This window comes from Candoia aspera, chromosome 4, assembly GCF_035149785.1.
Source record: "Candoia aspera isolate rCanAsp1 chromosome 4, rCanAsp1.hap2, whole genome shotgun sequence".
Classification (NCBI taxonomy): domain Eukaryota; kingdom Metazoa; phylum Chordata; class Lepidosauria; order Squamata; family Boidae; genus Candoia; species Candoia aspera.
The window spans coordinates 78,534,406-78,606,494 of NC_086156.1; the positions used below are offsets into that span (position 1 = coordinate 78,534,406).

Consider the following 72,089-nt stretch of genomic DNA (forward strand, 5'->3'; position numbering starts at 1 on the left):
TTACAGAGCTCTCAGAAAGGTCAAGAAAAAAAAAACCGACCCTTTTCCTCACACTCCAGTGGATCACTCTTATAGAGTGAACCACAGGAAGGTTGTGTGACAGTGGCAGACCAAAGTAGAAATCACAACTCAATGTGTGATAACTTTAGATAGCTTGAGCCAGGAATCACTATTCCCATACATGTTCCCACAGTGCCAAAAATATAAATGGTGGTTCCTGCATCGAACTACCTAAGCCTATCCTAGTTGGGAGGGGGGAGATAATTAGTGGGGTAGACTCTAGTATCAGCACAGGGTGCCCCGTGTTGATGTGGAGGCAATATCACTCACAGTTTGTACAGTCCCCTTCTCTGTTAAGAGGGCCCACAGACTTTGGTTTTCCACGTGCTTCCAGTGTCTTACAGCCAGTAGCAACAACAGCTAAGTTAGTGTGGATTAGGTTTTCAGATCAAGGGCTTAGGTTTTGAATATATGAAACCCTAATCAAGACAGGAATGAGCCTCTGAATGGGTGTAGAGCTCTTGAGTTTCCCAAGTACTTCACAGCAACCGTCAAGGGCATAGACCAATGTTTCTCAACGCTGGCAACTTTAAGATGTGTGACCAACTCCCAGAATTCCCCAGCCAGCCATGCTGGCTGGGGAATTCCAGGAGTTGAAGTCCACACATCCTGAAGTTACTAAGGTTGAGAAACACTGGCATAGATTCTCATGGAGGAGTAAGTTGAAGGGCTGTGAGAACTCTACCCTGCCTAGATTTGAGAGCTTGCTTGAGACCAAACATCCCCCTTTTCAGAAAGTAAGCATGGAAGGGCCTTTTGCCATCTTTTTATAAACAATAGCAGATTGTTTACAATTAAAAGCATTGCACTTGACTGCCTTCCTAGAATGATGCTAGCTGATATCTTGGGTATATTCCCAGTCAACCAGACCCAACATGAATATAGGAGAAACAAACTATAACATGTTTGCTTTCGCATGATGGTGTTTATGCTTTCCCTGTTTTTCAGTGTTTGCCCACAGTTTTCACATATCTCCTGGCTAGATTAAGGCAAGACACACTCTGTGTATGGGAACTGCAGTAGCTATGAAATGTAGCAATCAGTTGGCTGAGGTAGCAGGATGAAGTATATCATTCCTGCACAGCAATGGTTCAGAATTTTATTAGTGTTCCCCCCACCCGCTTTGTGGAAGAAACTAAAACCAGTACATTCATCTGTTCAAGCAGGGAGCATGGGTGATTCTCCAAGGTTGGATTTAAAGTCCCACAGATTCAGAAATACGGTTTTGGTGCTGAATTGGATTGCTACTTCTTTTCTTTTTCCCCAACAGGCTACATTCCTAGGTGCCTCCATTGCTGGGAATAGTTGTGCTTATTTGATTTGGCTGATGCAGAAGGATGAGGATTTTCCAGATTTGGGGTATCAGTTTTAAATGATTGGGGATGAAATTTTTTGACAGATCATCTTCTCATAAATTTGGCTGCTTTTTATTTTATTTATTGGTGCCTTCAAGTCAGTGCTTGACTCCTGGTGACTACCTGGACGAGACCCTGAAGTTTTCTTGGCAAGGTTTTTCAGGAGTGGTTTGCCATTGCCTCCTTTCTAGGGCTGAAAGAGAGTGATTGGCCCAAGGTCTCCCAGCTAGCTTTGTGCCTCAGACAGGACTAGAACTCACAGTCTCCTGGTTCCTAGCCAGGTGTCTTAGACGATTATGCCAAGCTGGCTGTCTTTATGTTTATGGAGATATGTTCGTTATCAGCAAATTTGTTTCCTTTATTCTTAGAGGCTTGATGGGCTAGAAGGCACGAGAAGGTCTTCACCAAAGTGTCACCAAAGTTATGGCTTTCTTTCTCAGCCTTTCAGAGAAACAATCAAGACAGTCTCAATTTGCCCTGTATCTTCTTTGTCCCTTTTAACCTCTTCACCCTAATTTCATAGGGCCAAAACAGCCTTCCCAACACACAGCAGACATTTGGAACTGCTGGCCATGTTGTCAAGGTATTCTGGAAGTTGTGATCATGACATGTCTGAAGGACAATTGGTTGGAAGAAATTGCTCAAGAGTATGTTCCTCCTGGACAAGTATGTATCATTCCAGAATCAGCTCCACGCTTTGTGATCCTATGATAAGCAGCTGAGCCCATTTATTTCCAGCTCAGTTACAGCACAACCAAAAATGTTGCAAGTCTGATTTTTCAGCTAAAACACTGGAGCTCCACATAACTTGGAAGCAGAAACAGACCATTTTCTTGCCTCCCAGAGTCAATCTCCCTTCACCACCGCCTCCTCCCCCAATTGTGGTTTAGCCATGGAGGTATTCTGACAAGGCATTAGCATTTCACTATTCTTTTAAACTGTGAATGGAGGTGAAAGCATTGAAGTAAATTTCTCTCATTTTAGCAACCAGGGTGATTATAAATCACTAAAGAAGAGCAGAGCTTGGATTTGGGTGGGTGCCACTTTTTAATAGTCTCTCACTGGTCAGCTGGAGGGTGCACTGGTTGGTTCACATCTTACTTGGAATGGGTACCCATAGTGTTTAAGTGAGATTCCTCCCAGGTAAGTATTAATAGGTTCCCTATTCCAGTCACCATCACACTTCCTGGAATCTGGGCCTTCATGGCTTCTTGCAGACAGGCTATTCCTCTGTAAGCCACTTACTTCCTCCTTGTTCCTCTCTGGACCTGGCTGGACTCAGAGGGTTGTGCTATTCTGACAAAAGACAAATCTCTTTCTCAAACTTCTTAACTAAGACTAATGAAAGTGAAAAGGGCACCAACAATTTGTCCTTGCATCCCAATACAATTAGCGTAGCACACAGGAAGAAGTTAACTGATCTCTTTTTCTCTGTCAAAAATTAAGATAGTGATGGGGTACCTAAAGTTCTCCAAAGTCAATGAATTCTTATCTCCTAGCCATTCTAGGCTGCATAGTAAGAGGAGTGCTGGGACTTATAGAGATTTCCTGCATTTTTTTCTAACGCTTCCAACTCTTCATCACTGTGATAAACATGAATTGGCTTTCCAGATTTCTTCTCTAAAGGAGAAGAGAAAGTTCATGAAATGTTTCTGGACTGAATGGGATAATTTAATGGGATATTTAATTACAAGATGGGCAAGTACTGTAGTCTGTTCCCATATCTGACTATTTGTAATAATCTCTCCATAGTCTGCAGCCTCTCCGCCTTCTCATCCTTCCTTTGACTCACAAGGAAGAATACCATGAAGGAATGTCTCCAGTTAGACTTTTTTCAGATTAGGAACCGTGAGCAGCCACAGAAGCTCCATCGTAATGGAAGGATGTGTAACCATAAACATCACGACATCAATACTCCAGCAATAAAATAAACTTAAAATCACCACCAAGGGAAATTCCAAAGAAGTACTCAAGCAATGAAAATAAAGTAGAATACCACATGCCTTTTGAGCAGTTGAAAAATATTTCTGAGAAATTTCCAGGCAGGTTTTGGCACAACATTATATAATTCTGTAACAGTTGGGAGAGCCACATTTTACCCTACAATGGCCTAAATACCCAGATAGCCTAAATGTACAATTTAAGGAGCAATTCTTTCTCATTATCCCCAGTAAGGAGTTACAAATCTCTGGCCAGATCTCCCATCATTTAATTTATTTTCAAACTGTTGACAGGGCCCCAGATTGCATTACCTCTCCCACTAAATCTTACTTGCTGCATTGCTATTTGCTTACCAGAAAAAATAATTATTATTAGGAAAGTGATTCAAGAGAGCAGGTGATACTTATTTCTGAATCAGAGCAACCTTTGGTCTAATCTGGCCCTGAATTAATCCATTTCCATGATTTGTGAATGTGGTTTGTTAAATATATTCTTAACCTTGCCGCACCCTTAGCTGATGAATCCTGCAAAGTGTGCTTTGCCCATTTCCCCTAACATTTGGGCTGCACTGTCACCTGGTGGTGATGCATGGAACAATTTTCAGCCAGTACCCAAAAGACATATTTTTCAGCAGGAGCAGGCTACATCAGATTGCATTAAAATGGCTACAGTGGTTCTGTTTCTTGTGCTCACATTATTAACTTGGCAACTGATATGAACTATTTCCAATTTCCCCTTCTGAGATCAGGGTCCTATCTCACATTTTGGAGGGGAAACAAAAATCTTACAGTCCCTAGAGCACCACTGCATATGATTACAGTCTTCAAGAATAATTGCTGAGATTTAAGGCTATGGCTAAATTCCTGCCAAGGCTGTATAGCCTTAAGGGTTAATTTTAACAACTTAAATTATCTGCTCTGCTATTTAAATCACCTAGCACTGAAGTGCCAAAGATGATCTGATTATTCAGCCTCTACCACCACCTTGTGGCTGGAAGAGGTTATGTGTGGGGAAGTTCGTATCAGTTGGTTTGCCCAGATTTAAAGAGAAATATATCTGATTCTGTCACAGATCTAGTTTGGCTGCAAAACACATTTAACATCAAATGCCCTCTTAGAAGTGTGCATTGCACAGCCATGTGATTGCTTTCAAAGTTTTGTGCTATGCATAGAAGATATGGAAGGTGGACAGAAACACGCCAAGCAGCTTTGTGCCAAGTCAGATAAGTAGCTTAGCCAGCCTAATATCATATACTTGTATTACATCCTTTTTTAACTACATGCCCTCCAGCTATAGTGAAAAAACAACTCCCAGAATTCCCAGCGAGTAGCTGTAGTTCAATTATAACAGGAGTTACCCATTTGAGACTTCAGCAAAGGATCGTTACCTTGCCGTGGTGCTGGAGCTTGAGCACCTCAATGATGCCATGAGCTAAACCGTGAAGGGCCACCCAAGATGGGAAGGTCATGACAGAGAGGTCAGACTAAATGCAATCCCTGGGGAAGGTAATGGCAACCCACCCCAGTATTCTTGCCGTGAAAACTAAATGGATCAGTACAACCAGAGATATGTCGGTATACCATCGGAAGATGAGACCCCCAGGTCGGAAGATGGTCAAAATGCTACTGGGGAGGAACAGAGGATGAGTTCAACTAGCCCTGGACGTGATGACGCAGCTAGCTCAAAGCCGAAAGGACGGCTAGCGGCCAACGGTGCTGGTGGTGAACGGCGAATCCGATGTTCTAAGGATCAACACACCATTGGAACCTGGAATGTAAGATCTATGAGCCAGGGCAAATTGGATGTGGTTATTGGTGAGATGTCAAGATTAAAGATAGACATTTTGGGCGTCAGTGAACTGAAATGGACTGGAATGGGCCACTTCACATCAAATGACCACCAGATCTACTACTGTGGACAAGAGGACCACAGAAGAAATGGAGTAGCCTTCATAATTAATCGTCAAGTGGCTAAAGCAGTGCTTGGATACAATCCAAAAAATGATAGAATGATCTCAATTCGAATTCAGGGCAAGCCATCTAACATCACAGTGATCCAAGTATACGCCCCAACCACAGATGCTGAAGAAACTGAAGTAGAGCAGTTCTATGAGGATCTGCAGCACCTACTGGACAACACGCCTAAAAGAGATGTCATTTTCATCACAGGAGACTGGAATGCTAAGGTGGGCACTCAAATGACACCGGGAATTACAGGTAAGCATGGCCTGGGAAAACAAAACGAAGCAGGACATAGGCTGATAGACTTTTGCCAAGACAACTCACTCTGCATAACAAACACTCTCTTCCAACAACCTAAGAGACGGCTTTATACATGGACTTCCCCAGATGGACAACACCGAAATCAGATTGACTACATCCTTTGCAGCCAAAGGTGGCGGACATCTGTACAGTCAGTAAAAACAAGACCTGGAGCTGACTGTAGTTCAGATCACGAACTTCTTCTTGCACAATTTAGGATCAGACTAAAGAGATTAGGGAAGACCCACAGATCAGCTAGATATGAGCTCACTAATATTCCTAAGGAATATGCAGTGGAGGTGAAGAATAGATTTAAGGGACTGGACTTAGTAGATAGGGTCCCAGAAGAACTATGGACAGAAGTTCGCAACATTGTTCAGGAGGCAGCGACAAAATACATCCCAAAGAAAGAGAAAGCCAAGAAGGCAAAATGGCTGTCTGCTGAGACACTAGAAGTAGCCCAAGAAAGAAGGAAAGCAAAAGGCAACAGTGATAGGGGGAGATATGCCCAATTAAATGCAAAATTCCAGAGGTTAGCCAGAAGAGATAAGGAATTATTTTTAAACAAGCAATGCGCGGAAGTGGAAGAAGAGAACAGAATAGGAAGGACAAGAGACCTCTTCCAGAAAATTAGAAACATCGGAGGTAAATTCCAGGCAAAAATGGGCATGATCAAAAACGAAGATGGCAAGGACCTAACAGAAGAAGAAGAGATCAAGAAAAGGTGGCAAGAATATACGGAAGACCTGTATAGGAAGGATAACAATATCAGGGATAGCTTTGACGGTGTGGTCAGTGAGCTAGAGCCAGACATCCTGAAGAGTGAGGTTGAATGGACCTTAAGAAGCATTGCTAATAACAAGGCAGCAGGAGATGACGGTATCCCAGCTGAACTGTTTAAAATCTTGTGAGATAATGCTGTCAAGGTGATGCATGCCATATGCCAGCTAATTTGGAAAACACAAGAATGGCCATCAGATTGGAAAAAATCAACTTATATCCCCATACCAAAAAAGGGAAACACTAAAGAATGTTCAAACTATCAAACAGTGGCACTTATTTCACATGCCAGTAAGGTAATGCTCAAGATCTTGCAAGGTAGACTTCAGCAATTCATGGAGCGAGAATTCCCAGATGTACAAGCTGGGTTTAGAAAAGGCAGAGGAACTTGGGACCAAATTGTCAATATCCGCTGGATAATGGATAAAGCCAGGGAGTTTCAGAAAAACATCTATTTCTGTTTTATTGACTATTCTAAAGCCTTTGACTGTGTGGACCATAACAAATTGTGGCAAGTTCTTAGCGGTGTGGGGATAGCAAGTCATCTTGTCTGCCTCCTGAAGAATCTGTATAACGACCAAGTAGCAACAGTAAGAACAGACCACGGAACAACGGACTGGTTTAAGATTGGGAAAGGAGTACAGCAGGGCTGTATACTCTCACCCTACCTATTCAACTTGTATGCAGAACACATCATGCAACATCCTGAGCTTGAGGAATCCAAGGCTGGAGTTAAAATCGCTGGAGGAAACATTAACAATCTCAGATATGCAGATGATACCACTTTGATGGCTGAAAGCAAAGAGGAACTGAGGAGCCTTATGATGAAGGTGAAAGAAGAAAGTGCAAAAGCTGGCTTGCAGATAAACCTCAAAAAAACCAAGATTATGGCAACCAGCTTGATTGATAACTGGCAAATAGAGGGAGAAAATGTAGAAGCAGTGAAAGACTTTGTATTCCTAGGTGCAAAGATTACTGCAGATGCTGACTGCAGTCAGGAAATCAGAAGACGTTGAATCCTTGGGAGAAGAGCAATGACAAATCTCAATAAAATAGTTAAGAGCAGAGACATCACACTGACAACAAAGGTCCGCATTGTTAAAGCAATGGTGTTCCCAGTGGTAACATATGGCTGCGAGAGCTGGACCATAAGGAAGGCTGAGAGAAGGAAGATCGATGCTTTGGAACTGTGGTGTTGGAGGAAAATTCTGAGAGTGCCTTGGACTGCAAGAAGATCAAACCAGTCCATCCTCCAGGAAATAAAGCCAGACTGCTCACTTGAGGGAATGATATTCAAGGCAAAACTGAAATAATTTGGCCACATAATGAGAAGACAGGGCACCCTGGAGAAGGTGCTGATGCTAGGGAGAGTGGAAGGCAAAAGGAAGAGGGGCCGACCAAGGGCAAGGTGGATGGATGATATTCTAGAGGTGATGGACTCGTCCCTGGGGGAGCTGGGGGTGTTGACGACTGACACAAAGCTCTGGCGTGGGCTGGTCCATGAAGTCACGAAGTGTCGGAAACGACTGAACGAATAAACAACAACAACACCCATTTGAGAAGTCTGGTCTAGTCACAAAGCACTGAATTAGCATGAGGCAAACCATCTTTCCCATCACCTACAGCCAGAGATCCTTTTAGCTAAGATATCAAGGTTTGAAGCTGGGATCTTCTGCATGCAAAGATGCACCTAACTGCTGAGTACAGTCTTCCCAGGTAAATGTACAATGGTGGGGTACAAAGACCCAGTGGGCTAATGGCAGGATAATAAAGGGCTCTTTCTCACCATCATATTAATGTGTATTCCTCCAATCCTTTTGCTGGCAGAAAAATATGGCAGACACTACTCTTATTTACAGGCTTGTGAGAGGTCCTATCCTTACAGCTTTGCTGCAGGATAATTTAATGGCACGGTTGGTAGATTTCCCTGGCTTTCCCTCCCACACAGCATCACCAGTTAGTCAGGGAAAAAAAACCCTCTACTCTCAACTCTTAATGTGTGGAAAGTTTGGGCAAGGGTGGGTTGGTGTTTGGGATAAAGGCTTTACTCACATTCAAGTTGCCCAGATGACAAGTTGCCGGTGCAGAGCTCTTTAGCATTCATAAACGATTACTTGGGCTATTTCTGAATATACTTCTAGTGGTCTCCTGGAAGACTGTCAGACTTGTGTCCAAAATTAGCCCAACTGACAGGTAGGTGGGGTGGAGGAGAAGCTATCACATTTCATCCCAGCCCATCCCAGTCCCCAGAAAACTAGTAAAATTTTAGAAGGGATTGACCCATCTTCCTGTCCCTTGGTCTAGAAGGGTACACCAGCAGAACTCTCTCACTTTTACCCCACCTCCCAAATAAGCGCAGCAAGAAAATGGCACTGCTGGCAGTGAATGGCTGTCATGTTCCCCGTTGCAAGGCATCCATGCATCACAACGGGGAACATGCCTTTCAGGAAAAGGGAAGGAAGGAGGAAGGAATAATCCTAATCCCTTAAACACTTAAACACTAAAGCAATCACAAAGACAAAGGAGGCACACCTTTGCCCGGACCAGAGAAGCCATCAACATATCGCCTGGACATCTCCACATTACCCCGGGGGACACACCTGCACCGGACATGGGAAGGAGACAGAGGAGACCAGCGATAATCATCCTGATCACCCATCAACAGACTGGTATCGCATCCCGATCGCCCATCAAGGATCCGGATCCAGACTGTAGGACAATAGGGGGTGGAGAAAGGCCAGGTCCACATCGCGGGTATTTACGAGGTACCCCGCAACCACGTTCGCATTCCCGTCTTTTTGCGCATATGCACTCTGTTCTCATTAAACGGAAATCCTTAGCCCCATCTAAGTGAGTCCGTGTCTTTTTGGGAAACAAGGCAACCGTTACAATGGCTGCAATCAGCACTACCTGAAAATATTCTGGTGTTAAATGCAAAATGGTGTTAGAGTAGGCAAAATAGCACTGCCTGCCTCCCAAAGTAATAAAACAGCAGAAAGCACAGCTATGCAAAAATCCCTGTTGGCAGAAGCAGCAGAAAATCTGTACCCCCTCATTTGGAATAGGACCAGCAACACATTTTTCCCGGTTTAAAAAAACTGGCAGCTTTTTTTTTTTCAGACAATACAATTGGTCTTTTGAATACTGTTATTTTGAACAATTCATTATAAAAGAAATAAAAAATAACTATACTGTACATCACTAACAGAAGAAAAAAGTTAGTGAAGAAAGAAAACCTAAACTTGCTGTAGTGACTAAAATAAACTACGTAAATATGACAAAAGAGAAAAAGAAAAAAAAACAGAAGAAAAGATCCACATCCTTACTGTATATAACAATATAAAGTTAATCCTTAAACTTATCATTAAATCTAGACCATACAGCAATGTACCATGTCATCTTCTCATTTTTCAAACACAGAGACTTTTCAAAAATAAACTCATATCCTGTATCCATTTCTTAAAATCAGGAGAGTAAATTACTTTCCAAATACATAAGATTATCCTCTTTGCCATAGCCCAGGCTTGGTAGACCAAAGTTCTTCATGAAATAACAAAATCTGTGTTTTAGGAATATAATTCAGAATATAATTGATGTTCTTAACTATAACATTTCTTCCCAAAATTGTACTGACATATATAGAAATTTGAAGGCAAACCAAAGATATAACTGGATAAGACCAAATCATTGACTTTCAAATTTCTTGTAACACCAACATAAAAATCTAATGTCTTCCCCTTTTTAAGCATTCTTGGTGGGGTCCAATAAACATGAAATATTTTCTGATTATTTAACTTCATTTTTAAATCATATTTCACATTTCTTAACACCTTGATCCATTGATTCTTCAAAATTGGATATCCCAGTTCTTCACTCCACCATTCAGGTATATAACTAATAGTAACTTCCATTTTATTTTTTAATTCTTTTAAAACTGAAGTGTTGATTTTCATTTGAGCACTGCATCTCTTAAGGAACTTAAAATTTCAAATACCTAGGAGGCTGCTTAAAGTGTATGAGCCACATCAGTTAATTAGTACTTTATTCATTCATTCATTCAATTTTTTTATCCTGCTGCAATCTTGTGATTCTTTGCAGTTATAACTCACAATGAAAACAACAGAATTAAAACATACTACCTAAATTGGAAAAACAAACCAAAGTAGGAGAGAAAAAAAAAGAACAAGAGGTGCAGTTGATGTTACTGAAAGGACTTTTTTAAAAGCTTCTGATTTTATTAACTTCCTAAAAGATGCCAGGGAGGAATCCATCTGATCTCCATAGTATCAGTGCAACTACAGAGAAGCAGCACTTTCTAGCTTTGGCTCTCTTGATATCCCCAGTTGGTTGAATCTGGTCAGAGGAGGCAGTCCTATAGATTCCAGATATTTCATATATACTGCCAAGCACATATTATAGGTAAGTCAAACTTAAAACAAGTATCGCAAAATCTTTAAAACAATCATTAGAAATCAACGGATTTAAAATACTAATCCCTTGTTCAGATCAAGAATTTCAATAAAACAAGTTCCCTAATATTTTCAAATGTGGGTTATTTCACAGTTTCTCATGTGATTGAGGGTCCAAATGTAACCAATTACCTATTCATAATCATATGTGCTACTTAGTAGCTTTCAAAGTTGGCAGTGAAGATCCCAGTACCTAGTAGTTAAAACTTGCCAAGATTTCAAAGGTATTACACACTCTCCAAATGAGCCCAAAGAGGAGAATAATCATAAAAAGTCTCATTCAAAAAAGACCACAGGTCTAATAGTCTTTCAGAAGACCAATATACCTGTATCTATTAGGAGCCCACCAAATGCCTGAATGGTGTTTTGAGAGGCATGCAGTAGGCATCACGCTGACAAATGCCTCCATGGAAACCAAGCGTTCGGTTTTTCCTTCAGCTCAAGCAGAATGGCCGTGGAGGGCATTGTCCAATTACTAGAGGAAAGGGGATATATCTGCAGCAGTCTCAACTGGCCAATTGTAACTCAGCAGATCCCAGTCCCTGACCACACCATTACCAGGTTCCTGACTGAGGTGCTGTAGATCACCCATATGCCAAGGCTTGTGTTGGGAGAAAGCAGAAAATGCTGCTTTAAAACTGGAACAGCTAAGAATGAATGAAGATTATGTCATTAGGACATGTCCTCTAAAACCAGTTAGTGTGGTGTCTCCAAGACATGGTTAGCAGATTATGCAGAAGAATCCAAGGGAGCTGTGGATATTAAGATTCAAAAACTTCAAACCCACTAACTAATTTTAAAAGCCAGAGCCAGCAGATACCTTGGCATAAATGAAAGGTTCACTTATTTGCAGGCCAAGATTTTTATATGAAATCAATAGGAAAAAGTCATACAGAGCTGTGCTCCCTTCCCCCTCTTCCTCGCCATCATCATTGCACCGTCACCACTCCTAGAGAGAAGGCAGCATCTTTCAACGCTGGTGCTCCACCTCCTCCACCTCCTCCACACAACCTTGCCATCTACCAGTTCTTCAGCGACAGTCTTCACCCGATGGCTTACGGAAGGCTCTGCAAGGAGTGACACAAGATACTTTATCAGGGATGGAGGGAGAGAGACAGCATGGAGTACTGTATCTTAGGAGTTAGGGAATGGATAAACCACAAAGGACACCTCTGGGGATTGGTATTATATATTCAAATATGTTTCAGAACCATGGACTGAATTTTCAGCTAAATATTTATATCTTCAGCTTGATCCACGGGCTTTGGGGGTGAATAATATGAATTAAGAATCACATTCATTTTGCACAGAGTCAATCTTGTTTAATTTAATCGTAGTATATCACATCTTCATTCTGCTGGAGAGACTTGACCTTTACTGGAGCCAAATCACTTCCACATATTCACCATCTAGTGTCAACCATGATCACCCTTTTGAGTTCCCCATTAGTAATGCTGTATTCTCAACCCAGCTGAAATGAGACACCAGCTTCTTTCCCAAATAAATTGTATATGTGTCGCTGCTGCTAAGCCCCAACTGCAACTTTTGCCATACAGCCGTCAATCTACACTTATGGTAGCTTGCAGCAGGTTGCAAAAACTGCATTGTACAGGTGGCAGATGATAGGCATTCCCAGCTGTGCATCTGCTGGACATGGCCGGAGTCACATGGGCAGATTTCTACCACGGCCATCTACTGAAGTTTTTCTGAGAACCAATCTGCTGTGACTGACTCTTATTCAGATGGTCTTTAGATGAAATTTTCTCTAGTTCAAACTATTAAGAATCCTTCAAGCTTTCCTGGTTTCCTTGCATGAACCACTTCGCAGCTTGTAATCTTGATCAAAAGTAGACAGTGGATGTGAATGTACCAAATCTTCTGATATATCCCTGAGGCAATTTGCAATGATTTCTGACTCTGTTTTTTATTTAATATAACAACTTCTCCAATAATAATCATCTCACCTAAATTAGTGAAAGAAGAAACTTTGGTGTGGAGTTAATAACTGACAGATTTCAGGCAAAAAAACCCTCTGAACTGTGGTTCTAGTACTCCAACAAATTTTGTCATCAAAATTATTTTATTCTATATGTATGTCTTTTGCACCAGGTACTCTTAAGTTTTTTTAAATCCTACAAATTGAAATCTGTTACCTTTGTGAGGAACTAGTAAAAAAAAAGGCCCTACCTTTTAGCAAGGATGCTTCTCCAGTTATAATGCTCCTATGATGCTCAAAGACAATGTGATAATGATAGAGGAGCTTTACCATTGCGTAGTCCCTGGAGACTAAACCCCACAGCTAAAATCATCTATTATCATCTCTTTGATGGCTGATACATTCTGGGATGATTTATTTATGTGATCTATTGGGTTTTTTTTCCAGTGTGTTTGGGGAATGTTGTCCGATTACTCCAAACACATTCAGCATAGTCACACATACCAATTTTCGCCACTCATTTAGTATATCCAAATTTAGCCACCTTTCAAAGATGGTGCCTGCCCTGCACACCATTAGACATGGAATCATGATCCATACAGCATGTGTTTACATTGCAGATCACCAAACACACTTCTATCAAACAATTTGCTTTAACCATCATAGCTAGCAAAGTGTCATGTTCACCGTTCCAATGTTGCTAGTACATCGTAACGTTTCGCATGTCATTTCGCTGATACGTGTTTCATCTGGGAAGGGTGGAGGATTCCATCTTGGGGAGTTATCTGTTGGCTGCTGGGTTGGAATGTGTTTGGGTTATCTCATGTGTTCAAAGTTATTTTCCCAGGATGGCAGTTCAAATGGTTACCAGCACCTGGGGGGGGGGGGAGTTTGAAGCGAGGGTTTTTAGTTTGTATTTGGCGCACTTTTGTTCATTCTCAGCTTTCTCTGTATTTGCATACTATTCTTACAATAAATCAGATATCATTAAGTACCTGCTTGAGAGTCTGACTCTGTTAGGATAGGCAATCATTACACAAAGAATCACAGAAAATGCAATTTTGTGTCAGTGCTGAAAATTCTCTGTCAAAGCCTTTGCACAGGGTTCTTTCTTTAGGAGACATGGCAACTAAGCAGGATTGAAACTAATTTAAATTTAGGATGTAGGCATACCCACTAATCTGGGGGATCTTCTAAAGGTGAGCATATCAAAGTCCACTAAAATCATAGTAATTTTACAGTGTATGATGTACAAGTATATCAGCCTTCATTCAAAGCAGTAGTGCAACATTCCCCAAGCTGAATGAAAGTTCTGAAAGTTGAAGTCCAACACATCTGGAGGACACCAAGTTGGGAAGCTGAACTAAAGTCTGAGAAATGCAGATGTGGAAACTGAAAGTACATCTTGCACCACTGACCATGCTAGCTGGGTCTGATGGGAACTCGAGTACAACTCTGGAAGGCCACAGGTTTCCTGTCTCTGGTTAAGGAAAGGTAGACTGGGATATGCTAAATCATTGCAAGACCCATTCAGCTCTAGAAAAGGTGCAGAAAATAAATGAATCCCTTTGGTTAACAGTTTTCTTGTCACAGGCCTGCGTAAGAGTCTCTGTCTAAAATTGCTGCAAAATTATGAACTATTTACATTTTGCACATATGATTATAGATTTCCCCAAAGAGCAGCCTTAAATATCAAATCAACTGACATACCTGGAGTAGTCAGTGGCTCAGATTCAAACCTAAAGAAAGAACAGAACACCAGCTCTGTGAACGGATTCAGTTTTCCAAATTGCCTAATGAAGAGTTCATTTGCACTATCCAGTTCCTACTTGAATCCATATCCATTTCCCAAATATCAAGCTTGAACAAAAAATATTTTCCACCTTTTCCAGTTTACAGTTCCTTTCTAAGTTGCATTTCATATGGGTTCATACAGTAAATTTATATCAGGTATACACTTTAATACTACATGGAACAGCAGAGAGTAGATGAAGAACAAAGAAACCCGAGTCCAGCTTACAAACATGGCTTGCCTTCAAGAAGATGTTATAGGGGACTTACACAAATGTTTAGTTGAGGATATCAGCATGGTGTCCAGAGTAACTTCCCTTAGATTGTTTTTAATAAAATAAGATAATTTGGAAGCTTACCTACTGCAAGGGAAGCATCATTCTTGTACATCATCTTTATTTACAGGAATCTTTCAAGACATTCTTAGAAAATAAAAATGGGGGAAGGCTGCAGTCTAATGCTCAGAGAAATGATGGACAGCATCTTGGGGGAGAGGGGTTGTAAACAAGCCTCCGAAGCAGTTACTTTGTGAAAGTGCTCATAGCCTGCTCTCAAACTTTCAGATGTGTCCATCAGTCCCCCAAATTGGGGCATTCCTGCTTCAGGCCACGGGAGAATTAAGTTCATGCTAATCCTCAAGTCCTTCAACAAAGGATCGTTACCTTGTCGTGGTGCTGGAGCTTGAGCACCTCAATGATGCCATGAGCTAAACCATGAAGGGCCACCCAAGACGGGAAGGTCATGACAGAGAGGTCAGACTAAATGCGATCCCTGGGGAAGGTAATGGCAACCCACCCCAGTATTCTTGCCGTGAAAACTAAATGGATCAGTACAACCAGAGATATGTCGGTATACCATCGGAAGATGAGACCCCCAGGTCGGAAGATGGTCAAAATGCTACTGGGGAGGAACAGAGGATGAGTTCAACTAGCCCCAGACGTGATGACGCAGCTAGCTCAAAGCCGAAAGGACGGCTAGCGGCCGACGGTGCTGGTGGTGAACGGCGAATCCGATGTTCTAAGGATCAACACACCATTGGAACCTGGAATGTAAGATCTATGAGCCAGGGCAAATTGGATGTGGTTATTGGTGAGATGTCAAGATTAAAGATAGACATTTTGGGCGTCAGTGAACTGAAATGGACTGGAATGGGCCACTTCACATCAAATGACCACCAGATCTACTACTGTGGACAAGAGGACCACAGAAGAAATGGAGTAGCCTTCATAATTAATCGTCAAGTGGCGAAAGCAGTGCTTGGATACAATCCAAAAAATGACAGAATGATCTCAATTCGAATTCAGGGCAAGCCATCTAACATCACAGTGATCCAAATATACGCCCCAACCACAAATGCTGAAGAAGCTGAAGTAGAGCAGTTCTATGAGGATCTGCAGCACCTACTGGACGACACGCCTAAAAGAGATGTTATTTTCATCACAGGAGACTAGAATGCTAAGGTGGGCAGTCAAATGACACCTGGAATTACAGGTAAGTATGGCCTGGGAGAACAAAACGAAGCAGGACATAGGCTGATAGACTTTTGCCAAGACAATTCACTCTGCATAACAAACACTCTCTTCCAACAACCTAAGAGACGGCTTTATACATGGACTTCGCCAGATGGACAACACCGAAATCAGATTGACTACATCCTTTGCAGCCAAAGGTGGCGGACATCTGTACAGTCGGTAAAAACAAGACCTGGAGCTGACTGTAGTTCCGATCACGAACTTCTTCTTGCACAATTTAGGATCAGACTAAAGAGATTAGGGAAGACCCACAGATCAGCTAGATATGAGCTCACTAATATTCCTAAGGAATATGCAGTGGAGGTGAAGAATAGATTTAAGGGACTGGACTTAGTAGATAGGGTCCCAGAAGAACTATGGACAGAGGTTCGCAGCATTGTTCAGGAGGCGGCAACAAAATACATCCCAAAGAAAGAGAAAACCAAGAAGGCAAAATGGCTGTCTGCTGAGACACTAGAAGTAGCCCAAGAAAGAAGGAAAGCAAAAGGCAACAGTGATAGGGGGAGATATGCCCAATTAAATGCAAAATTCCAGAGGTTAGCCAGAAGAGATAAGGAATTATTTTTAAACAAGCAATGCATGGAAGTGGAAGAAGACAATAGAATAGGAAGGACAAGAGACCTCTTCCAGAAAATTAGAAACATTGGAGGTAAATTCCAGGCAAAAATGGGCATGATCAAAAACAAAGATGGCAAGGACCTAACAGAAGAAGAAGTGATCAAGAAAAGGTGGCAAGAATATACAGAAGACCTGTATAGGAAGGATAACAATATCGGGGATAGCTTTGACGGTGTGGTCAGTGAGCTAGAGCCAGACATCCTGAAGAGTGAGGTTGAGTGGGCCTTAAGAAGCATTGCTAATAACAAGGCAGCAGGAGACGACGGCATCCCAGCTGAACTGTTCAAAATCTTGCAAGATGATGCTGTCAAGGTAATGCATGCTATATGCCAGCAAATTTGGAAAACAAAAGAATGGCCATCAGACTGGAAAAAATCAACTTATATCCCCATACCAAAAAAGGGAAACACTAAAGAATGTTCAAACTATCGAACAGTGGCACTTATTTCACATGCCAGTAAGGTAATGCTCAAGATCCTGCAAGGGAGACTTCAGCAGTTCATGGAGCGAGAATTGCCAGATGTACAAGCTGGGTTTAGAAAAGGCAGAGAAACTAGAGACCAAATTGCCAATATCCGCTGGATAATGGAAAAAGCCAGGGAGTTTCAGAAAAACATCTATTTCTGTTTTATTGACTATTCTAAAGCCTTTGACTGTGTGGACCATAACAAATTGTGGGAAGTTCTTAGTGGTATGGGGATACCAAGTCATCTTGTATGCCTCCTGAAGAATCTGTATAACGACCAGGTAGCGACAGTAAGAACAGACCACGGAACAACGGACTGGTTTAAGATTGGGAAAGGAGTACAGCAGGGCTGTATACTCTCACCCTACCTATTCAACTTGTATGCAGAACATATCATGCGACATGCTGGGCTTGAGGAATCCAAGGCTGGAGTTAAAATCTCTGGAAGAAACATTAACAATCTCAGATATGCAGATGATACCACTTTGATGGCTGAAAGCAAAGAGGAACTGAGGAGCCTTATGATGAAGGTGAAAGAAGAAAGTGCAAAAGCTGGCTTGCAGATAAACCTCAAAAAAACCAAGATTATGGCAACCAGCTTGATTGATAACTGGCAAATAGAGGGAGAAAATGTAGAAGCAGTGAAAAACTTTGTATTCCTAGGTGCAAAGATTACTGCCGATGCTGACTGCAGTCAGGAAATCAGAAGATGCTTAATCCTTGGGAGAAGAGCAATGACAAATCTCAATAAAATAGTTAAGAGCAGAGACATCACACTGACAACAAAGGCCCGCATAGTTAAAGCAATGGTGTTCCCCTTAGTAACATATGGCTGCGAGAGCTGGACCATAAGGAAAGCTGAGAGAAGGAAGATAGATGCTTTTGAACTGTGGTGTTGGAGGAAAATTCTGAGTGCCTTGGACTGCAAGAAGATCAAACCAGTCCATCCTCCAGGAAATTAAGCCAGACTGCTCACTTGAGGGAACGATATTAAAGGCCAAACTGAAATACTTTGGCCACATAATGAGAAGACAGGACAGCCTGGAGAAGATGTTGATGCTAGGGAGAGTGGAAGGCAAAAGGAAGAGGGGCCGACCAAGGGCAAGGTGGATGGATGATATTCTAGACGTGACGGACTCGTCCCTGGGGGAGCTGGGGGTGTTGACGACCGACAGGAAGCTCTGGCATGGGCTGGTCCATGAAGTCACGAAGAGTCGGAAGCGACTAAACGAATAAACAACAACAACAATCCTCAAGTCAGTACCACTCATTCTGCATTGGAGCTCTTAGCATAAAATCCACAAACTGGAAAAGTGACTGGCACTGACCATGCTCCAAAGAGACTGCAGCTCAATTTCCAAAGCTTGGGCCAGCCGTTTCAGCTCTGTGATCTTCATTTGAGCACTCTGTAGAGCTTCGGTGCTGAGAGAAACCTCCTGACTGAGCGCATCACATTGTGAAAGAGAGAAGTTGTATGTTTTGATATGCCTGTCCATATTCTCTCCCATATGGGGAGTAGGAATGTTTGGAAATTGGGATTATCATTTGTGCATGAACAGGTGCAGTAATGCTGCACATTGCTCAGTTGCTCAATTGTTTCACTCTGTCTAACAATTAAGAAGCCTTTGATCAGGATTGTATAGGTGACATTTGACCACAGACCTCTATTTGCGTTTAACAAAGGAGAATCAGATGCTAAGGTCAGACCTTGGCTAGTGAAATTTATTTATTTATTTAACTTGAATTATAAGATGTCTCTCTGTTCAAATCAGACCAGCATCTGAAGAAAGGTATGCATGTGCATATGTCTATAACTGAAATGAATCAAATCAAAATTCTGTACTAAGGTCATTCATATTTTGAGGCAATCTGACCAAAGTTTCTGTAGTCTAAACAGTGCAGCCTAATGCAGATGAATGCTGTGCTTGCTCATGTCATCACTGGTTTGGCTTCTGTTGGCACTGAGGTGGTACAAGGAGAAAATACAGAGTGCTGATTGCAAGACACACAATCCTGCTGCCGTTTATTGCCAATTCGCCCCTTAGCTGGTTTCTGAGATTTCACAAAGGCTCATTACTGTCCAAAAATGTTTGAAGCTTAATCTGAACAGTCATGAGGACTAGAAACATGAAGCTTTTTGTTGTTTGAATGGAAATGTTTTTGAATAGTCTGGGTTTGCAACATGGGATTGGAGATATTGCAGAAACAGCTCTTCCTGGAAGCTGCATCTAAAATACAGTCTTCTTAAAACAGGAAAAAGGTCTGGCTTGGATCTCAAGGCTGTTTCCCTCCTTGTCAGTGGTTGGTACATCTGCCCAAACCTGCCAGTGAAAATCCACCTCAACTGGTATTTGCATTGGATATATTCTTCATCATCATGATCATCATCTAAACTTGTAGGCCACCTTTAAAAAAGAAATAGATATTCCTGCTGCTTGAATCTCAGTGGAAGGAAAGAGTACCCTAGAAGTATTACACATGAGTGTGTACATGTGTGTCTCCATGTGTGCCAGGGCCATGATCATGAGATGCTGCTGCTGAAGCAAAAGACAGCATAGCTTTGCCTTCCATTCCATATACAAAGCACAGGCAGCGTTTATGGCAGGGGGACCATGTCCTTAGTTGTACCTGAAGGCAACAGGCTGACATAGGGCATGAGCTGGACCATTACAGGGCACACAGCTATATCATCCAAGACCTCACTGCTACCTCCCACCATCTCCCATCTGTGCATGCATTTTAAGCAGAAATACATCTGCTTAAGATGAAAGACAGAAATTTGGGTCTTCCCTTATTTCTATCAACCATATCCTCTCTTTCTGACCACACATTTCATGGTGCTGGTAAAGAAGAAGCACCACAAAGAGGAGGAAATGAAAGGATTTAGGGTGAAAGCCTACAAATGGTATACATAAAAAGTATTTTGACTGTTCACTATATCAGAAAAGGGAGATGCTTGAGAACAGCTTGTTGCTGTGACATGAGAATTCAGCCAACACAAATTTCTTCTATTTTTATATCATGCTCTTTCTACCGACAGCCCACATGCACATGAGTTCACTTAAGGTTTGCCTCCTCCCTCTTCTGGCAGGGGAGAGCCATTTTAGCATTTGCTTTGCCAGCCCTTTCCTCACCTGGGATTGGTGCAGAGCTTCAGCTTCCTGGCGGTTCTTCTCCAAGACACCCTCATACTGGTCACGGATCTCACCCAGGATTTTTTGTAAATCAGTGCCAGGAATGGAGTCAACCTCCACATTGACAGTGCCCCCCCAGGCACCCCTGGAGAGAAGCCACCTCCTATGGGGTGAAAAAAGAGGGTTCAGGGTTGATTAGTTCACATCTATAGGAAGCCAACCAAATGCCATCAGAGGAAAGAGCTGGATGGAAATGGACAGCAACCATCAGTGTCATACCAAAATATTAATTACATGAAATTAAGTAAAATTGTTGCATGTGGGGCCTGCAGGAAAATGCTGCATTGGGAAATTAAGCAGTGGAACGCTCTGCCTCTTGGTGTCATGGGTGCTCCATCACTGGAGGTTTTCAAAGGTTGGACAGCCATTTGTCTGAGGTGGTCTAAGGCAGGCCCTTCTCAACCTTAGCAGCTTTAAGATGGGTGGACTTCAACGCCTAGAATTCCCCAGCCCTCAGTTTTGGGAGTTGAAGTCCACCCATCTTAAAGCTGCCTAAGTTGAGACAGACTGGTCTAAGGATTCCTCCCCTGGACACAGGGTTGGACTAGAAAACCTCCAAGATCCCTTCCAATCCTAGGATTCTATGATTCTGTGATTCTACAAAATAAACCTGAGCACTATAATCCATTCAGTCAACCATGTCTTCTTTTATGTTTAATTTTCTTTAAAATGGGAAGGTAAGCAAAGAACTTAAATAAAAGCAAGCAAAACAAAATGGAAAGGAAAATCAGGATTATACTGAGGTTCTACAGCAGTGTTTCTCAACCTTGGCAACTTTCAGATATCTGGACTTCAACTCCCAGAAATCCCCAGCCAGTGAGGGAATTCTGGGAGTTGAAGTCCTCACATCTGAAAGTTGCCAAGGTTGAGAAACACTGTTTTACAGCATTTTGATTTTTATTCCAAGGTGCTTCAGAGCCTAGGGGGCATAAACAGCACCTGTCTGGAATGCTTTAAAGCCACTGCATTTTTTCCCAGGATCATGCAACTGATCCCAGTTGCCACACATTCCAGGAGAAGGATGGCTGCTTGAACTAAATTCCATAGTCCAACATATGGGTTTCCCTTAACATGAAGTTTAACATATAAATTATGGAGATATGATTTGGCCACATAATGAGAAGACAGGACAGCCTGGAGAAGATGTTGATGCTAGGGAGAGTGGAAGGCAAAAGGAAGAGGGGCCGACCAAGGGCAAGATGGATGGATGATATTCTAGAGGTGATGGACTCATCCCTGGGGGAGCTGGGGGTGGTGACCACCGACAGGAAGCTCTGGCATGGGCTGGTCCATGAAGTCACGAAGAGTCGGAAGCGACTAAACGAATAAACAACAACATGATTTGGATAGATTGATCCTATTGATTAGATAAGATGGTAATTTTTCACCTTAACTTATATTTCATACTGCCCTGATTACTGTTGTTGATACTCATACTGATTAATTCGATTTTAATAATGATATATAGTTTTAAAATGACAAGGAATTCAAATACGTTGGATTAAATTTACATTATTCTCAGAATTTGTACTTAATTTATTCAATCATATGATGCTTGTAAATCTCTTGTTCTATTTACTTTCTGGTTTTCTTTTTTTTTTTCCTTCTTCATGCTTCTTTTTTCTTCTGCTTTTTATGTTCAATAAAAATTAAAATTAAAAAAAAAGTATCATGCACAAAAACTACCATAAAAATATTTTTTTCATATATTACACAGAGAGATATATAATATTAAGGAAAATATTAAATAATATTAAAACAGAATATAATGTTATAAATCTGCAAATGGCATACATATTTTTTGTTCAAAATCCTAATGGAGATTTAACTGTAGCCATGAGAATTAAATATATGAAATGCAGTACTGATTTAGAAGTTAATTTTGATACATCATCCACTATATTTATTAACCTTGATAAAAAGTAATAGAAATGGTTTCAGTAATCTACTGGGTTGTTTTTGTAACTCTTTCTGCATACAGTATTTTCAGTGTCATCTCTGTGGCTCTCTACAGGAAGAAAGCTATGGAATATATAAGGTCCCCATAAGCTCCAATTTGTAATTAATCATGGAAAAACCTGCCTAATTAGATGTCCACAAAACATGCAGAAATCAAGATTTCCTGACTTAATTACAGATTTAATGCCATATTTAGTTCTGCTCTGGATACCCAGTCAATATTAGCACATCTCAGAAGCCAACATACACATACACACACACACACAATTGGCATTGACTGAAATTTATTAGCAATATTTTTACTTAAACAGTCTCCCAAACCTGAACACCTGGATCAGAACAAAAGTTTCTTTAAATAACTGAGTACTTTTGCAAACTAACATTGATAAAAGGCTTTGGAGTGATTTGTATTTAATATCTTGCAAGCCAGCCTTGGGAGACTCCAGTCCACAAGCTAGTCAGCCCTGCAAAATGAGAAGCTTGGTATTTATGAACAGGGCAGAATTAAATGGATATGGAGTCCCCAGAGTGCTACTTAGGAGCACCAGCATGCTTAGGGACACACCCTTGCCTCCCTCCAGGCTATCTGCTCCATCTGATTTGTGCATTTTAATCTGAAATACATACTTTTGTACATCTTCCTTTGGCATTTTTTTCTGAAAAGTAAACACAGTGCTAAATGCCAAGGATAACTATATTCTGATCAACATATTAATACAAGAAGTGTGAAACTGGCTGATTTGCTTTAACATGTAGACCCGATTAAACTATGAGCATCCCTGCATAGAATTCTAATCAGTAATTTGAGTGAGTCATCTTAATTCTTTTCTGTTGGTGATACCTTAAATTTTCTTTAAGGGCACAGCCAGTCAACCACATTAATGTGCTGACCTCTGGTCTGTGAACTGGTAGAAAGATATGTCATCATCAATGATAAATGATAATAGAATAAAGAAAAGGCCCTATCTAATTATCATTTCACAAATTCCATTTTGCGGCCTGTAGAGCCAGCAACCCAGGCTTTGCTTGTTATCAGCTGTAATGGCTGATCATACAGAGGGGAAACAATTTAACCATGCTTTGACCTTGCATCTGTTACCAAAATTGTTCATTAAAAAAAAAATCATTTAATATTTGCATCATGTCAGGATGCCAACAAATGAAAACACAGGTACATGGCTAATCTTTTTTAAAAAGTCAGGAAACCTACTGTAAAACAAATATGGTCATGTGTGTGATTAAAAAGTAAAATACAACATTAATTAACTGAACTTACTTCAACATGAAATCAGCAGCAGCAAGTCTGGCATTATCAATCTGTAAGAGCAGTCCAGCATTTTTCTCCTTCTGAATCTATGAAAAAGAGAGAAAGAGGGAGGGAGGGAAGACTTCAAAACACCATCATGGAGAACACCACTTAGCAAGGAAATTTGTGAGACTGCCAAATAAATGCATTCAGCCAAATCTGGATAATGGCAGTGTAAGACTCAAGGATAGGAGATGGGCACAATACTTGATTCCTGTAACAAAATGTAGAAATGCACATTTGTCCCTTAAAGTTTTTTGTTTTTAATTTCTAGAAACCTCAGGAATTTCACATCAGCATGTTGATACTTTCCTCTGAGTGCAGCTTTATGACATGGGCAGCAATTTTGTGAGACAGAATGAAGCCACCACCTCAGGAAGCAGATGTTGAGGGCCAAAACTTGATAGAACTTCACATGCCATGTGGCCAACTCTTTACCCTGAAGTAGTCTCCACCTTCAGCTGCAGTGGAGGACAAAATAGTGTGGCTGATGTAGAAGTAAAATTCAACTATCAATCTGTTCAGCTTCTGTATATAGAATGGAGAGCCATCATCTTGACCTCTACCACAAAAGCAAAATATCTTGAACCAGTCCTGTTTCATATCACTAATACATCCTATCTCTAACTATGGATGCCCTAACAGGAAAAAATAGAAAACCATTTCAACATAATACCTTGGACTTCAGCTGTGTCATGGCATTGAAACAGTCACTCATATCATGGGTACCAGTTGATGCTCATTTCATATAGAACTCTTGGATGTTCTGCTCCAGTTGCATGTTAGATTTCTCAAAGGAGAGCACCTGTTATAGGAAAGTGAAATTGAATTAGAATATCAGAATAAAAAACAGCTTGCAGAATCCTAAATCCACTAGATGTGCTCTGGCTATTTGACTTTAAGTATCATCACTAAAGGGACGCAGTGGCGCTGCGGGTTAAACCGCTGAGCTGCTGAGCTTGCCGATCGGAAGGTCGGTGGTTCGAATCCGCATGACGGGGTGAGCTCCCGTTGCTAGTCCCAGCTCCTGCCAACCTAGCAGTTCGAAAACATGCACATGTGAGTAGATTAATAGGTACCGCTTCGGCGGGCAGGTAACGGCGTTCCGTGTAGTCATGCCAGCCACATGACCATGGAAGTGTCTACGGACAAACGCCGGCTCTTCGGCTTTGAAACGGAGATGAGCACCGCCCCCTAGAGTTGGGCACGACTGGACTTAATGTCAAGGGAAACCTTTACCTTTACTATCATCACTAAAAGAGGCTACTGTTAGCTTTGGAGACTGATAGACAGACAGACTTCCCTAACTGGTGCCCAGAATCCCTCTCTCATATGGCCAATGTCAATGATTAGGTTTGAGAAAGTTGAATCAAGGGCAGAAGCAGATCAGTCCCTCCTTCCTTCTGCGATTCCTTCCTTCCTTCCTTCCTTGATCACACCTTTAACATTCTATACATTCTTAGAACCAGTATAGGTCCTTGGGCAGTTCCTCACTACAACCTATAGCATTTTCTCAAGTCATTGAACTATTGTTATGCTCACATAACTGTAAAGAGAACAGGCTTTATTTTGCCCCAGCAATGGCTGGGTGATGCTAGAAGACATTATAACTCCTCAGTGAGGAAATGGCCTTAGTCAGGTTGATAGGAGTTCATGCGTGCACGCGCGCACACACACACACACACACTCCTTAATCCAGCAGTTTCTTTTGAGCGATCCTGGGTTGGTCCCAGTCAAGAAATTTGGATGTAGAAAGAATGATAGTAGGAACACCTGGGCTTTTTAAAACCACCAGAGGGCAGAATAGTGGAGCATGAAAACTGGATGCCTTCAAAAGTCATATGGGCAGAATGCACTAGGATAGCCTTCCTAAATGATTGACAACTATGACAATCTATTCAATCAATTCAGTTGTTTCTGCTCTGGAGGACTAGTTATGCTTCAGTATGCTCTGTTAAACATCCTGGGTTTTTAATTATTGTCTCTTGTTTAGAATTATAACAAAGAAGGCTCATAAATTGACAGAAATGGCAAGTTGGGTATAAAAACAGAAGTTCTAGAAGACCAAAACAAGAGATTCTAATTTTGTGTAGACATGGAATAACATCTCAGTGGTGAGAGGACAATTCTTTCCTGGGTATTGTCATATTGTCTAATAACATGTTGCATCAAAGTGCAATCAAACCATGTCTCTGCAATATCAGTTTCCATGGAGTTCAGGGATACTTGCACCTCCCCTCCCGCCACCCCCCGCCAAAAAAGATAGTCTTTCAGGCCATGTAAAACAGCAGTGACTGGCCATTGCAAATAACGTACCATTAATCACTTCCCATGCTAACTTCCATTTTTTAATTCAACGTCTCACTTACAACTTTCTGACATCGCAATATAAAGCAAAGAAGATAAATCTTGTATAACTAAAGCAGTTTTTTCCACAGAAATCACCAGAGTACAGACTAGGACATATTAGTTTGTAGAAATGCATTTATTTATTGTTAATCCATAAGCTCAAATACTCGCCACTGCGTTGTGTTCTGCACTACCCCTGTTGCACTGTGAAAACTACTCTCCTTCACAGGAGTGTGAGGTTTCCTGGTAGAAGAAGCAGGTCTGGGGCCAACAGCAGATGTATGAGGGAGTGTTGTCTTGGGGGCACCATGAGGTACGATTTTCTGTTAATACTACTATTTTCTTTTTCTGTTTTATTGTTATGCTGTGAGCTGCCCTGAGTTATTGTATATACAGTAAGACGGTGGCCATATAAGTCACCTCAATAAATAAAACTATTAAATAAAGCAGATCAGAATGCTTCAAAATAAAGAAGCTCCCATCCCCTACCAGGGTCCCAGTCTAGATCAGGCACCTTATTAAGTACTTTACTATTGCATTCAATTCAATTCAGTTGCATTCAATTCAATTCAGTTGCATTCAATTCAATTGCATTCAAAGTGTCTTGGCCCTTATTCAACCTTGCAAGGTTAACCCCTGGGTATTCCCCTGGCACACTTGAAAGCCACAAGCAGATAGAACATTTTGCAACACTACTAATAGAAAGGAAGAAAAACTCTGACAGACTGTTGGTCTTTGACTCCATTCTTCTCTTCCTCTTATCTTCTCCATTCAACACTCTTCTCTAGTTTTCTATCAAACACTGTCTTTCCTGGGGGAAGGGGGGGATATTAACTAATAATTTATCTAAACATTTATTAACACCTTCCCTTCACCACTGAGCAACTGGACATGGTCCCACATGGAACTACTTTTCAGAAAAAATGGTAGAAAGTTTCTCACGTAGACAAGCATCTTTCCTGTCAAGTATCAGTCCTGTATCTTTATTCTCCCACATTCCAGAAGAATGCCAGAGAGAGATAAGTATTGATACATATCTGTATAGTATTACTCTGACTTTGCCACTAGGAAAACATTATCCAATTACTTACTTTGTCTAGGTAGGCAGCCAGGGGGTCATTCAGATTTTTCATGGTGCCCTTTTCATTCATGTCCAAAATATCTGTGTCCATAAATGCCTGCCTATAACCACATGTCAGTCCATCCTTAGCCATGTTCCCAGTAGCCCTTGGCACTCTCTGAGACCTGCCTAAGGCAAGCAGGCTTCTTTCCCTGGGACCCTGGATACTTCCAGGGAAGGACACCCTGTGGCTGGAAAAAGTAGTAGGCATGGTTTTACCTGCAGAAGCAGTGCAAAGTGGAGCAAAGTAAATCTTTGAGAGTCTCCTTATATAGGCAAGTTAAGGGGCAAGACTAATCTTCAGCCTTCCCCTCACCGGACTGTCTGGTTATACCTCATGATAACATGAAGAAAAGAGTTTGTTTTGGAAACCAAGCACAAGGTCATTCTCCCCTTCCCCCCATCCTTGAAGCTAGTTTGCAATGCCATTGCAAAATCCTTTGATCAGATCTCAATCCCAGCCAATTCTTCAAAATAACCCCAGACTGAATGTTCACATCTACCTTACAGTTCCCAAGCCAGATAAGAACAATGGATTCAAAAGGTAGTAGAAGGAAAGGAAATGTTCCAGGGTTTGCGGTCCTTTTAATAGGTTGGGAATGATTCCATGAAAATGGAAGAGGTTGAGTAAGAAATCCGGGGGTTTTCACATGAGCTTTTGTTGTGGAATTGCTATGGTTCAATCACTCACATTTTATGGAGGAACCCCATGATATTGTCATTTATCAGTAATACTCCCGTATTTTCTCACTGCTGTTTCTACCATTTCATTACTAGAGGAAATTCAGCACTTTTGCCAAAATAATAGTCTTCACAAGTACACATGGCCTTAATGGTGCTTTTCCAATGACCCTAATGTAGGCAAGTTTCAATAATTGGGCCAGCATTTTGATCAGTTTTTTTTCAGATCTTTTTAGTAGTCCTAATAAGCCAGTTCTCTATCTATATATATACTGTACATGTGTGTGTGTGTGTGTGTATATACACACATACTGTATGTCTATATATATATTGAACTAACTACCTAGGCAATATATTTTTAATGTATTGAAATACTACTTATGGGACTGGTCCTTATAGTGCTACCATGCAAAACATCATTTTTTAATTATATGAAAAAATTAGTTACAGTTCACCATCATGGTGAATATTTTTGATGATTTTCTAAAAAAACATAATTTAGAAATCATTTTCATTAATTCATATTTCATAGCACGTTCTCCAATAATATAAAAGGTTATAATATGGAACGTTAGAAGCATTAGATTGAAGTATCTTACTCCTTAAAACTCATATGGTAAATCTCCACCTTGAGACCTTTTCTGTTAAATGAGTTCTAGGGAACACTGTTCCCATCCAGCTATGCTCATATAACAATCAGATTTATTATCAGTTCAGCATACTGTATAAGGCAATAAGGCATATATTAATCACCGATACCTGTATGGGGCAGAATCCACAGAGGCCTGTCTATGAGTTTCAGTAAGATTTAGTAATACATTCATCATCACACTCCAGATGACACAAATGTTGGAATGCTGTATGTAAAACGTTAGATACACCTTACAGCATGTTACAAATTGCATTTATCAAATTAGATATAAAGTTTCTCCCATGCTGCAAAGATTTTGCTATTAGCTTTAAATTTGAATTCAGGATTTTCTGAAGAACATATTTGGGTATACCCATTTTAAAATTTGGAAGGAAATTTTAAAATGGGTATACCCAATTTAAACTAGGGGTAGTTCACATGAAATATGTTGACACTCCAGTAAGTAAACCATACTGGATTGATGCACAAGGGGACACTTCTACAAACATCAGAAGACTGTGGAATCTTCAAATGCCTGGAATTTTCCATGGCTTTTTTTCCCCCTACGAATTGTATTTTACAAGCAAAAGAAATGCGATGGAAAATCCCTAGTAATGTGTTAATAGTTTCAACAAGAGATTCCAAACTAAATCTCTGAAAATGCATTAAGCTTATAATGAGATGTAAGGCATCAGTCAACACAATAACCACCATCTGAGGCTTATACCAGAACAGGCCAAAGGCAAGGTAGTAAATTGCAGTGAGCTTTGCCAGTGGTGACTCAAGAACTACCTGCTATCATACTGTGTCACACATACTGCTGCCTGCCACATTATTTCTGGCATGCTTTGAGATAGATATGTGGGAAGGAAAATGGTTGTCCTGCATCGTGATGCTGTGTATCAGAAAGCAAAAAAAAAAAAAAAGGGTCTGCTGAGGCTGAGAGGAGGTAGTATCTTCAAGGAATGCAGCTAAATTATGGATGGGCCTCATGAAAAAAAAATCAGGTTGTACATGTGAAATGGAAGTATTTTAAGGAATAGCAACAACTACTTAAGGTAAAAGAACCATGGAAGAAAGGATCCCTCAAAGTTTTTGGACGCAGGTAAGCTTGCTGTCACTAAGAAAAAGCACAGAGGAGCCAGAAGAAACTTTGCTAAAACCTGGGCATTGAATTTTTGTGCACAGGGTCACCAGATTTCCTCATTCATTCCTGGTCTGCTACTACCCTTTAAGAACAGCCAGCCACACAGATGTTAACAAGTGAGGCTTTTCCGGCTTAGAGATGAAAGAATACATCCTTTTTTTTTCCCCAGCCCACACAAAAAGCAAAGGCAGCCATGAGGAAACACTCCTGGGAACTCATTATTCTGCAACTTCACTGTATTGCCATCTTTAATTTTGGAATTTTATTTCATTTTTACATGCTAGGTTGCTGTACAGAGTATACAGGAGTAGACTGGGAAAGGAAGGAGAGAGGGGTGACAAGTCAACTGTGAAAATCCATTTCAAATAATAGAAGAAATAATTATTTAAATTTGTAATCCCTCAGCAATGAGAACAATCCAGATTAACATCATAATTTGTTGGTGATATGCCTTCCTTGTTTTACTTCCCTTAATCTCTTGGGATCTTGCATTGTTCCTTCCCTCTTTGGTTGTAGGATTAAGTACTTTCTTTTCTCTGATAAAGGCCCAAGCTGTTTTAATAGCTGCCTGATTGATAAACACTCTGTGTGCAGGTTTACGTTACAAAAAGAACCAGAAAGCCGTGTCTATAAATTTGTGCCTTTTAAAAAGGTAGAGAATGATGAACTGAATTCCTGGTGACCAGATGAATATATAAATTTATTATTAACATTTAAATGTATGCTGCCCAACTCTCAATAACTCTGGGTGTCAGTGTAGTTTTCTTGGCATCACCATGGAAGTAGTTATTTGTTTTTGTGCTTTCAAGTCAGGGTTGACTCCTGGTGACTGCCTGGACTAGCCCCTGGAGTTTTCTTGGTAGCATTTTTGGAAGAGTATTGCCATTGCCTTCTTCCTAGGGCCAAGAGAAAGTGACTGGCCCAAAGTTGCCCAGCGGGTTTGTGTCTAAGGCAGGACTAAAACTCACGGTCTCCTGGTTTCTAGCCTGGTGCACATTAAGGCGTTTTCTTACTACACCAAACTGGCTCTCATGGAAGTAGTCTACCACTGCCTTTTTCTGGGATTTTTTTTATATCCCAGTCTGGACTAAAGTGTAACCCTGATATTCCTTGGTGGTCTCCCATTCAATGATTAGGTTTGACTCTAGTTAATTTTTAAACCCAAACAAACGCCAACCAGAAGCTATCATCTGCTGACTCTTGTTAGGTATACATTAAAAAGTCATGAAAAAGAAACATCCAAAAGTCCAGAATTAGCACAGCTGCTGAAGGCAATATATGGGCTGTATTTATACAATGTTTCCTGCATTAGTCCATTGTGTGAATTCCAACAATACAGTGAACTTTAATCTGGCCAAATAACCTGCCTTTGCACAACACACTGTTCTATGAAAATACTAACACTTACCAAGCCTGGCATGTTGTGAGTCCATCTGTAAACATTTCTGCATGATCTTATTAAAATGTGTGAATAAAGCCACATTGTGCATATTAAGCAGATTTGGTTGAATCAAGTTCTTCTAACTAACCAGATTTCCACACTTCACTTGCAAACCCCTGGTGTGACTTCCAGGAATGCCCTCTGCTTTTATTGGAAAGACTAATTTAAAGGACTCCTTGATTTAACTGCCCAAGATAGAGATCTAAATGGGAAATGAATTGCTCCCTAGCATAGAGGTGAATAACACATGACTTTCTCAATACTGCAGAATTTAAATTCCCAACAGCCCCAACCAAAGAGACCAGTGACAGAACTGAACAAAATTTAGATGGCCATTTGTTACCCACTAGCTTAAGGTTTTGTTTGCTTGCTTGCATGCTTTTATTTTTTGTATTTTGTATTTTAGTTTCCATATTCCATATTACAGCCAAGCTGTAATTAGTACTATAGAAACTAAAGGTTTCATCCTGAACTGTTAAAATCACTGGGATTTTGTCATTGAGTTCAATGAATACTGAGAACTCTTGCCCAACTTCTGAAGGTCATAAAAGTATCAGTGTCAAGAGCATGGCAAGAAACAATACAGTATACAAATTCTGAATCTGCATTAGAGAACTTCCTGAGCCATTCTTCATACCTAAACCATCTCTAAATGACTGCTGTAAGACCTTCCTATCAGTGATGTTGAAAAAGAAGAATCTCAAAGAAGAAAATCAGGTTAGAAAGAATTTGTTACATGCTGTGCTGGAGAAATGGACAAAATACAACAGGGGAAAGCTTTCTTTGCAGTCATCCTAGGACATCTCCTTTTCTACCCTTCCCCAACACCTGTGCCCTCCAGATACCTTGGGCTGTAACTCTCCCATCACTCCGTTGGTTGAAGTTGAGAGAATTATGGTCTAACATCTAGAAGGCATTAAGCTAAAGGAGGATTCTTTATCTACTGCACCCAGCTTTAACTGTTATACAGTTGTGGCTAGATTGCATAACATTTTAATCTGTTTACATCTTAAGAATATTTTTTTCTTTCCTGCACTTTACTAAAAAAATATCTAATTCATCCAGTGCATACAGTGAGCAAGCAGAGAATGTCAAAAACCTCAGGCGCAATTCATCCACACATTCACATGCCTATATTCAATCCAGGGGAGTTGATCCTGTGAGAACTGTCATACTCCTTTGCATAAAGTAACAATATTTCAAGCAGCAAACACTAGCCTCAGCCACCTAAATCTATTCTAAACAGAAAGAGTTAATCCATTCTTCAACTTTAACCTATAATGACTGCTAAGCCACATTCTTCTGGAGAAAACTAAATACAAGGTCAGTCGATGTATCTAAGGGCTTGTTTGTGCACTCTGCACTCCATACAAAACAAGAATCAGGTTTTAGCAAGTCTGTATTCATCGTGCTGTGGCAGATGGTATTTTGAAAAATAATATTTATTTATTTATTTATAAATTTATTCACCGCCCATCTCTCCCCAACGGGGGGACTCTGGGAGGCTTACAATAAAACAAGATTAAAATATAAAACCATTACAATTAAAAATACAATAAAAATATAAATATAATAAAATCTACATGGTGATCTTAATCAGACCTTCAGTGTGGTAGGTCCCTCCGGATCACTTCATGGTGCTAGCCATCCCCAGGTGTAATTATTTGCCCTCCCATTCCAAGCCTGCCTACAAAACCAGGTTTTAATCTTTTGCGGAAGTCCAGGAGTGAGGGGGCTTGTCTCACCTCTGGGGGAAGGATGTTCCAAAGGGCGGGAGCTACAGCAGAGAAGGCACGCTTCCAAGACACCGCTAGGTGGAATTCTTTTATAGGTGGTGCCCGTAACATGCCCTCCCTGCATGACCGGATGGAGCGGGTCGATGTAATAGGGATGAGACGATCCCTCAGATATCCTGGTCCCATGCCATGTAGGGCTTTAAAGGTGATAACACCTTGAATTGGACCCGGAAGCAAACTGGGACCCAGTGGAGCTCACGCAACAAAGGTGTTATGTGTGCAAATCTTGGAGTACCCAAGATTGTCAGTGCGGCCGCATTCTGGACCAGCTGTAGCTTCCGGATATTTTTCAAGGGTAGCCCCATGTAGAGCACATTACAGTAATCTATATGGGAGATGACCAGGGCATGAGTGACTGTTCGGAGGGCCTCTCGGTCCAGGAAAGGGCGTAACTGGCGCACAACACGAACTTGCGCAAAGGCCCTCCTGGCCACGACTGCCACCTGCTCTTTGAGCAGGAGTCGTGAGTCCAAGAGGACCCCCAAGTTACGCACCGGATCTGTCTGGGGCAGTGTGACCCCATCCAGCACTAAAGATGACAAGTTCCTGGGACATGAGGTGCCATTAATCCACAGCCACTCAGTCTTACTAGGGTTCAGTCGAAGCCTGGTATTCCCCATCCAGGCCCCCACAGCCCCCAGACACTCGGAAAGGGTGGTCACGGCATCACTTACTTCACCCGGGATGGAGATGTACAATTGAGTATCATCAGTATGCTCATCCCATGGTGACAAATGATCTCACCCAGCAGTTTCATGTAGATGTTAAAAAGGAGAGGGGAGAGTACTGATCCCTGCGGCACCCCACAAAGAAGGGGCCGTGGGGCCGATCTCTCCTCCCCTATCAACACCAACTGGGACCAGCCCTGGAGGAAGGAGGCGAACCAGCACAAGACTATGCCGCCCACCCCCAACTCCCTGAGCCGACCCAAAAGCATACCATGGTTGATGGTATCGTAAGCCGCTGAGAGGTCAAGAAGAGCCAGGATGGATGCACTGCCTCCATCCCGCTCCCACCAGAGATCATCCATAAGCACGACCAATGCCGTTTCCGTCCCATAACCGGGTCTGAAACCTGACTGAAAGGGATCTAGAATCCTGGTGTCTCTCTTCATTGCTTTATTATAAGGGGTCAAGCAACCCTCAGAATCAAACCCAATACAAGAAAGATTACAGTGGCACTTGGAACAAACCATGAGTTTAAAATAATGCATGCACAATGACTTCATCAAATAAATTCCCCAATGACATACTTGTGTTAGGATCTCTGATGCAAGTACCTAAGTCACAGTATTTGTGTGATTATCTCATCATAGCCATGTTGCCATTTCTGCTTATCCCACACACAGAAGATAGCAATTGTCTGTAGGAAACAAATTGTGAGGTTACAGCAGCAGCCATCCTAAATTAAAACACATAGGGGAGCAGAGCATACATAAAACACCACAGCTGAAGTAGAGTGTGCCAGGTGAGGCACTCCCACAAGATCAGGATAGGATGTCTCCTTAGTAACTTTGAGCAAATGATTCAACTACATTTAGTTGAACCTGTACTATCCAAACTACACATTTTTTTGGAAACTTGAAATCTCACCCCAGGCATAATGTGCAATGTGTAGAGGCCTCTGGGTCCAGAGGTGATGGCATTTCATTCAGAGGCAGAACTTGTCTTCAGAACAATTGCATGTAAGTCATTTCAAGAACCCAAAGTTCCCACAGGTGTATGCTGCATCCAAAATGCAGCAAACTATTTTGGATTGAGAATAAATTCCAAATAGTCTACAATGTAATCTGAAATTAATAACATTGTTAGTCATAAAAATACCAGAAAGTATCTCGTGGTACTTCCAGTTTGTTATCTTCTGGCCTTACAGTGAATGCATCATTCCATCAAGTAACCTTTTTGCTGACCAAGATGGTATTTGTTTTAAGAAGCCTCTATTCTTTTCAACTGCTTAGAAAATGCCTTTGTGATTAGGTTAAAAAAATATTTCAATGTGTCCACATCTCAAGTATTTACCCTCTGGGTGAATCAGGCAACAAGATCTTTGGGCTGCTATTGATATTATACGCACAACCAATATAATCCACCAAGATTAAAGGCTACATTGAAAAGGCATCTTCCATAAACAATAGCAGAGAAGGGTCATTCAAGCTATTCTTCAGTTTTGTCTCCACGCAGGAATACTCTCAGGAACACTTTAAAAATATTTTGAAATTACAGCTGAATTAGAACAATTCAAGAGGTAATTTACCGCGAGGTTTAACATCTTCATTTCCTGCCTGTGGTATTAACAGCAAACTGCTTTTCCCATCAGATGCCCACCATCTGCAGTCCACCTGAGCACTGGCTGCAAACTGTTACTACAGTTTCCACCTCTGGGATTCAAAGCAGGCTTGGCTCAAAGGCACTGAAATTCATTGTTAGTTTAACACAAAATGGGTTTTATTTCATAGATTTTTCTTCAAGTGTTTCCAAAAAAGCTGACAAGAACTCCTGTCTCTGTGTACCTACTAAATGCATTTCCTTTGGTAAGTTATTACGTTCTTTCCTTTGGGGGGGAGGTGATGTCAAGGTCCCACTACTTTTCATTTTAGAAATAAAACATTATATATTAATACTAGCTTACACAGAAAATGCCCTGGAAGGGCGGCATAACACCGCTTTAATGCGCATGCGCCAGTTATTCGCCATCCTCATTTCCACCGCTTTCCTTTGTGGAAATATTTGAACCGCCCCTCCCGTCACCTGAAAATGGTGCAGACTCCCCGCGTCCGCTGCGACGTAAAGAATGACCCACGGCCGTTTCCCCTCCTTCCGCGCTTTTCAGCCAATCCCCTCCAACATTCGTGACGTCACAAGGAGAGCGAGTTACGCCCAGTTTGCGCTCGCCTGCATCACAAAATGCGGAAGCTGGAGAAGGGAGGAGCTGAGCGTGACGGACTTACGCCAACAACCCAGCGTCTCCCATCCCCCTCCAACTTTTTTTCCCCTTTTCTAGCCAATCCTTGCGCTCGCCTCCCGATGCGCGTTGACGTCATAAACCCCGAGTTGCTATATAACCCGTTGGCCGTTTTAACCCGCCCTTCCTGCTGCCTTTTCCTTTTTTAGGTGTCTTGGAGAGGCTGAGGAGCCGCCGCCGCTGTTGTTGCCGCGCCCCGCCTTTTGCCGTCGCCGCTGCTGCTGTTGCTTCCGACCCGGGTAAAAGGGAAGCGAAGCGCGTCGTATGTCCGCTATCCAGAACCTCCACTCCTTCGGTGAGGGGGCTCCGGGAGAGGCGGGAAGCGATCGGGGAGCGGCGGGAGTGTGGGGGAAACGGACGGTGGGGGAGGCCTCGTCAGGCTAGAGGCGGGGTTTGCCTGGCCCCCGATGATGGAAGGTCATCGGAGAACCCGCGGGGGGCGATTGCCCTCAAAACTGAGGGGGGGACCGAAGGCAGAGGGCCGTAGCTGCGGCGGGAGGCGGAGTCTGGGCGTGGGGGTGGGAAGGGGAGGGGCCGCCGGGAGGAGTCAGTAAAGCGGCGGGGGGAGAGTTCGGCGGCGGGGGGAGCGATTTCATTGGTCGAACCCAAGGCGGGCAGGAAGCCAGCGACTCCAAGAGCTTAGCCGACGTGGGGGAGGCCGGCCTGGCCTAAAATGCGGCGCCTAGAAGGGATAGGAAACGGGGACGGGCGCCTGAAAGAGGATCCTGGCAGCTACTAGGACGAATGTGGCATTGTCGAGAGGATCCGCCATCTTGTTGCTTCTTTCCCCCCTTGTTGACGCACTTACGAATTCCTGAGGGTTGCGTCAGCCTGGAAGTGGGAGGGCCCACTTGAGTCACGTGATACCGTGAAGAATGTCTCCGTTTGTGTCTGCTAGAGACAGCCTTGTTTCAAAGGCCTATGCAGAAAGCGGGGAAGAACTATTTTTCTTGCTTTAATCAGAAGGGCGAGGACAACGACCCTTTCTTTGTAAGGTGTAGTAACCGGTTCAAAAACGGATACCTGGGATCTTCCTGCGTTCTGCCAGCATCCTTTCTTCCCAGCCCCGGGGGGGTGGGGCTGGAGATGTGGAGCTTAAGATGCCCGTCTTCATGCCTTAAAACCTCTCAACCACTCCTTGCCCCTCCTCCTGTGGAGCAAGGCCTTGCTCAGTTTAGGGGAGTGATTTGGGTTCACAAACATTGATAATAACAAAGCTTTAAGCTGACTGAAATTGTACCTCTCTCATGTTAATAATGTATATAATTTTTAACTCTTTTCAGACCCCTTTGCTGATGCAAGTAAGGGTGATGACTTACTTCCTGCTGGGACTGAGGACTACATCCATATAAGGATCCAGCAGAGGAACGGCAGAAAAACCCTCACCACAGTCCAAGGCATTGCCGATGATTATGATAAAAAGAAACTGGTGAAGGCCTTCAAGAAGGTATATGTGAAATTCTTAGCTCTCAGTAACTGCTCAATCCTCAGTAACTGCTCAGAACTAAATAGTTAACATCTGCTTTTTTGTTGTTTCTGTAGAAGTTTGCCTGCAATGGTACTGTGATTGAGCATCCAGAGTATGGAGAAGTGATTCAGCTTCAAGGGGACCAGCGGAAGAACATATGCCAATTCCTCATTGAGGTGAGCACAGAGTCAGAGTCACTTAAAATTTATGTTTCTTATGCTCAGTATTGTTGACCCTGTGTACACCAGATGTTTTATATTTGATCACTGCTACTAAATTAAAGCCAAAAGATTTTATTTGGAAGTAGCGGGTTTTATCTTGCTGTGATGGTAAAATAAATATAGCTGTTAGGCTAAGAATTAAAAAAAAATAGTGTGGCCTACTTCACTGAAACTAAGTCACATATTTTCTCTTTCTTTTTGCAGATTGGACTGGCTAAAGACGACCAGCTGAAAGTCCATGGGTTTTAAGGTTCTGTGGGTCATCAGAGTCTCAAGGGAGATGACTTCCCTGCGATGAAAGATTCTTTGTGTCCTGCCTCATTAGTTTAAACCAAGCCAGCTTGCATAATGTAATCACATCAGGTTCCCTTTAGTCTGGACTAGTGTAACTCAGCAATGTAATAAACTGACAAGAGCCCATGTTGTGTTGTCTTGCTGTCCCTCATTTAAACCAGGTCCAGTAGTGTTGGTGTTATGCCAGAAGTTTATTTTATAGACATTGCTGATTAGAAGTTAAATATTCTGGCTGTTTTAGGGACATCTAACATTTTCAGGCCACCTTTGTCATGAAATTGAGGCTAAATAACTATGAATAAACTGTGAAAGATTAGGTCTCACCTACCTTTGTGTATTTGAAGGCATCTTTGTGCAAAGGTATTGGGGCTATAGAAATCAAAGTCTCTTTGGAATAGACACTAAGGTGACTGAGTTCAGGCACAGTGGTGTTAGCTCAATCTTGCTTAAATTTAAAGGAGCAGTTTTTAAAGAATGTCATTGCAAAGTGCTGCTTTAGCAACTAACAACTGTGTGAAGCAACAGATCTCTTGGTTGGAATCCTGATGTTCTGTGTAATGTATTTAAACATTTATTTAAATAAAAATGATTTTCAGAAATAATTGCCTTGTATTTTTAATGCACTGTTAATAGTGTGGGTTTTTTTTTACAAAGTAGAAATCATTTTTGTTCTCTAAGCCAGACTCAAAATAAAAGATGGAGAGTGTTTCTAAAATAAAGAACAATCTGACAGTGTTGAAAAGATCAGAAAGAAATTTGCAATTCAAATAGTCCAAGAATACTACAAAACTGCGCTCTACCCCACTATTTCTGTGTGAGGATTTCTGTTAACCTTACAGCTGCATCACAATGCTGAAAATGCCTCAAAAAATGTTTATGTGCCACCAATTTTTTAATTCCTAGTAACCACATACTCTCCATGATAAATCCCCAGCCTTCAGGTCCTCCAAAACTTGCAGTCTCAAAAAGTTAATGGATCATTAATCCAACAAGTCATGTTGGTGTAACAATTTTATATAACACAATGCCCAAACATACCTTAGGTATGTTGTACATGTTAAAATACATTGCACATATATTAAAAGATGGGAATGAATATTAAAGATACTGAACACATTCAAAGCTCAAGTTGGGTAGTTTATTGGAAAGTCCATTCTGCTTCATGTTGAAAAAATTCTGTTACTAGAAATCAATCTAGCCTACTTTACTTGATGTATAACCACCTCTCAAATCCAGAAATGGCACTTTTGAGGGATTCTATGCATTTTTTTTAAACTAAAGGATTCTTATGTGGAGGGTTGGGGGAAAGTTATAGTTACTTCTAAGTATTTTTTTTTTTTAAATGTATTAAGCTATTAGGGATTAAATGTAATTTCTAAATAACACTTTAAAGAAAACATTTTACATTGAATTATCCCACAGAAATACTAAGAAAATCACTTATTTGAATCCTTGCTATTTTTTTATTAGGACTTTATTAGATTTTTAAAGTAAAGTTAAAATACAAAGTATAGAGTACAGAAAAGCTAGAATACAGAACTAAAGAAAAAACACCTAAAAGTGCAAAAACAATGAAAATAAAAAGATGGTATAAAGAGAAGGTGACTTCCAACCTTCTCCAGCAAATATAAACGCTTCTTAAATTTAATCTCTCACCATTAGATAAACTTTTGCTAACATTTCTATAAAAGCTTTAATCATCAAAACCCAAAATTAAAACTTGATTTTTTTCCATTCCCAGCAAGTAATCCAAAAGCAATTTCCAAGTCGAAACAAACTCAGTCACAGTATTTTATCAATGCTGTCGATTTAGCCATTTGTGCCAGTTCCATTAATTTAACCACCCATTCTTCCCTTGTGAGGATTCTTTCCATCTTTGTGCATATAAAAGTCTTGCTTCTGTTATATATAAGAACAAAGTCCCATGTTGTTTCTCAAATCGTTGGTCCATCAAACCCAATAGGAGCCATTCTAATCCTTGCTATTATAGAAAGAAAAATGGTTGGAAAAATTACTTGGACATGGCTGCTGAGAACCAGTAAAGCATATGTCAGCAGAAACTAAAACACTTTTTCTCCATTTCTGTATAATCTCAAATAGTGATGGGTGAGATAAGAAACACATAGCTGACAAGATCAATAATGAGACCAGTTCAGGTATGTTCTATAATTTTGGGCATAACAAGCAGCCAGAGTAATGCGCGCCATTTGGAATGTGGGTTTGGAATGGCCCAAAATGAACAGCACGACTGCCACATACATCAGTGCGATGTATTTTCCCGTGCATGTTTTTCAGGTTACTCTAATCAGGTATGCAATGCTTTTTGCACGTCACAAATTTTGGACAGAGGTGATGGAGAATTACCATAAGGAAGTATTTGACAGGATGTAATCTGGAAAGGTTGGTAATGCATCTGTAAAAGGGCTGAAAATTGATTTGGCTGCCATGTACCATATTTATTGCATCTATGTTTAGCTTATGAACAGACTTTCAGTGACTGATGGCTTGTTAATACTTTCCTAAAGAAGCAATGTAAGCCCAGTTGCCCATTAATGTGTTTTTCACCTATTGACGTTTGCAATTGATGTCATCTTCTGTTTCTGTCAGGAAACCAATGGGATTTTTATGTGTTAGCAACCAAATATGCTCTCGGTTATGAATCAGCCTGTCTGTCGGATGGATGGATGGATGTATTTTTATTCCCATCTTATTAACTTGTAATGCTACCATTTTTTAACACCCGCCATCACTTGTGTGCCTTAATCACGGGGATGATGTTATAGCCATGACATATCTGTATTGTGGCCATTTTATACAGACTTAGCAAAGTTCAATATATGTTTCCAGAGTGATACGACTTGAGAGTTAATACCCAAGATGGGAGAAGTTCACACAGAGGTGATGTTTTGTTTAGTGTTTTTCTTTTTAAGTCACTGAAGGATAAAGGGGGAAAAAAAGCTTGACTTCACCTTAAACCCATCTCTGAAACATTTTTTAGTAATTCTGTATTGTTCCAAGAGATTTTCACCTGCAGGTTTATCTGGGGAGGAAGCTTAGAGGGGGAAGTTGTGTATCATTCTCAACCTTTTTTTTTCCTGAATCTTGTGGGATACTACAAAAAATGTTCCTGCAAGAGTAAAAAATCCTTGCAAGCAGGACAAGACTATCAGTCAGCAAGTGTTAAGTGTTCCAGACAGCAACTACAGAATTAATGCTGCTTCCTTCCAACCTTGCATTGTGGCCTTGCACTCAGGGAAACTTCAGACCCTGCATTCAGAACTTAGGTCTTCAAATGGAGGCACATACAAAAGCGACTGTTTCACCAAGCAAAAATAAAAATCCATAATTAGAGTTTAAGCTTTTATGCTATGGTCTGTTCTACCTGCTCTCTAGAAAGTATTACATTAAAATATTTTATTTGGACAGAAACAGCATAATTTTTCCCAAGTTTATTGGGGTGGGGGGATAAAATTAAAATACTTTAAAATCTTGCTGCCACTGCCCCACCCCAGTAAGTTACACTTAAAAGGGTTGTTATTTGGGGTTTGATCTTATATTGGCATTTCTGCTCCCTCCCCTTCTCCTAGAGTAGTTTCTTAAGTGTTGAGAGATGTCATATTCTGTCTCCCATTTGCCCAGGGATGCACTTGATAATGAATGGTTAAAACATTATTTAACAAGAACAGTATAAGAACAGACTGTAGAGGAGCAGCAGTGCAGCAGCATAGATTGGCTGTGTATTGTTTCAAGAGATTTTCACCTGCAGGTTTATCTGGGGAGGAAACTTAGAGGGGGAAGTCTATGATAGCAAAAAATCCGGAAGAGTCTGGTAGCATCGTTTCCAACGAATTAATTTTATTTAAAAGGCAGAAGTTTTCATAGGCTGCAGCTCACTTGGTTTTTAAAGTGCATTAAAACGCTTGTGCAGTGCAGATGACATCATTGCAATACCATTGTTTGAACACAAGAGGGTGCCTAGTGCCCACTACTTGCATTACAAAAACTTTTTTTTTTTTTAAACCAGCATTCTGGATAGAAAATCCGGGACACTTTATGGCGGTGTTTCTCAAATTTGGCAACTAGCTAGGGAATTCTGGGACTTGAAGATTACACATCTTGAAGTTGCAAAGTTTGAAAAATACTACTTTATAGCTTTATTATGAGTGTTTCCTTGTGATTCCTGAACCCAAAGTTACTTTAATGTAGGAAACAGTTTCTCTGAAAATAAAAGGCATAAGTTTCCATGAGCTGCAGCTCATTTCATTAAATGTCCATCTGGCTGAACTTAGTCCTTTGTGTTATAGACGTTGTAGTAGGAGAGCTGTGTTAGTCAATAGTGGCAAAAACCAAGAGTTCAGTAGCTTTTTTTTGAATTAAAATTCATTTAATTTTCAAATTAAATTTTTTTTTAAAAAATTATACCTTTTTTAAAAAGGTATACAGTAAGTCTTTGTAAGCTGCAGTGAGGTGCAGAAATTTGCAAATGAAATGTCCAAAAGAAACAACAAACAAAAAAATAAATGAATACTGTAAAACCAAGTAAGAAAAAATGGGCTATGGGATAATTAGACCAGAAACATTTTATACACTCCATGAGATTAAAAACAGCACACTTTACAAAAACAACAACTTGGAATTGCAATCCTGGGGGACCACCAACATTTTGTTGTTTATTCATTCAGTCGCTTCCGACTCTTCGTGACTTCATGGACCAGCCCACGCCAGAGCTTCATGTCAGTCGTCAACACCCCCAGCTCCCCCAGGGACGAGTCCATCACCTCTAGAATATCATCCATCCACCTTGCCCTTGGTCGGCCCCTCTTCCTTTTGCCTTCCACTCTCCCTAGCATCAGCATCTTCTCCAGGGTGTCCTGTCTTCTCATTATGTGGCCAAAGTACTTCAGTTTTGCCTTTAATATCATTTCCTCAAGTGAACAGTCTGGCTTTATTTCCTGGAGTATGGACTGGTTTGATCTTCTTGCAGTCCAAGGCACTCTCAGAATTTTCCTCCAACACCACAGTTCCAAAGGATCTATCTTCCTTCGCTCAGCCTTCCTTATGGTCCAGCTCTCGCAGCCATACGGGGAACACCATTGCTTTAACTATGCGGGCCTTTGTTGTCAGTGTGATGTCTCTGCTCTTAACTATTTTATTGAGATTTGTCATTGCTCTTCTCCCAAGGATTCAACATCTTCTGATTTCCTGACTGCAGTCAGCATCTGCAGTAATCTTTGCACCTACAAATACGAAGTCTTTCACTGCTTCTACATTTTCTCCCTCTATTTGCCAGTTATCAATCAAGCTGGTTGCCATAATCTTGGTTTTTTTGAGGTTTAGCTGCAAGCCAGCTTTTGCACTTTCTTCTTTCACCTTCGTCATGAGGCTCCTCAGTTCCTCCTCACTTTCAGCCATCAAAGTGGTATCATCTGCATATCTCAGATTGTTAATGTTTCTTCCAGCGATTTTAACTCCAGCCTTGGATTCCTCAACCCCAGCACGTCGCATGATGTGTTCTGCGTACAAGTTGAATAGGTAGGTTAAGAGTATACAACCCTGCCATACTCCTTTCCCAATCTTAAACCAGTCCGTTGTTCCGTGGTCTGTTCTTACTGTTGCTACTTGGTCGTTATACAGATTCTTCAGGAGGCAGACAAGATGACTTGCTATCCCCATACCACTAAGAACTTACCACAATTTGTTATGGTCCACACAGTCAAAGGCTTTAGAATAGTCAATAAAACAGAAATAGATGTTTTTCTGAAACTCCCTGGCTTTTTCCATTATCCAGCAGATATTGGCAATTTGGTCCCTAGTTCCTCTGCCTTTTCTAAACCCAGCTTGTACATCCGGCAATTCTCGCTCCATGAATTGCTGAAGTCTACCTTGCAAGATCCTGAGCATTACCTTACTAGCATGTGAAATGAGTGCCACTGTTCAATAGTTTGAACATTCTTTAGTGATTCCCTTTTTTGGTATGGGGATATAAGTTGATTTTTTCCAATCTGATGGCCATTCTTGTGTTTTCCAAATTAGCTGGCATATGGCATGCATCACCTTGACAGCATTATCTCGCAAGATTTTAAACAGTTCAGCTGGGATACCGTCATCTCCTGCTGCCTTGTTATTAGCAATGCTTCTTAAGGCCCATTCAACCTCACTCTTCAGGATGTCTGGCTCTAGCTCACTGACCACACCGTCAAAGCTATCCCTGATACTGTTATCCTTCTTATACAGGTCTTCTGTATATTCTTGCCACCTTTTCTTGATCTCTTCTTCTTCTGTTAGGTCCTTGCCATCTTTGTTTTTGATCATACCCATTTTTGCCTGGAATTTACCTCCAATGTTTCTAATTTTCTGGAAGAGGTCTCTTGTCCTTCCTATTCTATTGTCTTCTTCCACTTCCGCGCATTGCTTGTTTAAAAATAATTCCTTAACTCTTCTAGCTAACCTCTGGAATTTTGCATTTAATTGGGAATATCTCCCCCTATCACTGTTGCCTTTTGCTTTCCTTCTTTCTTGGGCTACTTCTAGTGTCTCAGCAGACAGCCATTTTGCCTTCTTGGTTTTCTCTTTCTTTGGGATGTATTTTGTTGCCGCCTCCTGAACAATGTTGCGAACTTCTGTCCAGAGTTCTTCCGGGACCCTATCTACTAAGTCCAGTCCCTTAAATCTATTCTTCACCTCCACTGCATATTCCTTAGGAATATTAGTGAGCTCATATCTAGCTGATCTGTGGGTCTTCCCTAATCTTTTTAGTCTGATCCTAAATTGTGCAAGAAGAAGTTCGTGATCGGAACTACAGTCAGCTCCAAGTCTTGTTTTTACCGACTGTATAGATGTCCACCACCTTTGGCTGCAAAGGATGTAGTCAATCTGATTTCGGTGTTGTCCATCTGGTGAAGTCCATGTATAAAGCCGTCTCTTAGGTTGTTGGAAGAGAGTGTTTGTTATGCAGAGTGAGTTGTCTTGGCAAAATTCTATCAGCCTATGTCCTGCTTCGTTTTGTTCTCCCAGGCCATGCTTACCTGTAATTCCAGGTGTCATTTGACTGCCCACCTTAGCATTCCAGTCTCCTGTGATGAAAATAACATCTCTTTTAGGCGTGTTGTCCAGTAGGTGCTGCAGATCCTCATAGAACTGCTCTACTTCAGCTTCTTCAGCATCTGTGGTTGGGGCGTATACTTGGATCACTGTGATGTTAGATGGCTTGCCCTGAATTCGAATTGAGATCATTCTATCGTTTTTTGGATTGTATCCAAGCACTGCTTTCGCCACTTGACGATTAATTATGAAGGCTACTCCATTTCTTCTGTGGTCCTCTTGTCCACAGTAGTAGATCTGGTGGTCATTTGATGTGAAGTGGCCCATTCCAGTCCATTTCAGTTCACTGATGCCCAAAATGTCTATCTTTAATCTTGACATCTCACCAATAACCACATCCAATTTGCCCTGGCTCATAGATCTTACATTCCAGGTTCCAATGGTGTGTTGATCCTTAGAACATCGGATTCGCCGTTTACCACCAGCACCGTCGGCTGCTAGCCATCCTTTCGGCTTTGAGCTAGCTGCATCATCACGTCTGAGGCTAGTTGAACTCATCCTCTGTTCCTCCCCAGTAGCATTTTGACCATCTTCCGACCTGGGGGTCTCATCTTCCGATGGTATACCAACATATCTCTGGTTGTACTGATCCATTTAGTTTTCACGGCAAGAATACTGGGTTGGGTTGCCATTACCTTCCCCAGGGATTGCATTTAGTCTGACCTCTCTGTCATGACCTTCCTGTCTTGGGTGTCCTTTCATGGTTTAGCTTATGGCATCATTGAGGTGCTCAAGCTCCAGCACCACGCCAAGGTAACGATCCTTTGCTGAAGCCACCAACGTTTAGGAACAACGAAAGTATTATAAAATACTTTTTTTGTAATGGTGTGAGAATGTTCCATTGTAGTTCGTTCGTTGTGTGTTCCTTCCAAATTCAGAGAATGCTCATGCTGTTATTTTGAAAAGGAAATAGCTAATTCTAGTGAAATATGTTTGACAACTCTTATCTTTTTTTTCTGGTTGGTTTCTGGCTTTAACAGCACTTAGCATGACACACAGAAATTACCTAAAATTATTTTTTTTCTTTAATTGTATGGCATAGCAGTTGGGTGTTCATACTGTTTTTTTTCTTGCTGGGAAATCCTTGTAAGGTCCAGCAGCCAGATATGTAGACTCCAGTGTACTGAGTTGGGCTGACAGAGAGTGGCTGGCCCAAGGCCACCCAGCAGGCTTTCATGCCTAAGGCAGGACTAGAACTCACAGCCTCCTGGTTTCTAGCCCAGAACCTTAACCACTAGACCAAACTGGCTCTCCCTGAAATTAAATTGATCCATTTTAAAGGTTGCTTTCTCCATTATTGTCTCATACAAATTGATGCTTTATTTTATTCCATGCGGGAAAATATTTCTAATCTTCTTTTAAGGTAGAATGCACTAATGAAAAACTGCAAGAGTTGATTTTCTGCTTGTTATGCTTTCAAGTCAGAGAGAAAGGTGACAGTTTTATCTCTACTCCAGAAACTATTTAAAACAAAAAGAGCATCCAAGTGGAAAATGATAAATTGAACGGAAGTAAATACATGTTTTTAACTAGAAATTCAGCACATCCTGATTATTCAGTAACGGCAGAATAAATTGTTTGTGTTTATCTTGTAGAACTGCGCAATCCCTGATAAGTATGAAATGGCCATTTTTCCATCTACTTGCCCTTTTCCTTTAGTATTAAATCCTAATTATTCCTGAGTAAGAAAGGACAGCTTTGTGTGCTGACGTGGGCCATACAAGATGGTAGAAGGAAGATGTCCTAGCCTTACCTGGGGGGTGGGGTGGGGGAATGAAAAACACTAACCTGTGGTTGCTCTGAACATGTTTACAGGGCAGTGTCTGCAGTTATGGGAGAACAGAGGAGGAAGTACAGCCTGCTACCCTCCACCACCATCTCACACTGGATGTCTGAAAAGACTAATGCCTCCTCATATCAGGAACTATTTCTAGCAATGATTTTAAAATGTTCTGATTAGACTGATTCATGCTGGACATTTTTTAAAAGAGAGAGAGAGAGAGAGAGATATTTTTGTGAAACCAGTTCTGGAGAAGAGAACAAAGTTAGATAACAGGGCTTCTTGGTTTCTTTTATTGGTGTCAGGGGTGTCTTCCCGGTGTGTTTAAAAAAGTCAAGATGGTGACAGTGATGGGGCAGTCAGAGTTCCATCTCCTTTTACGTGTGTTGTAGGGTAGAGTTTCAATTGCACTGTTGCAACTACCATCTTGACTTTTTTTAAAACATACCCTGTAGACAGCCCTGGTTGCCAATTAGCTTCTGGGTGCAATTCAAGGTGCATCGCCTATAAAGCCCTTCACAGCATACGACTTGGTTATTTAAGGGACTGGTGGTCTCCAGATTTTTCTGCCTGTCCAGTACGCTTGGGCAGAGTGGGTGCACTGGGGGTCCCCTTAATTAAACATTGTCATCTTGTGGGATGGAGGAAGTGGGCCTTCTCTGTTGCAGCCCTTCCCCTCTGAAATAGCATCCCCCCAGAGATATGCAGGGCTGCCACTCTCCAAGTCAGTGTTTCTCAACCTTGGCAACTTGAAGATGTGTGGACTTCTAAATTTGAATACTGACCATAAGTGAAATTTCTACTACATTGGATCCACACTTAAGAAGAACCCTTTGAGGTTGACTTAAGTTAGATTCCCACTGTGATGTGGTATTCTAAGGCAAGGAAGTCCACAGTGGGGGTCAAGGCATCAAAATGACAGGCAGAACTGGGCAATGGGAGCCTCACCCCTTTTTACCTATGTATGGTGAGCGCAACACACAATAAAAAGGAGGGAGGCTTCCATTAACCAGTCTGTGCCATTTCGTTGTTACTGACTCCCCAGACAGACCCCTCTGTGACTGGATCCAATCTATATTCCCAGATAAATATCTCCTTATATTTTGTTTCTGTATTTTTTTTCTGTTGTTTGCTGCCCAGAATTTGTTAGGTTTGAGGAGGGTTATCAATTTTGATCAATACAGTAAAAAATAGAGTGGAGAAACCAAGCTGAATGAAAAAAAAAGATCTGTGGAAAGAGGGAAAACTTTAAAAAAAAGTTTCTTGAAGGTGATGTAGGAGGGAAAAATTGCTCTAAAATCAGTTCATTCTCAGGACCTGCAAACAGTATGATTAAAGGACAGTATGGTGGATGAGATTTCCCCAGTGTTTTCATACAATATGATTCTGAATAGTTTGTCACTGTGAACCCAGCATGGTCACTTCAGATGGGCAAAACCTTAGAGGGGGGGGAATCCCAATCCAGACCTGAATATTTAATTTTTCCAAGTGTTTCAAAATAATTTTATCTCCCAAGAGAGAGGGGAAAATTATTCTGCTGTTCTTGTTTTGACTTTGCTGTATATTACTGATTTAACTTTCTCTAAATAATCTCTGTATCATTGAAAAAAACAACTGCTGAATTAGCCCATAGAAAGAAACAGATCACTAGCATCTCAGTATGTACTGGTCAGTGACCGTAATAATAAAATTGATCGATGGATAGCATCTCAGTATCTGGTTTGTAACCCATCCTATTCTTTGTGTGCTGAAACCATAGGCCGAAAATGTGTTTGCGTGTTTGTTCTTTGCATACTTTGAAATAATGAACCTTATAGAAAACTTGATGTGCTTATTTATAGCTTGCTTTGCATTGTCCGTTATTAAGTTCAGGAGTTTAATGATATGGTTCAGCATTGTCTGTAAGTGATTAGGAGATACCTGATCTTCCAGTTAGCCAAAGTGGACGTAACCTGGCAGCTGCCACAGCAAAGTTTCCCAACCTTGGCAACTTTAAGATGTGTGGACTTCAACTCCCAGAATTCCCCAGCCAGCCATGCTGGCTGGGGAATTCTGGGAGTTGAAATCCACACATCTTAAAGCCACCAAGGTTGAGAAACACTGTGCTACAGCATCCAACTCTGCTATTGTTTAGAAGAGCCATGAAGACCTGGCTGTTCACCCAGGCCTTCGGCAAGGGAGAGTGAGATCCCTCGCTTCATCATGCTTGCCATCTTTTGTCTTTATTTTGAATGTTTCATTGATTTTATTGTAATTTCTTTGTTTGACTGTTGTGAACCCCCAGAGCCATTGACAATTGGGCAGCATGCAAGTTTAATACATTAATATTATTATCCGTATCTCAATCTCAAGTAGATGGAACCAGGCCCATTCCTGAAAAAGGGTCATTCGGGGAAGGGTGTGCTGGAGGCATAGGAAACAGCTGCTGCTGAGCTTAGTTCCTTGAGCCCAGATGATCCGGGATGGTGGGTTCACTTATGACTTCCATATATATCACGTATAATAGACTGTGAAAATAGAAGTTTCTACCAAACCCATTACTGAAGCGAAATCCCCAGTGGTGACAGAAAGAGAGGCTATAGCTTCTGAACATAAAAACTCAGAACGTTGTATACTGTTTTTGTTGCAGACCCTTCTAGTCTAGTGCTACAGCCACATTGGGTTCTTCAGAAACAAAGGACTGGAAACATCTGGATTGAAATCTGGTATGCCATGAGAAGGCAGCAAATGACCAGAAGTGAAAAAATATAGAAATGAATTCAGGTTGAAGCCACCATAATTCATCAGCACCAAGAGAAGATTGCATCAGAGTCTCTTCTGAAAAGGTTCACTGCCATTGTGAGAATGCTTACTCTCCAAAAACGAGCCCTGTGCGGCACTTCAGATCAGCTGAATGAAACTGGCAACTCAGCCTGGGACAATGCTCCCATAATGTCTCTTTTGACTCAGAGTGGCTGTACAGATAGTCCGTGTTTAGCGACTGCCTCATTTATCAACCATTCAGTTACGACGGTGATTCAAGAGTAACTTTACAACCAATCCTCACATTTAGGACCTCTGCAGGTCTGTAAAGTAAAGGAAAGCTGAAGTAAGATCATAAGCACAGTCACAGTTTCACTTAGCGACTGCTTTGCTTAACATCTGAGTTGCTGGTCCCAATTGTGGTCACAAATGAGGACTGGTGGTGAAAGGTCCCCTGTGCAACCACCGAGTCATGTCTGACCCTTTGGAGGGACGCCACTTTCGCAACGCTTTCTTGGCAGACTATAGTGGGGGGGGTTGCCATTGCCTTCCCCAGTCGTCACCTTCCCCAGCAAGCTGGATACTCATTTTACGGACCTGGGAAGGCTGAGTCGACCTGAGCCGGCTACCAGAGAATCCAGCTCCTGCTGGGTTCAAACTTGGGTCGTGGGGAGAGTGTCGGTTGCAATACCACCGCCTACCACTCTACGCCACATGAGGCTCCTCTAAATGAGGACTACCTGTATATAAAACAGATCTTGCATCTGCATCAGATATATTCAGAGCATCCAGTACTTTCATCGACATGGTGAAGGCACCATTGCACCATCACAAAACAAACTCTAGCTCTTTTATATATGTGTGCGCTACCACAATGCACATACAAAAGAGGTGGGGCTTGTGTTGCGTCAATGCAATGCTACTTTCCTCATTTGCTCCCCCCACCCCCGATGCCTTTGGATCTCGGCATTCAACTGACAGGGACAAATATTAGTGCCTTATGGGTCTAATAGTTCCATGACAGCAGTCTGATAGAAATCTAGGATTGCTTAGCTTAGCAGGAAACCTAGAATATAACAACAACAATAGAATGTTTTATTGTTGTATGTTGGCAGCCACTAGCCACTTAAAATGATCTATCTAGGTATCAGTGAAATATTCTGTCCACAGAGAAATCTGGAAAAATTGTAGTAATGACAGTGAAGCAAAGATGATCAAAGGATTATCTCTGAATATCGAGTGTCATCTTAAAATAGAAAATGTTTGGGGCTGAAGTCCTTCTATGCTACTTCTATATTCCATAGTTTTTTTATTTGACTGTGATTTCCTCTGGTAATATGGCATTTACATGTCTTGTTATCATTACATCTGAAGGTTGATGTCTGATGTTTTTGGTTTTTGAGACAAGTCTGCTGTTGCAGGCAGTGTGGAGGATGCATGAAAAGCAGGGAAACCAATGAGGATTGGAGAAGCAGCAATGGAAATGGTTTGGCTTAGCCTGCTAGCTGATCACTGACTAGGTTCTCACACTACACAAAGTCACAGGGGGCTTTGTTTGTTTTGCCTTGTAGATCAAACTACTGTTCATCATTGTGAATCTGCCATAATGGCTTTTCAAGAAACCATGATTTATGAACTCAGATTTATGCTGCCATAAAATCATTGAGTTGCTTAAGCCAATTCCCATCTAGCGGAGGAACCCACAGCATCTCCAGCAAATGTTTATCGAGCTTTTGCTTGAACACATCCAGCAAAGAGCAGTGCTCTGTCTCCCTGGAGGCTGATAAGTTTTGACTTAGCATAATGTATAAACTCAGCAATGGTGGTGTTTTTATCCAAGGTTTGCAGCATAATATATTGTGTAAAGGCTACTATAGCTTGTTAAAACAAGCCATGGCTTAATGCAGAGACGCATAAACCAAAAACCTAGGTCCACATGAAAAACTCCAAAGACTTCCAAATGTCACCAAATTATGATGTTGAATGTAACAGAAATGGAATGACTGGAGAATAATTATATTGATTATATTTAATTTTAAATCATATCAAACTTATCCTGGCCCCATCAGCTACTTTTTGAAATATGGCCCCAGCATGCTCTTCAAGGACCAAGTGGAAACTTGGCCAAGAAGTTACCTTGGCCTCCATCTCTCCTCCTATTTTATCATCAAAATAGCTTTATACCAAAAAAAAAAAATTAGTGGCAGGTCTACTGGCTTCAGAGAAAAGAGATTTTAATTAAAATAATCCTGCTATCCAGAAAGCAACATTCATCTATAAACATTAAAATATTGAGAAAGAGTGGGCGGTAAGATTTTCAGGGCTTGAAGTACGTAACATTGGCATTAGAGGGTGTTCCTGGAGGACAGTGGGAGGTTCTTAAGAGGGAAGAGCAATCCAAGTCCAGCTTTAAAAGAGCAGTCTGCAATGTTGGGAGAAGCAGAATTCCTGTTGCAAGTGAAGCACAGCTTGGACAGGAAGCTCCTACAGGTAAGGGGATGGAATTGCTAGTCTAAAAATGCAAACGGTATCATACTTTCTCTTGCTGTGTCAATGTTTTTATCTTATTTCCCCACAGAAATGCTAATTTCATTTAGAAGATTCATTCTTTTGGTGTGTTAAACTATGGTCATGAAGTTCCTTTCCTCTCTTTTAAAGCTTAGGATGGTCCCTTAAGCTGAGCCAGCTCACAATTTTCTGTGCTGTCTTGGTAGAAAAATCGGAATGATTTTTTAAAAACACACACACCAATACAAATCAGTTTTAAATCTTTATCATTCTATATTCCCAGAGCAATCAGAATATAATTTAAATGCAGTTTTACTCCAACTTGGTAATCCTGTATCGTAAAATGCTGTGATCATGCTGACTAAGAAGAATGGGAATTGTTGTCTCACACATATCCAGAGCATACCAGATTGAGCAAATATCATTTAATGAAAAAGAAAGGGCTCTGGAAGAATAGCAGATGGAAAACAATGGGGAATATTGTTGATATACAGACAGACAGAAAGACAGAAAGATCTATATAGATTATAATCTACTGTTTTGTTTGGGGGGAGGAGTTGCCCTTCTGAATATTAAGACAGATCAGAGATATTCTAGGTATAATATGGTGGCTCTAATTCCATAATGGATTACTATTAATCTACCTGTCTCACTTACAGAAAGTTGATGGGGGCTTAAGATGATGTATATGTAATTCTCTTATGCCTTCTCACCAGTTTTTCCCCATCTTCTTTCTTACCCAAAAAATCCATGAAAAAGAGAAGGATTGAATAGCCTATAGTTAGGTTGATTAGGAATATAGGAAGCCACCATTTGTCTTTCTAGCCCAATATTATCCATATGCTAAGTGGCAGCAGCACTCCAGATTTCAGGTGGGCACATTTCCTGTTTGATCTCTAGATGCTGGGGCTGAAGCTGGAATTGCAAAGTTGGTGCTTTGCCACTGGCATACAGACCTACCATCCTATTAAAAAAAAATAGATTTAGTCAGAACAAATGCCACCGCTTTCAGTGGGACTCAGTAACTAGGTAAAGCTGGATTGAACTATGATCTTCTGATGACTCTTTAAGGTGGTAGTATTCAACCTGCAATGTTTCTGAGATACACGAAGCCCACTTTAGCTCCTCCTTTCCTTCAGCCACCACTACTGAAGTCTCAGCATAACATATCCCACCAACTCACTGGCCCCCAATCTTCCCAGTCCCCTCCCTCCACTCCACTGCCTTGCCTCAGCATTGCTGTTACCACTGATGTCTGTGCACAGCACCACCCAAAAACCCCTCAGCCTTGGCTTTTTTACTTTTTAACTCTCCCCTAAACCATGCCTTCCCAGAACAATTACATTTCCAACTGTTTCTGGAAGAAAACAACCTATTTTGATCTACATACAAATCAAAATATCCAAATCAGGCTTTCAGGGACAGGCCACCCCAAGCCAGCTATTTAGTGCACAGAACAGTTCGCGCATTTCACATGTTTGTGGGCAATAATATAAACACGATTTGCTATTGCTTTCTTTTGGAAAGTTTTTTCCATCTCCTCAATCTATCCTACAGCCCTGGAATGTCTTGATGGTCTCTGATCCAAGGACAAACCAGGTCTAATCTTGCTTTGAATTCAGCCAAGGTCAAATAAGTGCTGCCATGCTGTTACGATAGACACCTTCCTTCTGGAATAGATGATCATTGAAACCAGCAACTCACTCAGTCAGCCTACCTTCTGCATGCAGCGGAAGACTTGAAGTGCATGCTTGGTGATATGACAGAAGGGACTACACAACTTCAAAGGAGGGCCATAACCTTTAAAAATTCTTTATATGATTGAGTAGCTGGGATTAATACTCTTCAAACAAAAGTTGCATTTTGCCAGGGCACAGAAAAAAGCTTTGAAACCTAAGTACTGTTATTCTGGACAGCTGACTGAAGAGGCTTTGGAGTCATTTTGGGGAGGGAGGGGGAAGACAGGAGGGGATGGGCTTTCAACAAACAGCGTTCTAACATTCTTCCCAGATATGCATGCCAAGATGTTTGCTGGCCTGTTGCTGACCATCCTTCTCAGCATCAGCTTCTTAAGATCTGAATCTCAAGCAAAGGTTGTTCCAGGACCTGACAGGATGCAGAGGAGTGTGGGACTTGTCCGCCGAGACTGGCCAATGCAGCTGTCTCAGGACCAGAAGCATCTGATCTCCCAGTTCCTGCCTCACCTCTATGCCTGTAAGATAAATTGCACATACCCTTTTCCTACATTCTTGGAAGATCGTAATAGTGGGCTGGGCCATTCCTAAGAAGGGGTGCTTGGTAAGAATGAAGATAAGGGTAGCTTTTTGCATTAGCAACGCTTGAAGTGTAAATGTGATTCTTTCAGGCTGTGGTGTAAAATCTGGTTTTACAGATGAAACGATGGCCAAAAGACAGCACTAAATCAAATTTTGTCTCAGCTTTCAGTCATTTCCCTCCTATCATGCTTATTCTTTATTTCTAAAACTGCTATGGGAATTTTCATGCATTTAGTCACTTATTTGGCTTTTTTTTAAAAAGGGGGGGAAATCCTTGCTAAGGTGCAAATATCCTACACAGGAGGATTATTGATCTCATATGGAGCTGGCAAATAACCAGCTTCTGCTCCTAGCAATTCTTAAGTGTTTTTCATTGCAACAGACCTTCCCCAAGAAGTACATTTTAAATGGACACAGCAATCTTGGTTTTTTAATGCAGTTTTCTTAGTATATTAACTAACTTGCCTGAGATATTTTCGAGGGAAGGAGTTTTTGCCCCACTATCACCTTGGCAGCCACCAACATCTCTACAAGTTTTAATTTTCAAAATTCCAAAATTACTTTTGTCTTCTCTATTAAGCAGCCACGTGAACAGCAAATTGAAGATAAAATTCAGGGTACATTCATTACAGGAACTGTATTAAGTTTGAATTAGCAGTTGGAAGTGCTGCAGGTGGTGAGGAAAATTTAACCCTTTCTGGCATGGAACTATCTTTATGGAAATTCCCCTTCTATTTCAAAAAGTTACCCTGGAAACTAAAGTTCTTAATGACAGTATTGCTGTTCAGTCAGAGAGACAGAGAAGGAAATTAATAGTTCCAGAGATTCAGGACAGTTACAGCCAAGCTGTTATTTCACCTGCCTTCCATTAACCCCAGTGTCTACTCTTCAACAGCTGAACTTGCTGCTAGGGGGAATAATCTGAATGAGGCCGATGCTCATTTTCCAAGCTGGATGGATTTTGGACGACGAAGCTCTGAAGATCAGGATGGAGATGCCTAAGTTACCCTGAGACAGAAGTAGCTTGAACCACATGATGGACAGAGGCAGAAGCACAAATTCCCATGATTATTTGATAATCATTTTGTCCATTTCCAGATTAGGTTTTCGTGCCTATTTGTGCCAATAAAAAATGATGCTATTGATACCTGCATTGGTGTGGTTAACAGATGGGGAAAGACAGCAGAGTTACTGGATTTTTAAGCTGTAGTTCATTCACCAAAAGATAGGAAAAGAACAGTAGCCTTAATCTCAGAGTGCACTAAATCCAAGATAAACTGCATGGTGGCTTGGTATTGTGTGTGAATCATGCCAGGCCTTCTTTTTTTCCCCATAAAGCTTTATTAATTTTACAGAATATAATTAAAACACAAAATACAGAATATAGAACAGATAGAATACAAGTCTAAAAAAGAAACAAGAAAAACTAGAAGTGCAAGAATAGACAGAAAAACATAAAAGACAGGTGACTTCCGACCTTCTCCAACACAGATATAAAAGCACATAAAAGTTAGTATCTTGCTATTAATTGAACATTTAGTAATATTATTTATCTACAATCAAACTATTTAATCATCAAAACCCAAAATCAGAACTTCATTTTTTTCCATTAAAAACAAATAGTCCAAAAGCAGCTTCCAAACAGAAGCAAATACAGTTAAGTATTTTCTCTTATCAATGCTGTCAGTTTAGCCATTTGCACCAGTTCCATTAATTTAATCATCCAGTCCTCCAATGAGGGTTTTTGTGCATCCTCCCATCTTTGAGCATATAAGAGTCTTGCTGCTGTTATCATATATAAGAATTCTTTTTCACACCACTGTATTTGTTTGTAACCTTATAGGGGGTGAAGAGTTAAGTTTGTTTATACTTGTGATGAAGATCGGAAGTCACTTCTTTAAATATTTATCTTTATCTTTATCTTACTTTGTTCTTTGTTCTTTTTTTTTCCTTGCACTTTTTATTCTTCCTTTCTATCTTCTTTTTCTTTCTGAGTTTAGTTTGTATTTACTTTTATTACTGTAATCAAAATTTTCAATTAAAATTATTAAGGGGAAAAAAATCAGTTTCAAAGCATACATAGCCCTAGTTAATATTAAGCATTATCAACAGTAAGGATAGGTAGACTTCTAACTTAAAGGATCTAATCTGTTTTTAGTAGGACCCTAAAATCCAATCAGTTACCAACTGCATCCCATAATTCATAGATTAGGAATGACCAACAGGCCAAGCTTCTAACCAGCATGGCCAACAATTTATAAGCTAAACATCTGAAGAGCACCGGATTACTTATTCCTTATTTACAGCATGTCAGTGCTGTTCTACTAAAATAATTTATAGTTACCACAACAGCATCTTCTTTATAGTTAAGAATTTATTTCTATTAAAAGCAGAATTTTATGGATGAAATGAAGAAACCACATCTCTGAATATCCACTGGAGCTCCATTATTATGGTGCAGGCTGCTAGTATCAGGAGAAGTATATTTTAGTAATCTTTGCTTTCAGCTATTTATATCCAACTGCATTTCCCAACTGACCATTTTTAGAAGAGACAAGTGAGAAAAAGACATATTCATGCATTTAAGGAATTTTTTAAAAAATTCAATTAAATAGTATGTTCTGAGCAGAGGCACTGATTCCATAGCTTTATAATGAATAGAATTATTACAAAAATATTAAACTGAACTGTTTATATGCTAAACCTCACTATTTTCAGGACAGATTGTAAAGATAATCTCACATATAATGGACTGGTAGATATTACAATTATATTATACTGAAAATATAAATTTGTCACAGAAGATCTTTACAAAATATTTAATTAATTCAATTAAAAGATTTATATTGCCTCTTAAGGCAATGACTCCTCTAATTAGTTTATAAGATAAAAATCAACAACAGCATCTATAAATAGATGCTAGATCTAACATCACCATTAGATTTCCTTTGATAAAGAAGACTGACAATTATAGTAGTTAATATCTTCAGAATGTAGTAGTTAGTATCTATCTAACAGTAATATCTAGTAATATCTATCAGAATGTAGTAGTTAGTATGTAGTTGTTAATATTTTCAGAATCTTCAGAACTGCTACAATTACAGTAGTTATCTTCAGAATGGAAAAGATTTACAATGAAGATAAGTTTATCAATATTTTCATAATATGTATCAAATATCTAAGTGTTTATAAAATACTTACTTTTTTGTTCCATTTCTTCAGGAGGGATTTTTAATTTGTCAATATGTTCCCTTACAACACTTGCCCACTTTTGTAAAGAATCTAAAGCCATCCATGGTTTAGACATCTCTACTACCAGCATAACTAAAGTATCCTTTAGAGTGGTGGCTTCTATTGCAAATTTGAGCAGCCCTTTATGGTACAGATCACCATTCAATATCCATACATTATTGTCTGATCTGGAAACAAAGCAAAAGTCAAATAGCACACAAATGGCAACAATTAACAATGAACTATAGAACTACACATCAAAATTACGATTACACTTAATTTTGAAAGCAAATATTTTTCTCAATTTTTTTTCTTATGAAAGAAAAGATAGTAGCATCATTCATTAAATATCATCTTTGAATTATTATCTAATCAGATATATTTTAAATAGCTGGGACTAAAAATTTCATTATGGTTCACAATGAAATACAGTATTTTTTGTTTTGTTAGCAGAAGTATGCAAACCTGCAAAATGTCAGGTGAATCTTGACATTGCCATGTTTCAAGAGCTTTTTTTTCTTGGTTGAAACCCCTTCCCCCCAGCAATATACAAAACCTTTCAAAATCTCTGACACCTATCTAACCTAAACTAGCCTGATTATTCTATATATTTTGAAATAGAAAAAAAATTAATTAAAACAGAACTTGAATATAAAGGCAATAAAGATGAAAAGACAGGTATACTAGAGTAAAATAAAAGTATAAAAGATTTTGAAGAAAAGTAGGGACAGTTATTAAAAACAGAGACAAAAACAGGAAAAAAGAGGTAAAGTAAAAGCAAGTAAGAAGTATTGGAACTGAGGGAAATGACACACTTTAATGTAAAGCTCAGTCTGGTTAAACAGCTGAGAAAATAATTAGAAATGATGGGAAAAAATGATTCAGATATAAGCTACAGAAGTGCTTTAGAGAGCAGAGAAAATAGCAAGTAGGGGTAATACGGAAAGTTTCTTATCTTACATAGTCACCCTCAACCAGCCATCACATTTTCTATAGTGTAAGCCATCCTTTCAAAATTTACTTTTTTCTAGCCTACCAACTCCCATAAGTAAACAGAAAGCATGAGATATGAGATATAGCTATGGGATATTTTATTTTATAGTTGCTGATTAATGAAGATGACACACATTTTAAAATGCTGGAACATGCCCCAAATAATCAAGAATGTAACATCTTCATGTCTCAACTGGTACTTACCATCTCTGTCTTCATCATGAACATTTACGTACAGATATTCCATTCCCTTTCTTGTATTCCTCAATTCCCTGAAGTTTTCCAATTAAGTTAGTTTTACCTGCTCCAGCTTCACCTAGATTTAAAAAACAAAAACTGAGTGTTTATTAATATTAGCTTTAATATATTTTTCACAAAACTTTACAGAAGCATAGCTGTGATCGTCTTTTGCAGCAAAAATAAAGAGCTTTCTCACGTTAGATACTATCAATGATCACATAAGCTTTTGTAAATTACAGTCCATATCATCAAATGTAAAATAATAACAACAACGCTACCTTAATAATTCTTTGGTCCATAGTTAGGACTTGAATTATTAAGTTTTTACCAGTCTTAGACTGTGAATCTAACTGTAGATTACTCATAATAATAATTTATTCAAATGTATGCCACCTGACTCTCTGGGTAGCTCAAAACAATAGAACAAAGTAATTACAATAAAACCAATAAAACCTAAAAAAAGTAAAGGTAAAAGATGGCAAGCGCAATGAAAGGAGGGGTCTCACTGTCCCTTGCCAAAGGTCTTCGCAGCTCTTCTAAACAACTGCAGAGTGGGGCCACCTAGATTGCAAGTGGACCCTTGTTCCAGAAGGCAAGCACTGCTGCAGAGAAGGCGCACTTCCAATGACATTGTTTAACTGAAGGAACCTGGAACATGCCAACCTTGCAGGATTGAATCAGCCAGGTGGATGTTATAGGAGACAGTCGATCCCTCAAGTAACCAGGCCCTATGCCTTGTAGGGCTTTATAGGCAACAACCAGCCCCTTGAAGCAAGCAACTTGAGAAGCAGAGGTGTTACATGGGCATACTGAGGCATGCCCATTACTACTCACACCACTACATTCTGGACCAAGTGAAGCTTCTGGGTGGTATTCAAGGGCAGCCCCATGTAGAGAGCATTGCAATAGTCAAGCCACAAGGTGACTAGGGCATGAGTGACTGTCTAAAGGGCCCCCTGATCTAAGAAAGGGTGCAACTGGAGCACCAGATGGAGTTGTGCAAAGGCCTTCCTGGCTACAGCTGACACCCAGTCTTCAAGCAGGACCTGAGAGTCCAAGAAGACCCCCAATCTGTGTACCAGCCTTGAAGGGGGAAGTGCTACCCCATCCAAAGTCAAAGATGGAATATCACCAGATCTGGGCAATTCAAACATCCACAGCCACTTGGTCTTGGTAGGATTGAGTTGGAGATGGTCCCTCCCCTTCCAAACCTGCATAACTTCTGGGCATGGGGACAGAACCTTGCTACAGCCTCAACTGGCTGACCCAGGGTCAAAAGGTATAATAGATATCATCATCATCATATTGATGATACTGAACCCTAAACCGGTGATGACCTTTCCGAGAGGTTTAATGTAAATGTTAAAAAGGAGGGGAGAGCCCTTCAGTACCCCACACAGGAGGGGCCTAGGGAGTATGTATACTGTACAGTTATGAGAACAGTTTTGTAAGACATTGAAAGCTGTTGTGGGGAAAAGGTAAAGAGAAAGAGGAAATTTGTATGTCTGCTGAACCCAAATATAGCTCCTGACAAAAAATACTTCCTGACAAGAGCTGGTTTGTTCAACATTGCTCATCATAATGTTTAGGTTAGAGACATCAGGCCTGCATGACAACTTGAAAAGCAATGTATCCTACAAGTACAGGCCAAGTATATGAGGGTAAAAATAATACAGTTTCAATCCTGACAATATTTATACCAGTAGGATACATTGCATAGTACGGCTATGCAATATTTTGGATAAGTGTTTCTTAAATATTTTTCTCTCAGGACCTCTTCCCATTTTTAAAAATTATGGAGGATCCCAAAAGAGCTTTTGTTTGTATGGGTTATATTTATCAATACATATCGTATTAAAAATTAAAATTTACACATTCACTGCCAATATCGCTTATCACAATTGTTTGATGAGATTTTAATGTTGTATTATTTTTCAACATAAGCTGGCAAATGATTTTGATTTTGAAGACCCCCAGGGTCCGAGGACACACTTCAAGAAACACTGTTTTAGATTCATTTCCAAAAAAAGTGTTTCAGTACATGTGGGGTGCAAACGTAGTACTGTACGCATATGCAACGCCTTAAAGCAGCCATTTATCTCAGAAAAGACGCAGCTGCTTGAAATAATTGCAAATATGTGCTATGTTTGTACCCCCATGCACTTGGAAGCATCTTCTGAAATTGAATCTGATATGCTGTACTGTCCTACTGCATATTTTACCTTTTAGGACTAATACAAATCATAAAGAATTGCTGCAAGTAACAAATCTTTTACTTAAGATCAAGAAACGTACGTTCCATTTTTATTTCCATTGTACTTGCTGGGATTTCAATTAGCTGTTATCATATTTATTTCAGTTATTTTAATAGGGTCTAACTGCAACAAACTGAACCCAAATGACATGAGTACCTGTGCTTATGATACTTAGGTTACCCTGGTTACTTGCAGTAACTTTTTTTCCCCTTACACATTCCTCCCATTTGGAATCCAATACCACACAAGCCTCCTCTGTGTTATTGTATAATAAAGTTCCTTTTAGGTTTGTGTGTCTCCAAATCAGTCTTGACTCCTGGTTTCTGCCTGAACAGGTCCATACAGTCATCTTGGACATTTTTCAGAAGTAGTTTGTCACTGCTTTCCTCCTCTCACTGAGGGAGAGCAACTGGCCCGAAGTCCCCAGGTTGATTGGTTGGTTGGTTGCTTCATTCATTCATTCATTCATTCATTCATTCATTCCCCAACTGGCTTTATTTATTTATTATTTAAATTTATATCATGCCTGAAACAGGACTAGGTCTCACGTTTTCCTGATTTCTAAAGTGGTGCCTTTAACCAGTAAACCAAACTGGCTCTCCGTAACTTTCCTATCTCCTCATAAGTTAGTCAAATATCACTACCTTCCATATTTCTACTGCAGAAAACTGTAATGCATTAAGCATGGTATCATATAATTATACTAAGCAGCTTCTCACAATCTGACATGCAACCACTTAGACTGAACACTTACCTTGATTTCTGTTTACCTAAAGATACAGTAGGTATATATGTAATTTAGAGATCTTTAATAAAGGCTGTAAGTTGAAATTCCAGAGCCCTATTAAAAAATAAAGGATGATAATAGTCCTTTACTTTTAATCATCCTTTACAAAATCCAAGATGTTTCAATATTAAAGCACTGAAAGCACAAAAGCAGTTATTATGGCTTTTTAAAAAAAACCAAATGATCACATTGAATTTGCTCATGTAACCTAAATCAGAAAGAAGTAAGTCTGGGGCTGCCCAAAGTAAGTGAGCTGACTAGTTAGAAAAAAACATTGCCCTAGGCTCAGTAATAAGTTGATCAAAGAAAAAGAATTATTGCCAAGATGTAAGATTTTAAAGGCCAGACAATTAAACAAGAAGCTTCTTAAAAGTATACTTATATACTAGCGTCCGAACACACATTAGTTAGCATGAAGCACATGATTTAAAAGACTATCCATTGTACACAAATAGAACCTTCTTGTATAATTTTCTAACCTAAGCAACTAGCTATAATGTATGCAAACAGCTCACACCTTTTCATCAAGATTCTCTAGCATCTGCTGCTTTATTTTTTTCAAAGTGCATAGGAAGTGGCCATGGATTTAAATTCCCACAAAAAAGGGTTTTTTTAAAAAAGAACCATTTATAATTCTTAACGTATTTTTGAAAACTTGTGCAAATCTGACCACTAAGTCATTTTAATTTACAGTGAAATACACTACCTTTTACACCCTTTACTTCTAACAGCCAGGACTAGCACCCATTTGTTACAGAGGTACAGCAGCTGAAGCCCAATGTGATATGGCCTCTGAAGCCTGGTTAGTGTTCTCAGAACTCTTCCAAATGTTGCTGTCAAGCTGTAATTTTTTTTAATCACATTAAAAACTACAAGTTTGACAGCAACATTTGGAAGAGTCCTGAGAGAATGATTAATGTTCAATTAATAAATTTTCTTATTAAACATATTTAATGTCATTATAATTAAGCTTGTATGTAAATTAAACATTTCATTTTTGTCCTAACACATCCCATGCCTTTATCCTTGCTCTACTTACATTATAGAGCAAGATCTTCAACACTCCATTCAAAGGCCAACTGGGCATCAGTGTCTTGATACTATCTTTTCCCAAAAATTATATTAAGAATATCTCTACAGCCACTACAACCCTACTACTTATCTCTCTCAAAAGAATTGCTCTATTTCTTGGACCTAAGTACAGTAACCACTACTTAGGTCCAAGAAATAGAGCAATTATTTAACGAACAGTCCTAGCTTATATAACACTCCCACAAAATGTGCAATGTTAATTGTTTTTATAATGTTTCTAAAACAGACATACAGTAATGGACAGTTAGCAATATTCACATAAAATGCTAAGCCACAAAAAACCAGCATTTGGCTTAATACGATACCATGTTGTATGGAGGGACGCGGTGGCGCTGCGGGTTAAACCGCTGAACTGCCGATCGGAAGGTCGGCGGTTTGAATCCATGTGACGGGGTGAGCTCCCGTTGCTAGTCCCAGCTCCTGCCAACCCAGCAGTTCGAAAACATGCAAATGTGAGTAGATCAATAGGTACCGCTTCGGCGGGAAGGTAACGGCGTTCCGAGTCGTCATGCTGGCCACATGACCCGGAAGTGTCTATGACAACGCCGGCTCCAAGGCTTAGAAACGGAGATGAGCACCACCCCCTAGAGTCAGACACGACTGGACTTTACGTCAAGGGAAACCTTTACCTTTACTATGTTGTATGGATCAAGCTAAGATACAATGTGTATGATCCTGTTTTGACATCCACTATGATTTTTAAAGCATAGTTTATGGTTATCAGCTAAGGTCTGACTTTTTAGTAAATAATAAACAAACCATAGCAGAGTGTAATATATAAATGCCCTCAGTGATTTCTTACAATATGCTGCTTTCTAAAAAATATGCTGAACAGGAAATACTAGGGGGAAAAAAAAGGACCAAGATGGACTAACATTACTAAAATTCATAGCCATAATTAAAAGTCCATTGGAGTTGGGTGGCTAATAAATTCAAATAAATAAATAATATTGAGAATGAGAATGAGCTACAAAATTATTGTTTCCCCCACTAGATCCCACTCTTTCTTGATCCTCCCGATAGCACTGCACTAGCATCAATGTTAGCTATAAGAATAAGTCAAATGCTCTTTTAATTAAGATATGGTATTATATTATTATTATTATTATTGTTGTTGTTGTTGTTATTTTAATGAAACCAAGGTTATAGAGAAATTGAATAAACTTCACAGTAACTCTTGGTGTCAATTAAGTGAAATCTGAGAAGGAGGATATTACTCCTTCCAGTTCAAGGGAATTATATAATATCACATATCCTGGTCACAATGTTTTATTTGCAGCAGCCTTTAGCTGTCTTGAAACAAATAATGATATCCTCATGTTGCATTTTTAACCTTGCAGGGTATCTAATGGTCAATGATATTTAATAATGTGGCACAAAATTATTTATGGAAAGATCAGCAATAGTGATCAGAGATAGGACTATCTTTCTTGCAGAAAAGCATTTTTTTTTTTAAAAAAGGTCAGGACTGTTGGAGACATATTGGAGCTATAAACAATATGGAGAACTGTAAATAATGTTGTTCAGGATGGAGAACTTGAATGAATTTGACAAATTAACAGGAATTCATTGTTACTAGGCTATGGAAAGCTAGCACACATAACAGTATTTTAAATTGTTATTCATGGGAAAATAAACCTACTAATCATACTAGGTTTGGTTAGAGAGCCAGCCAGTTTGGTCTGGTGGCTAAGGTGCTGGGCTAGAAACCAGGAGACTGTGAGTTCTAGTCCCACCTTAGGCAGGAAAGCCTCCTGGGTGACCTTGAGCCAGTCACTCTCTCAGCCCAACTCACCTCACAGGGTTGCCTGCTGTGGGGAAAATAGGAGGAGGAAGGAGTATTAGGTATGCCGATGAAGATTCTCAGTCATCCAGGTGGAATTGTCTGTAGGTTGAGTCATGGCAACTGGACTTCTTTCTTTTTGGTTGAAACATTTCACTGCTTGTCCAAGCAGCTTCTTCAGTCTGAAGCAGCAGCTTCTTCAGACTGAAGAAGCTGCTTGGACAAGCAGTGAAATGTTTCAACCAAAAAGAAAGAATCCAGTTGCCATGACTCAACCTATAGACAAGTATTAGGTATGTTCACCACCTTGAGTTATTTGTAAAAATAATAAAGGTGGGATAAAAATAAAATAAAATAAAATAAATATTGAGTTATGATATCTAAAAGTATAACTCTCACTCATATGCTGAAACAGATTAGCCATCATGCCTCACTGACATGTTCCATATAATACAGCACTGGAAACAAACTTACAGACTCTTGAAATTTTGGACTAAACAGCCAAGTAAATTATTTTAATGTTAAGTGTCCTGTTAGTTGCATTAAACAATACAGAAATATTTTAACATTACCGAACTTCTCATTCCAGTGGATGGCTACAGAATGTATTCACAAGTCCAGTATTTCATATTATAATCAGTCAATAGCTAGCTAGTAAAGAGCAACTAACCAACCTTGGTGGATTTCAAAAAGCTAAGCAAGGTCAGATCTGATCAGTTCATGGACAGAAGACCAGCAGCAGATACCACCATATATGCTGAATGCTAGATTGGGAAATAATTATTTTAAAAAGCCACTTCTGTATAATTGCTAAATCAATTTGAAGAATACATTTTTTTTTTTTTACCTAGTAGAGCCTCAAGTGATCTGTGTCATTCATCTTCACAGTCAATATTTTCACCTATTTCATTTCTACAACTTAAATTAACTAATCTACAAACCATTTAAAGCAGCCAGTAGAAGCTTCTGGTGGGAGAATGGTGGCTTGAACTGCGTCCTTCGCAATCTCCACCGTAGACCAGTCAGAGCAGCAAATTTTTCGGGCTTAGGCAGGCTTCCTTAGAGCCCAGAAGTGTTCCCTGGAGTAACGAGAACCCCAGTAATCACCCCATATGCTCTCCAGACGGCTGGTTGCAGCCAGAAGACCACAAAACAGCATTTTTTGATCGACTGATGAGCGATCAGCTGGGAGACAGGCCTGTCATCTTCTCCCAAGCCGCAATGAAGCCAAAAACAGACTCTGAAGATGCCCACCCCATTTCTATAACACTAAGGTCTTTTATTTGTTACTGAAGAGAGGCTTTTTGCAACAAAAAATGCAGAACCTCTTGGCAATTTTCATTATTTTTGGAATTTATTAATTTGGAAATTTGGCTTAATATTTAAATTGGAATGCTGGGATTTAAAGATTTTTGCTTTTTTACCACTTTTTAAAAATGTTCTGAGGATTATAAAAGATTTACCTACTTTGTTGAATCTGTGGAGCTGAATTCTGAGCTGCCTTCACTTTCCCCATGAGAACGGCCTGTTTGCACTTCCTATTATGCTGATTGAACACGGAACACTTCCCCATAACAAGCCGAATGACATTCCCAATTTAGCTGCCTAATGGTTCTACCTTCTTAAGGCACTACAGGGCACCATAACATACTGTGGAGAGCATGGAAGAAATTAAAGGGATCTTTAAAGAATTCTATCTTGAGGTCTCCCAAGTCCTGGACCATCTCCCAGAACTTGTGGAGTCCAGAGGGTACCAACAATTTGAAGAAGATGACAAGGGTGAAAACTACTCTGAGAATAATGCTTCTTCCTTAAAGAGGAAAACGACAATTAATGTTTTGGAGTTAAAAAGTGAAGGGAGAAAAATTGAACTGTAGAAATTTGAAGAAGGAAGAGTTCTGGGTGCAAAAGGAGAGATGGGAAAGGCTGTGTTACTGGAATATCGAGATCAAGAAAAAGAATTAGGCTTAAAAGGCTGGAAGGTTTTTGAAGAATATTTGGACTTCATAAGGCAGGCTGTTAAATTTGAGACTTGTGAGGGGAAAGCTGTGTGTGTGATATCAAGATATGTAAAAGCCCCGCTTTATTTTGAAGCGGGATAATTGTTTAAATGTGCTTATCAGGATGATCTCTTAAAAGTTTTCACAGATAATGATTTCATTTTGGGTAAAAGGATACTAATAAGGTCACGGTCTAAATATATAAGAGTAGTAAGATACAATGTTTAAATCTATAAATGCTTTGGTTAATTGTTTAAATATGTCTATTAAGATAGTTTCTTAAGGCTTTTGATGGATTTTTTTTAATATTAATCAAATGCAGACAAGCTATTTTTTGTTATTTTAGCAGGCAGAGAGAAGTAAAATTTTAGTGAAGGTTAAGATTTGACTATTACATGAAAAATTATGTTGGAAAAGGTTTTTTATGTTTTCTTTAAATGGGAAAGAAAGTTTGTTTTAGAAGAGAATGTTATATTGAGAATGGAAACACTTTATAGAAATAATGTTTATTTTAGTTTAAATTAAGGTAAGAGATTGATATTAAGTTATGCATATCTTTGTTGTAGAAAGTCAGAAGTCACTATGTAGTAGTTCTCTTTCTACTTCTGCACCTTTTTAGTTTTCTCTTTTCTTGTAGTATTCTTTGTTTCATTCTTTTTAGTTTTTATGTGTATGTTGAAAAATTTAATAAAGCTTTAATTTTTTTAAAAAGCAGCCATTAGAAAGCTAACCTACAAGTAGGTTTACTCGTACTTGATACCCAACTTTACATTTCAAGAAACCAATTTACTGGAACACAGTGTGTATTTTTTTCACTATATTAATTTCTCAAATTACAATGTGCATCATCAAAATAGTAAACATCCATCAGTATATAATACTGACTCTTTAGGTCCTGTCTAGGACCATGAGACTCCCCCTGCCCCAGAAGGACACGCTGCTGGTACAGATAAACCTTGACAACCTCAAATGTCAGTTACTTTCAAGCAGTCCAATGTGACTTTTATTAACAAACAGCAAAAAGAGAGTGAAGGTAACTACTGACCACATCTAACAGACAAAAACTTGAAGGCATTATAATGCAATACAGCAACAGACAGTTTGACAGTCAATCAACAAATGCGAAGACCATAAAGCAGACCCTGAAAACCAGTTTCAACACCTTACTTCGTGTATACTATTGTTTAAGGAAGACAAACACGGCTCCAGTGGTGCGTTTTCGTCTAGCACAAGAACATTTGTTCAATCTTGCAAGGGGGCGGGAGTGAGGACGAGAAAGTAGGCTGGTGCTCTAAAGGAAGCGTGAAGCGGTCCAGGCCCCTAATGAACAAGGGCAAGGCCACGAGAGAGTAATCAAAGGAGTGAATAAGCAGGAGATTAGAAGAAAGCGACCACTCAACCAACAGCACGTTTTTCCCAGGAGACAGTTTAGATCGGGAACGAGCGGACACCTCGCTGAGATTGCAGGACCTGCCGTGAAAGGAAGAGAGCCGTGAAGGAGGGCAAGGCCCGGGTGGAAAAGGACTCACTCCTCTCACGGCGCCAGCAGTGCTGGGCGAAGGATGCGGGAGGAAAGGAGAGATCCCTTCGGGGGCAGACAATGAGGAGTCGGGAAGGCAGTAACATGGTGGGGGAGCCTTCCAGCGGAGACGCCCCCCCCCCCGCAGCCCCGAAAGAAAGGAGCCTGCGGGGTGAGCGACGCGGAGGCAGCTACTGGGCGCCCGAGGGGAGAGGCGGAGGGGAGCGGTCGGGTATTAACGGTTCCCCTCTGGAGTTGGCAAAAGAAGGGGGAGACGGGTTCAATTACCGAGATTCTGCCCCTCGTCCTCGTCCTCCCCCGCTCGCGTGTCCGCACCGCTGCTGTTATTTGTGGCGAAGGCGGCGGCGGCGGCAGTCCCGTAACCCGAGCTCCATCCCCGGCGAAGAAGAGGAACGAAAGGAACCGGCTCGCCCTCCAGACCACCACAGCCGCCATCTTCACTGCGCGCACACGCACTCACACCACCGCGAGGGAGGCGGGGTCGCGCGTGGGTCTCCTTCCCCCTGCTGTATCGGACCGCACCGAGCAAAGCGTCCTCCCTGCCGCCGCCGCCGCCGCCACATCCGTCGCCTTTTTCTTCAATGGGAGGAAGAGAGCCACAAGAGCGGGCAGCACCGGCAGACTCAGCGACGTCGACAAACACCCGGATGTTGGAAATAGAACGCCGAATGGACGCGCGTCGCCGCGAGGAGAGGGAGGGTTCCCTTGCTCGCGCTGTCAACGTCTTCCTGAGCATCAAATTCAAATTGGAGCCGCGGGAGCTTCAGTCCCAAACGGGGACGAAACTGAAGCGGTGGAAGAGGACGGCGCCCGGCACCGGGAGTAAGTGGCCCTGAGAGGACGGCGGGTGGGAGGCTGAAACGGGGCTGTGGGAGGAAGACGGCGTCCCGCTGTTGCTGAGCGCTTGATGCCGCGTAGCTTAGTCCGCCTACCCATTCTCCAGATCCATAATTCAATAGCATGTTTTTTTCTCGCATTTTCCAAGTTTCCAGCTTTCACAGTGAAAGTGCATTCCTTTTATTCTTCTGAACTTGGTGTCATTGATGTAGCCTTCTACTTCATTATCTTTCTGTGTTTGTCATTCCCCTTCTCCCTAGTCTCTTCTGTATTTCCTGAGTTTCTCCAAACATTATAGGTTCTCATTCATTATTCTTCTGAAGACTCTTTATAATCAGATGTTCTCATACAATCATTACTGTTAATATATTCCACATCCTGACATGATACTTGATATGTCAAGCATTCCCTTTAAAAGAAGATTATGGAGTCCAAACTGGCTAAAGACTGCTGTTTTCTAGGATAGCCATGAAATAGACAGTCATCCTAAGAACTGATCCTTAACAGATACAGAACATGCAATTAGTGTAATGTGTGTGTGTGTGTGTGTGTGTGTGAAATATTTGTTTATCTCTGGTAATTTCTATGCTGCTCTAGTCCAAAATGGTTCTGTTGACAATATCCATTATTAGATCCACTTCTTCTTGTAGTGCTCTATGATTACTGATCTCCTGAAAGAGACCTCTGAACAACACATCTGCCATTGTGTGTCTGCCCTTAAAGGTAGTCTGTCTTAAAGCCATATTCCTGCAGGGTGAGATCCAAATACAAAAGAAAATGAAGGAACTGGGAGATGGAGCAGGTAAAAAAGAAATCCCATTGTGGCAACATATAAAACAAACTTCAAGTTCTACAAGTGTGATGTCACAGATGAACCTTGTTGCTGAAAAGCTGAGTATACCCTATACTGTCTTGCTATTGTCATTGTTGAGTGCTTTGTTTACATATTGTGTACTGACCTCAGCTATAGGATTTTTGTAGAATAATTAAGGGCTAATTTCCCTATATGAACAGTAATTATATAGCACAATGTATTGCAGGTTTCACCACTTCTTATAATATAAGGACCTTCAAGCACTAAATAGCATACTAAAAGTTCTTGTCTTCATAATAATAAGAAAACAAAAAGAGCTTAAACAAAACCCTAAGTACTAACTTAGTTTTATATTTCACATCAATCTTCTTTATCCTCTAATTCCAATTAATACTTTTCTTATAGCTGTTTATACAACTAACTTATTAGGTAATTAAGCCTCCTCTCCCTTTGAAAGCACACTATTACAAACACATCTCTTTTGTCCAATATTTAATTATCGGGATCATATGACATTTAATTGTTATAAGCTATTAAATCAATGCAATAAATCAATTGAAATGAAAAATAAATACTGTTGTATCAGTTCATTCTCCTTTATGATGCAGGTTGTAAAAGTTCACATAATTATTCCAGCCTATAAAATAACCGCATTCTCAGCACTAAAGTCTTGTTCAGTTTTGTATATCATTTGAGGTACATTTTGTACAAAATCCGTTTAGAGTTCCTTTAAGGTAATTCAACAAAAAATAAATAGGTTAGCAAAGATTATACTTTCTTGAAATAGAAAACCCTGAAAAAGAAAATGAAATGGTTCTGAGAACTCTTTGGTAGTATCTCAGGCCACTACAGTTGTGGATACATATTGTTATTAGTCATTCTTTGTGGATGTAGCTACATGTTTTCCTAAATATAACACTTAATTTTGCTGTCAATCACCTTGGAAAGAATGTGATTCTTGGGGCCTTGTGTCTGCACAATACGTTTGTGCATTCTGAGACATTTACGGTCTCCCACTATTAATGGCAAATGACTCCAGAGCTTCTCATACTAAGCACTGCTCATGAGCCAATGTCTGAATGTTCTCACAGCCAATGACAATTGTGGTATTAAAGTGACTCTTATACCCTGAATTGTCCTACTGGTTACCTTGGAAACTGCCATCACAGCAGCTGTGGCTGCAACATTTAGCCCCCATTTCCCAAAATGCACCAGGGCATCATAGCTGCGCTCTTTTGCTTGGACTAGGCAATCACCTATTTCCTGTCAAGAAAGAGAAAAAAATCCACAATCAAACTCGAGAGTTCAAATAAGCCTCTCTCTTTCGGTATACCATTTATCAAAGAGAGGATATTTCCATACCGACCCTAAATACTTTTTGTTCCCAGTCCTCAATGACCAAATAGACCACAATGACTGGGTCAAAACAGTTTAAATAGGGTATGGTTTATATAATAATCTGTTTTCCTCACTGATATAACATTAATCAGAGAAGGGTTATCAGAGCTTTATAGCAAAAGAAACATGCAAAGTTGGGGAGCTGAATTTCTTCCATTCCACTTTCAGCATGACCTCTAAGTCATAGTGTAATTTGTTTGGTTTGTAATGATATGTGGGAATGAGCTTGGGAGACTTGGCCCACAGACGCTGCCTAAGGAACAGTCACATAAGAGACAGCATAGTCCACAGCTGGATAATGGGTGGGGCAAGAGGCTCAGAAGGGACTCTCCCTAATTTCTCAGGGTGAACAGGAGATGGAGGGAATTGTACTTTCAGACTTGCAAGATTCTGTTAATGTAGCCTTACAATAAAGTATAATTAGCTCATCTGGTCATATTTCCTGGCTGGTCTACCTGGTAAGGCTGATATAACATGAGTAAAAAATCTAGTTTAGATCTTTAGGGAGCACCTGGTCCAATACAGATCCTCAGGAGTCTGCTGAAGACCCAGTCTGAGGAAGAACAATCCACAGATTGTACTCCAGAGGCCAAGCATGATGTAGGATTGCTGCTAGCTAAATGACTTTCCAAAAAGATTAAAAACTGGTATACAGATTATGCCAAGCCACTGCTTGTTTAACCATTGTCTGATAACTAAATTTAATTAGCTGGATTCACACAATACACTAAACCAAAACAAAAGCAACCAGATTACTCTTTGGCCCAGTAGGTGAACCTAGCTTTATTCCAAGGGACAAAGTCTATCAGCAATTGCTAACATTTGCGACCTCTATTTGCTGGTAACAAATGGGGGGAGACTATTGTTGTTTTGTTAAGGTGCTTCCATCAGCCAGCTGGTTGCTGGAATGAAAGGAATGAAAGAGAATAAAGGGG

At 40.4% G+C, this 72,089-nt stretch overlaps 3 protein-coding genes and 1 pseudogene across 4 annotated transcripts; 2 read left to right on the forward strand and 2 right to left on the reverse strand.

Moving 5' to 3' along the window:
* Window positions 1-10,673: 10,673 nt before the first annotated feature.
* Window positions 10,674-35,824, reverse strand: LOC134495340 (keratin, type I cytoskeletal 16-like). Of its 2 annotated transcripts, none has more exons than XR_010067803.1 (6): window positions 35,581-35,824; window positions 24,345-24,473; window positions 23,639-23,715; window positions 20,344-20,506; window positions 14,513-14,541; window positions 10,674-11,933 (listed from the first exon to the last, which is right to left on the reverse strand). XR_010067803.1 is itself a non-coding variant. In XM_063300709.1 (6 exons), the coding sequence occupies exons 3-6, from the start codon at window positions 24,384-24,386 to the stop codon at window positions 11,922-11,924; spliced, it is 294 nt and encodes a 97-aa protein (XP_063156779.1). In that variant the 5' UTR covers window positions 24,387-24,473; window positions 27,109-27,356; window positions 34,426-34,617; the 3' UTR covers window positions 10,674-11,921. The 2 variants fall into 2 exon arrangements, 1 of the variants encoding a protein (XP_063156779.1); XM_063300709.1 differs by lacking the exons at window positions 14,513-14,541; window positions 35,581-35,824 and adding exons at window positions 27,109-27,356; window positions 34,426-34,617.
* Window positions 35,825-35,919: 95 nt separating this feature from the next.
* On the forward strand, window positions 35,920-38,379 carry EIF1 (eukaryotic translation initiation factor 1). The gene is made up of 4 exons (XM_063300708.1): window positions 35,920-36,089; window positions 37,078-37,241; window positions 37,337-37,438; window positions 37,688-38,379. The coding sequence occupies exons 1-4, from the start codon at window positions 36,059-36,061 to the stop codon at window positions 37,730-37,732; spliced, it is 342 nt and encodes a 113-aa protein (XP_063156778.1). The 5' UTR covers window positions 35,920-36,058; the 3' UTR covers window positions 37,733-38,379.
* A 15,541-nt stretch (window positions 38,380-53,920) lies between these two features.
* On the forward strand, window positions 53,921-55,207 carry LOC134496332 (gastrin/cholecystokinin-like peptide). The gene is given in 2 exon segments (XM_063302064.1): window positions 53,921-54,122; window positions 55,080-55,207. Coding segments are annotated over 2 exon segments (330 nt in total).
* Window positions 55,208-69,659: 14,452 nt separating this feature from the next.
* The window catches only part of LOC134496333 (receptor expression-enhancing protein 1-like), a 10,717-nt pseudogene continuing 8,287 nt past the window's right edge, over window positions 69,660-72,089 (reverse strand).

Bases quoted from the DNA above. Each gene is read 5' to 3' on its own strand.
- LOC134495340 (XM_063300709.1), bottom strand. From the start codon at position 24,386: ATGAGTGACTGTTTCAATGCCATGACACAGCTGAAGTCCAAG. The intron at 23,716-24,344 runs GTATTATGTTGA...TCTTTTTCATAG, and splicing joins TGACACAGCTGAAGTCCAAG to ATTCAGAAGGAGAAAAATGC. The intron at 20,507-23,638 runs GTAAGTTCAGTT...TTCACCCCATAG, and splicing joins GCTGCTGATTTCATGTTGAA to GAGGTGGCTTCTCTCCAGGG.
- EIF1 (XM_063300708.1), top strand. From the start codon at position 36,059: ATGTCCGCTATCCAGAACCTCCACTCCTTCG. The intron at 37,242-37,336 runs GTATATGTGAAA...TTGTTTCTGTAG, and splicing joins TGGTGAAGGCCTTCAAGAAG to AAGTTTGCCTGCAATGGTAC. The intron at 37,439-37,687 runs GTGAGCACAGAG...TTCTTTTTGCAG, and splicing joins TATGCCAATTCCTCATTGAG to ATTGGACTGGCTAAAGACGA.